The following is a 71,724-nucleotide window of genomic DNA, read 5'->3' as shown; positions in this document are numbered from 1 at the left end:
TGCAACATAGAGCACAGCCTGCACAAGACTGACACATGCCTGGTGCTGCATTCCTTCTATCATTGGGGTTCATATGGTTCATATGAATTCATAACTCTGTCCCGAATTGGTTGCCGGCAGCCCTCCTGGCAGAATGAGTGAGTGCAGTGGCGCACAGTATCTTGGCTCTTGCGTCGTCAATTAAATCGAAAAACAAATGGCACACCGGTTCCGCCATGCTTCACTCCATTTTAGGAAGCTGCACATCTGCTCTAGCAAAAGTCTCTGTCACCCCCTCCGAGTGTCCTTTCACAGAGCCCAGATGGAGCATCGTCAAAGCCCGTTCGTGTGCCTGTTGATATCGTGATGCAGCTCACTAACTGGTGCGCATCTCTCGATAGCGCTCACGTCCCAATAAAGTACACACCCTTGGTGGTTAGAATGGCGTCTTGGCAAGCTGCTAGACATAACAAAAACGGTGCGAGAATGAAGTAAAAAGTGACAGACAGCACACAGCGCTGTGTCCAGTCTGTTACCTTTCTAATGTCCTCGTGCTGTTTTCGTTTCTGTTATGTCTGTATACCAACTAGCCCAAACTTCAGCTCTAAGTTGCTAAGTTGCCACAGGAGGCAGAGCAGCGGGGTCTGTCCGACTCACCACCCCGTTCTGCCAGACGACCCCCATGCGCTCCTCGACCCCGTTGACGCCATTGGGGATGCGGGTGAAGTCGTCCAGGCCGGCCGCCTTCTGGGAAGACGTGAAGGTGCAGTGGTCCGACCCCGTCGTCTGGAGCTCCCCGCTGCAAAGTTGACCGACGCTGTCAAACACGCTGGCCAGGTGGCGCAAGCCGTCGGCCAATTAAGGGGATGCAGCTGTGTGCGCTGTCTGACCCATAAGTAGGGTTCCATGTTGTCGGATGAATCCGAAAATATTGGAAAAACAATCGCTGGTAAATTTTGCATCTATTCAGATTTATTGGAGAACTCAAAATTTCGAGGTCACCCCTCCCCCCCCCCCCCCCCCCCCCCCAATGAGAAAATAAAAATAAAAAGATGGTGTTTTACAAATTAACTTTATAAGAGCACAGGGTCTGTAGTCCTGAGGAAATGCCACTTCAGTTTCCTTTAAAATGTCAAACTACTGACAAAACGGATTTGCCGTTTAGCTCGTTCAAATTCCTTCACAACAAATCACTTTGTCCTAACGGAATGTTTTATTTTCTTTTTGAATTTTTGAAAATTGCAAATATAGTAACACAAGCTTTGAATTTCAAAGAACAGGGAATCTTAAAAAGAAAAGCTCCAATAAACCTTCAGCGAAAAATAAACTCCGAAAAACACCCTCCAAATTTCAGAAAAAGTAAACTGAAAATATATATAATAATAATAATGTTACGTGCATGTTCATACAGCCCGAAGTTAGTCAGCCTCAATGGGCGTCTGATGTCTCGGCTAATGTCTCGGCTAGTGGATGAGCAATTTAGCCAGTGCAGTATAACTGCTAGCCTGGAGTCTTTAACGTGCATCACGCAGTAGCAACGCATGACTGCACTCCGGTACGATGCTCGTCCAAATTGAAACCGGCTGTGGTGGGGATTGAACCCAGGTTCCCTTTGCTCTGGAGCATGAGCTTTCGCTCCACATGCTCCGAGCTGGTGTCCACTAGCCCGCTCAGCCACCGATTCCCCTCTCTGAAAATACAAAGTCCTACTAATAATGCAGGAAACAAAATTATACCGTATAATTGCCCGTGTGAAGCGCACTAGCATATATTTAAAGAAATTGAAAAAAAAAAGATTTTATTAATTATTTGGAACCCCACAAGGGCCACAAAGTAAGCTACCGGTACTCCATTCCCCGAGCTGCCGTTCCTGTGTTCAGTGCTAGAGTGGGTACAAATGGCGACCATTCGAAAACCAAAATTCCTGAGCACTCGACGCTGCAAGGCGCCAGCGCGTGTTGCAGCCCGCGCAACGGATACAATGCTAGCAGGCGGTGACTCCAGCATGGACGCGTCTGCCACTCTATCTTATAGAGCTTCAACGTGTTTGCCGCGAGGGGCGGGTCGGGAGTCTACTAACGACGACGTGGTGCGCATGGTGTGATCTTCTGGGTGGTATTGCTCCCACCTGGCGAGCAGGTCCATGAGGTAGCTCTTGGTGTCCGGGTCCGGCCGCAGGGGTGGGGACATGACGTGGGCGGCCGCGTGTCTCCAGCAGCGGCTGAAGTGATGCGAGCCGTCCGTGGCCAGCCCCGAGGCTACCGGCTCCCCGAACACCATGCAGCCCTGGGCACGCTTGCGCAGGATCACGTCCGCCGAGCTCTTGCTCATTACGTGCACCACGTACAGCGGGCAGTGCACCTGATTCGCCAACACGATGGCCCGGTGGGTGGCTTCCGCCTCGATCTGCAAACAAAGCACCCCCCGGCCTCACTGCGCCGTCCGGTCCCGAGTCGTTCGCATCTGACCCTGTACCTTGTCTCGTCCTACAACCACCCGAAGCTGTCGGTGGTCAGGGCCAGTTATGAGCCATTAAGAAACCATGTGACACATCACGTACACTATCGGTGCACGCTTCTCCAAGCACCGATGCGGCCGGGATCGAGATTGGCAGCGTGTAGCTTTGGCTATGTGCAACTCCAGAGGAGGTGACACTATCCATCCAGAAGCGGGAATACCAGTGTGCAGCGAAAACTGCCATGGTCTGGTGGCCAAAATGTGAAACGAAAGAAAGTGGACTAAATGCCATGCATTGCAGTTGCGAATAGTCCGTCGCCGAGCGAGCCTCTCTGGCATGGAGGGCACATCATTCCAGTCGAGCGACAACATTCGCTGCTCCTCTTTCGTGCGACCTCGAGAACTGACAAATTTGTGGATTGCCAGAAAGCAGCAGTGCGCATTTTTGTTTAGAAAAGAAACCGGATCCAGGAAAAACAAAAGGCTCATTAATGCACTGGGACAATTTATACCCAGCCTCGTAGATTAAGGGTTTGCATCTTATATGGCTGCACAAACTACATGAACATGAAGAGTGTGTATTAGAAAATTATTTCCCAAGACGGAGAAAGATTTTCAATTGGTGATATCTTGACTTGAGCTCCCAGCGTAAGAATCGATTGAGACGGAACCGAAAAAACTCGGTGGCCATCCCAGAAAGGCCTCACCTCTTCCTCACGACTGTACAGGTGGCCTTCGGGTCCCGTGATTTCCATGCAGAGCAGCTTCTTCTGGTTCTGTCAATGTCCATTTATTGGACAAAACAGAGACATTTGAAGCTCATCAACAAAGCCCGAAAAGCACTTCATTTGTTTCATCTTTACATGGGCAAAAATATGCCCGTCGTTGCAGATCACGGCACATTAACACTCTAAAAAACTTTCAATGATACAAAATAATTTTTGTTCTATTATAGTATTATATTCTATTCTTTATAGTATTCTATTATATAGTATTCTATCATAGTATTATAGTATGGCTCTTTCTGCTGAGTACTTTTTTCGTAACGTCACATGAAATGTGTTCAGTGTTCCTCTTTTTTTAAAAATACACCAATTTAATGGCAACCAGACAGTAATAGGAAGTGCCAACATTAGGCATGTGCAAATAGTGAATTTTGAGTTTGAAGCAAATTCAAAGCGGAGAGTGGTTTTGGCCAAATATTTTCTAATTAAGTATCAACAAGTTTCTAAAAGCCTCTTACTCCTGTGGACTATGCTTAAACGAAAATTCAGGCGAACTCATACAGGCTGTTCCCAACCTCCCACTTACCCACTTCTAAGCTCAGTTAATTTTTAAGTACCTATATCTATGAATTGTTGTTGCAGCTATCCTAATCAAGGAGATTTATAAACCTGCTTGCTATATGCAAATATTCTTTCTCCAGTTTCAAAGCTTTCACAAAAAAAGCAGGCACGAATGATGAACACAGTCTGTCAAGACATCGCTGCGAGTAAGCCCCGTTGAGTGCGCTTCGCACCGAGCACCTATGCATCGTGGGGAAGCAATGCCCGAGGGGTTCTGCGGGTATTGCTTTTCAGCAGGGCACGGATGCTCTCGGTAGGAAGCGACTATCGAAGTTCATAACGAAGCGAGTATCGAAAAGCATAGTTTTCGAATATACCCAGCCCACAGATCAGCCATATTAGTAACAGCACGGCAGAAACGGCAACAACTTCCTTCTTTGGTATGGCTGCAGGTACTCGTGAATTCTGCGGCCTTAGTAAGCGTGCGCAACAAAACATTCTCCCAGCTGACAATGCGTGTGTGGTGTACCGACATCGCTGGGGCTGACATCGCCGAAAAATTGCCAACGGGGTGGCCCACCTCGTAGATGATGTCCCCGTTCTCGGCGTGCACCCGTGCCAGGGCGCCGAGCTTGCTGCACGCCTTGAAGGCCTGGATCAGCTTACTGTCCTCCATCATCAGTTGGCCCTTGTATGCCATGAACATCTTGAACGCGTTCACGCCTGGGGCGGAAGACCCCATCAGCACCCCCAAATCCACAAAAGCAGCCTCACCCCCAGGTGCAGTGCCGAGAAACGGCACCTCTCTACTACCAGCTGCACTGCTACGAATGCGATTGCATATTTTTCACTCTGTCATGCAAAAATTAAAATTTCCTCGCATAAGATAGAGGGAGGAATAGGGAAGCAATGGAATAAAAACAAACGCTCATTCGAGCAAGCTTAAAAAAAAAAAAGTGTCCATGCAGCTTTTTCTTTTCTTTTTTTACTATAAAAAAAAAACAAAAAAACAAGCTAGCCTCAACTAACTTGAGGCTAGTTCAGAAATGCACCTCAGCACTGAGATAATGCAAAGTCATCACTACATGAGTGCTACTGCCAGTGTTGACTCAGCATTGAGTTAGCGCTGCACTGCGTGTGTAAGCAAAGGCAGGCGCACATGCATCGGAACGCTGATATGCTGCTCACATGGAGCAAAATCAGCGTCTATAGTGCCGCAGTGTGTATGCGAACAGGCCTTTGGAGATCAGCTGACACGATTATTTAGTAGGCATAAACGCTGGCAGAAAGCTTCAAAACTTAACATTCTTCACGCACGCAGTCATGCTTGTTTTCGAAATGTGTCAAACAAGAGCCCGACCTTTCTCCCTAGTGAGAATCTCCATCTCCTTGAAGACCTCGTCGTTGTAGTCGTTTAGGATGACCGCAAGGCCATAGTCGCAGCAGATGCGCTCGTCTGCCCGGCTCCGGTAGTCCTCAAAGGCCTCCAACACCGACATGCTGTGCGACTTTTTGCTCACAAAGTCAACTGCAAAGACCGTGAGACGAATCACTCGGTAAGCCTTTCCTTGCAGCACTGCACGCAGCTAATATCCGTGCATTTTCGCCTCTCAATTCATTGAGAGATCAAACGAAATTTGTAATGCCTTCAAGTAGGCAGTGTTTAACCTCTTCTACATATTAACGATGAACCCTTTCAAAAATGTGCTCCATGTGGTGCAGGACGGGCAAACTGTGGGCAGTTTGCCGTTGCGGTGTGGCTCACTATCTTGCCGTACCAATGAGCCGTTGCGTGCCACACCGCTCACGGAGTTGATCCACTCGTACGGTGGAAACGAGGTTTCTTGTCCTTTGAATTCTTCAATACGGAAGAAACTTTCCAAGTTTAGAGTCATATTGTACTTAAGTTTTCTTATTCACGGGGCTACAAAAGTTTTAAAAGATAAAGGACAGGTTTGTGAAACAAGCTTTGCTCAATCACACTTGCCAAGTAAAGACTGTCAGGTAGATTCTTCAAAAAGCTAACCAAATATATAGGTAATCCAGCCTCTTTTCTTGCAATGCTTTTTCGGCCCCAGTCTGAAACTTCTTCATGCGCTCTCTCTTTTGTACCACACGTTGTATCGGGAGAGAGAAACGATGGTGAAGACGAGTCGCACACTGACTGACGCCGACAATACTCACTGATCATGGTGGTGCCACCGGCGAGGGCTGCCTTGCTTCCCGTGTAGAAGTCGTCGGCGGTCCTCGAGCTCATGAAGTAGAACTCGAAGTGGGTGTGCGTGTCGATGCCACCTGAAACCAAACACGGCCTCTCTAAGTGGTCCGGACTAAATCCAAATAATGCAACGGATGCTCGTGCAGTCCAGCCAATCGCAAAAGTGATGCACAGAAACTCTGCACTGAGCTTATATAAAGTAGCCATGGCTATCACGAGTTCCTTTACTGTTTTACGCCATAGTCAGGTACAACCTAAGAGAGACGGTGCGAAAGGAAAAAGGGCACGCACAAGAAAAGCGGGAAGGAGGTATCAATTAGATTTCTCAACAACCTATAGTTTTGTATGAAGCCTCTTTATACTGACCCACATGATGTGCTCGTGCCTATATAGTACTAATCAACAGTAATGCGGTTTTTCAATCATAAGAAATGTAAAAACAGATATTCCAACGTAGCTTTACTAATATATTCCCTTCAATTTTAGATATTTGAGGTGAAATATATATAGTCATAGGTAGATTATTTATTTAGATAATTGAAGAGTAAATACTTCCATTGAGTCAAAGTCTTACATTGCATACTCACATTGTAGTAAAAGGGGATGAAATATTTGTTCCACAAAACATCTTATTTTTTTAGAAGACGCTTCAAAAAATAAATATAGAAAAAAGTCCTTATCCACATCTTTAATATAACACTGAGTACTTAATGAAAAAAAGTAACCCTCCGAATTTTAGTACTACAGAAGAAAAATATTAGACTCATAGTAATATTCAACAATCAATTGTTTAAGAAAATAATCTACCTATGGTAAACATATATTGCCTTAAAATATCCGAAAGTATGACTGTTGTTTGTTATGGCATTTCTCAGTGGTGGTTTAGGCAATTAAGCTTTTGGAGCAATTTAAGGAGCACAAAATACCTAGTTTGAAAGCACCTTTGTATAAAAATACTTTTAATTTTCAAGCAGCTGTAGAGCAGCACAGACATAGTTTTGTAGCCGTTTCGTGCGGTTTCCCATTAGTGGTACCAGCATGCGGTCATGTAATCACAACTGCATGATGGATGTTAAATTTCCCAGAATAGCAGTCATACTGCACTGAAACCCCTTTGCAGTTTTTAAATACTGCCAAAGCACATTGCAGACTAACTTGAAACATGCAGCATAAAGTTAATGTAAATTTTTTTTTTTTTGTATGTTCTTAATAGTGCTAGCAAACAAAAGTTAGCAGGCCTCACATAAACGCAATGTTAGTAATGAGAGATTACACCGATTTCTCGTGTACTAACACAATGATTAGCATTTTCTTGACATCATAACTCATAAAGAAAGGCAACATGTCTTGTGATTACCATTTTATTTTAGCTGGCACTTCCTTACATTTAAATCTGCACCTTTCACTAGAAAACTATGATGAGTGTAAGGCATTTCTTTAATGTTTGCTACATATTTCCTCATTGAGTAAGCTTAGAAAGCGTACAAGTCACAGCAGAAAGCAGAGAAAATGTAATGAACAGCGTGGCCACCAGAGCATCTTCCAAGATCACAAAAGGAGCGTCATATTAGCATGACGTCTGATATTGAAGGCAGTCAGAGTAAATTGGTGCATGATTATTGATGCCTCCCCAATCACAATCAATTTACACCGGCTGCCCAAGAAGCCAAAACATTAGCAATCATAGTTTTTAGCTTTATCAATGAAACAATTAGGAGCTCTTGCAAGCACGACAATCGTACATCCATGGCACATAGCAAAACAGAACAATCTATACAATTTATAACAATGCAATTCCCCACCAAGCTCGCTAACGAAATGGAAACCATGCACAAGCACCACTTTTACTAGGCAGTTTCTAGAAGGGTTCCTACTATCGTTTCGTGGAATTACGTTTCGTGGACAACTTTTCATGGACGCACGTTTCATAGACACTTGTTATGCAAATTGCACGGCGTAAGGATATTTCATTGTGCGTGTCTCACACAGGTGCATGTTAACCCATTCCAGCCACCCCGTTTACGCTACTTCGCACTGACAGTCTACGGTGGCTTATTACAAAAATGTTAACCCATCTGACCCACCTGCCCACACCGCTTCACGACAACAGTCTGATGCAGCTTATTACAAAAAAAATAGCTAATCTGAGCTGTCCATGAAACGACTTGTAGATGAAACAATCTGTTGATGAAATATTCCATGTCGATGAAATGATCTGTCGATGAACTAATTGCCACCGTTTCTAGAATGACTAGCATTTATTCATCTTCACCGTTGCCAAGAAACGTTTAGAGTGCACAACAGGAAGCCACGAACTGCACCTGGTTACGGCTGCAAGGCATGGCACAATCATGACGCAGCAAAAAGCTGCTGAGCTGGACGTCAGAAAGTACTGTCAGTAAACCTAAACTGCCGGCCACAGAATTTACCTAGATTTCTTTTCTGGTGTAATGTGACACAATTTGGACCATTTTTTTCTTTTAGGCACAGCAAAGCACAGACAACTGGCATTTGTCAAAATAGCACAAGTGGTATAAATAGACAACCGATTTCTCTCAATAACATAAAAATCGCTAGGTTGTCACTCAAGATGACCACCGTTGGAATGAAAAATGCTTTGTGTGGAAATAATTTAAAATGCGATGAAACTGGCACAACAGAGCCTTGCTAACCACTCAGTTCACTTGGTCATTATTGCATGCCCCTAATGAACTGTCAACATTTGGCTTCCGCCTCTGCCACTTGGCTTCTCACCTGGCATGACAAACATTCCCTTGGCATCGATGGTACGTGTGCCGCCAGGTACCGCAATGTCCTTGCCAACCTGTCTGCATTCAGAACGAGCAGTTGTTTTTCGACAATAATAACCAAAACTGGAACGGGCATGCCACCATTAGTGCAAAAGATCTTTTTGCCTCGAGGAAGCCAGGTACGCACGCCAATGCAAGCTATGTGCACATATACAAGACCAGGAGTTCCTGACCCCTGAAAAAACAGCTTTTCACAGTATTTGAAGAAAAAGTGAGAAGGTCTAGCTCAGATCGACTGTTTCAGCACTACTATTAACACCTCAATGATTTCTCACTAAAAAGGCAAGTGAGATCTCACTTACATACGTACATCACCCACCAAATGCCATCATCCCACTTGCGAATCGTTAGACGGTGGTACAAAGGCATGAGTTTATTTTACGAAAAGGTTGATGGTGCATGAGACTGTCCAGGAGTACGAAGATGTTCTTCTTTCTTACCGTTCTTGGCAGTGACACAAACACACGGATCAATTTCTAGGTTTCTCCAATTGTTGAGGCATGTAGCTGCAACTGCAACACATTGTTCAGAGGAGCCAACTCACTTGATGACTCCGTCCTCAATAAACACGTCGGCCTCCATCATGAGGTCGTCGTTGACCACCCGGCCTCCCTTGATCAGCAGCCTCGTCTGCGTACTCTGAAAAACCAAAGGACGGAAAGGCTTTCGAGCAATGCAAGCTTTGTCTCCACAACAGGTTGTTCAAATACAGTGTATGACACTGCCAAAACTCCTGGCATATAGCTTCATCTAGCACCTTGTTTACACGAAAGATTAAATCGCACTCATGCTATAGTCTATACAAGTTAAGCGCTGACACTTTGGGGTCTCATGAACACACCCTGTAAAAGCACAAAAAACAACGAGCATGTGCTAGAGGTTGTGCCTCCAACACAATCCTGTACCTGATTATAGTAGCGTGTAAAACATTTTAAATTGCGTATGAAATTTATGAAATAAGGTATAGATATGGTATTTGTTTGAACAAATTCGCCTCTCTGCAAAATGTATCGTCCAGTTTCATGCACTTCAGAAGTACAAAAGCTCCAGGCTTGGTACAATTAACATGCCAAAGATGATCTTAATAATAATAATAATAATAATTCCAAATACATTAATAACAATAACGATATTCATGATACTAACAACATATTGGCCTGGATGTGATGCCATCATGTTGGTGCTGATTCCTACTTTGTTCTTGCCGAGAAAAACAGACCAACTCGGTAAATGTCTACTGCTGAAGGCACACACAGCTGCTGATATGACATCTGTGCTAGCTACGTATTTTTAAATGAAAAAGTGAAATTGGTCAACGTCACGGCAACTGCAATCAGTGTGTTTTGCGTCCTGACAAAATTCCAATTTCCTAGATGATTGTACTCTAACTAAATCCCAAAGTATGGAAAAAAAAAAAAAAAAAAGTCTGGCAGCTGGTTGTAACGCATGGAATCCTGTAATTTATTCTCCCGCCGTAGCAGTCGGACACAGTTTGCAGGAGAACGGAACAATTGCGTCACAATAATTATCCAAGCAGTAAAGGTTTTATACGTTGCAGGAAATAGCTCAAAGAAAGAATTGCAATCAAAGCTGACATTATATAGTACCCAGTCTGCTATGATTCTCCGCAACCAGATGATACAGGAAAATTTTTGTCCATGACTCGTTTGCCGCTACTCAATGCTGGTCAAGATCATTTATTTGCCAAGCCACGCCAAATGGAAGTAACAAAATGTTCCATAAATTCTTTTTTTTAGAGTCTTTTTTTTGTGTTCATTTTTTTTTTTTTATTTCTAAGTACAAAAGGATATCTCTGTTCCACAACTTTGAAGGGTAGCAGAAGTATTTTAGGAAACACCGAACGAGTTTTATTCCATGCGGATGATTTCTTACCCTGAAATCAATTAAACGGAAGACGGGCTGAGCGCATGAAATCGAAAACACGAGTCGCCCCGCGCGGCGTCAGCGGCGCGCGGGCGAAACCGAAATTACCGGTGTTGGTTAGAAATAACCGTTTGGAAAGCAAACGAGGAAGTGACGTATGTATCTTTCGAGTCGGGACGTTTCGGTTTCGGTTTCGCGGATGGCGTTTGTGTTACTTGCTTCATTTTGCGAGTGGTTAGGAGTTCAGGGAAAGGAAGTACTTGGGGTAAGCTCCTCAACCACCTACATCTCCCTCCAGCGTTCGCCCTGCTAAAGAGATGTCTGGCACCGACTATGCATAGTTTGCATGTGACGTCATTCGCGGCCTTGCCGGTGTTTGATGCGCCGGCAAGGCCGCGAATTCGGTTAGCCGTGTTAATTTCACACCGCAGAAGTTGTAGTTTCAAGAAACCAAAGAGTTGGAATAACCGTCAGTACACAACAATGGGAGCACCTAAAAAGCGACAAAAGCTTTCCTTTTTTTCTTCTTCTTTTTAATATATTTGATGTCAACTGACGCAGGGAGCAAAGGGGGATTCATACAAAAAAGTGCGACCCGAAGTGTTGGCCTTCCACGATTGGCCAGCCGCTTGCTATGACGTCTTTAGTAGGATTAATCCTTTTTTTTTCCGCCTTACTGAACTTTTTTTATTGCGGCTGATGACCCTGGTCGTGACGTCAAGTGCAGAAACCATAAAAGAATGCAGAAAAAAAGAGTCAATCCGCCATTTTGTTGTTAGTTTCTAAAGTTGAGGCTTGGGCGAGTTGGTACCGTTGGTACATACTTTGGAATTAAAAACAGCGCGGAAAGACGAGAACCAGACAAAGAAGTGACACGGACAGCGCTACGTCCGTGTCAGTCCTTTGTCTGGTCCTCGTCCTTCCGCGCTGTTGTTAATTCCAATGTTGTATAGTTTGTTTGTTTTTTAAACAAATTTACTAATATGAAGGATTACATCGCAACCTGTTGAGATGTCAGCGTGGTAAGACTTAATTATCACCCCATGCAAATCCTTGGAAGGCTCGCCTTCGGCGCACGCCCAAACAGGTCACAACAACAACAAAAAAAATTACTTCAGTGAAAACACCCTATACCATTGCATTGCGTCAACGGAAAAGTTATGGGACGTCCAACGCACGTCAGAGAGCTAAATGACGATGAAAAAATATCAACTGTAACAGCTCGAAGTTTTTTTTTTTCTTTTTTTTTTTTAGCTATTTGCCAATAGATTTCTTTTAAAACTCGAAGCGCCCCATCGCGGCGAAATGCCAGGCAGTGCACTCTGGGAACTAGATGGGCGCTCAGTTTCGGTTTCGATTGAGGAGCTCCAATTCATGCTCACGCCGTAACCCAACGCGCTGCTTGTGTTTTCGATTGTCCGACTTCCCACGAATGTACAATATACTCAAAGCATTCTCGAGCGATATAGAAGGAAGACCAGGGCACTTTTCTTGGTTCCCAACATGCCGGATATTGTGCCTGCGTGTCCAAACGTATGTCCCCTCCGCCCCGGCCTCCGTCAATTTGATGAGAAATACAGTTCATCTACACGCTTTCGGCGATTATTTATGCGATCGAGGACCACTCCGCTTAGAAGAGCAACCGGAGCATTTAATGACTTACACTCGGCGGCACATTTAAAACAAGCAGCGAGTGTCCGCGGGGGATCTGCGCCGAGCCCTCTCCTTTCCCACCTACAATGCGGTAAAAGCTACGTGCTCGCGCAACCAGTCCAACTCCTCTCTTTCTCCACGTGATCGAGCCATACGCAAAGAGCGGGGGTCACCGGTAACGCTTACAACACAAGATCCAGCGGTCGTGGTAGCACCGACCGCACTGTCAGCTTTAGCGGAGAGTGGCGGCGCGCGTCTCAGCCACCCACGGGCCCGCCCCCGGCTCGAGGGAAGCCGGGAGGTCTTCGACCCCGGGCGAGCTCCCTCGCGTCGGGTGTGTCGGCCAACGAAGCGCGACCGCTGCAAACGGAGCACCCTTCCGGCTTGACCGCGCACTGGGGTCCCCGCGGCGGCAGCGGCCTGGGCGTGGCATCGGGGAAGGGCAACGTAACCCTTCGATTACAGCCAAACCAGCGACGCTGCCAGTGTGGTTCGAGCTGCGTGCACGCGTTGTCGTATCGATCGCCACCTGCCCACGCTCTCGCCGCCAGAGCGTTTGTTTGGCCTGGCTAATGCGTCCAACCGTCCAGGACACGCTCGGTGTCTTTCGGCGTGTTCGGAGAAAGAGAGGGAAAGCGTTGTGAATGCAGATTGGGGGGGGGGGGGGGGGAAGGTCCTTATGGACTTATCGCCCAATGCCGCGATATTATTGGCTGCGGAGCCAGGTTAATAATCGTAGGGATGGATGGATGTTAATGGCAATTCCCTATGTAACAGGCGGTAGCTTGCGCCACCTAGCCTAGTTAAAATTCATTGATGACGACGACGCTCAGCACATAACGAAAAAAAAAAAAAAAAAAACGCAAAATGTTAAAAAAATGCTTTGTGGACATTCTTTTTTTTTTTTTTTTTTTTTTTTAGTTTTGAAATCGGACGACAGAAACGCAGAACTTGATCTATGACTACCTCGAAGCCCGTTGATATCTGGAAAACTATTTGAATTGTTTCAGTCCCTAATGGGAACTGCCGCCAATACTTCAATAGCAACATGACCTGTAAATCCAACAATTAGAAAGCCAATGACCAGATTTGAGTGAGTTAACCAACTTTCCGTGGCGGTTATTCGCTCGTATAATGTCTGCCGACTCCTGATAAATACATGGCGAAGACGGCACCCGCAAAACTCAAACATTAAAAAAATAATAATAATTGTTTTAATTAAAGTTAGTTATTTTGTATAAACTGTTGAATACATTAAAATACAAATTTAACGTGTGAACTTCAAACTGGAAATTAACTAACACAGTGGAAAGCGTTTAAAGTGTCGAAATATTCACTTGGGACCGTTATTTCAGTCTGCACTTGGTACCATTTTGCCGGTGTCCACCCGAGCCGTATTGTCCAGGATTGTACGTCTGGTACCCCATGAATGGCTTTTAAATCACCAGCGTGCACATATTTCGATAATAATAGTAAAAAAATCACTGATCCTGGGAGACCGCGCCCTATTTGGCTGAGCCCATCGCGTGGTAGCACTCAAGCAATCGATACACACGTGCCACGTGGAAAAACCTGCCTGATCCATATTGATTGTGTCATCAAATTTGAACCGGTTAAACTTCTGTTCCGTGCTATCGAAGGGGGGGAAACAAGTTTCTAGCGGTAAAAGTTACTGCATCTGTATTCTAAGCAATCTCTTTCCTCTCGTAAAAACTTCGAAGGCCAAGAGAGAAGATAGAAAAGTCATACTCGAAAGATACCCCGCCGATTGTGTGCTAGACGAAACACGTTAGCTTCTAAATAAGCAATTTCTCCACCGGTCATGACTGATTATGGAAGGTAAGAATTGCAGCACCGATCAAGTACTCTCGTAAAGCTTATTTTATAGTCGGCTTAAAAAAAAAAAGTAAAATTCGCACCTACATTTTTTTTTTCTTCCCGTTTTCAGACGTCAAAAAGAGATACCCGAGAAACCCAAGCCATCCTCTATCAGGTCACCTAATCCCACTGCCCGCGCTATTTCCGACGACAGGCGCAAACGTTGCAAGTCCTTCGGAGGACCACGCAATAACAGCAACTACGCCAAAAAAAATTTTTTTTTTTTACGCTTACATTTATACCGAATCACGCGGAAATTACGGTTGCAAAACGATACGATTTATTGTTTCTTGGGCGGATAGAAGGAATCAAGGGTCAACGGCACAAGGTTTCATTCAACAAAACTGTTATTATATGGAGAAGTTGAAATATATATACATATATATTGTGACGAATGGCAGACGAAGAGGCAGGATAAAACGAAATGAACTAAAGATGTAATGGAAGCAAAATTGTGCAAGAAAAAAAAAAAGAAAAGACGTTGAGAAAGCAGCAGCGAGCATCGGCGGCGGCAGCAGCAAGCGACGGTGCGTCGGCGTAACAGCCGGCTATCGAGAGAGAGAAGCAGCGAATGAATCGGCAATACGGCGCTCGGCTCTTTACCTACTATGCTCGTCATCTAGAATATTCCACCTAGGATCTAGAATGTTCGGGAAAGAGCTAGGGCAGACCGACTAAGCAAGGTCATTTTAGCCTCCCTATCGTTTACGCTCGGGGTTTCCCAACTCCAGCGAACTTTAGAGGGCGCGCTGCTCAGAAAAAATGGCGGACGAAAGGAGGTCCGTTTGGTCGTTCAGCACGCGGACCACCACAAATCCCTGCACTGCAGCTTAAAATCAGTGTTATATTTGAAGGCAAAGCGATTTTCCGACGGTAGAAACCTTCTTCTAGAAAGTGCGTAGGAATGACACTGCGGAATCATAAAAATAATTACTGGAAACGATGTTTGTTTCTATGCTGCCTACGAGAACCAAGCCGCGATAGCAGACGACAGGGTCGAAACGACCTCCTCTTCTGAGCTTCTCGGCGCTGCCGCCACGCGGCGTCGATTTTCGCTGGAGTCGCGAATAGCAGACGTAAGTAACGACGAAACATGAGACACCGGAAAAAAAAAAAAAAAGACACAAAAGAGAGGACGACATACACAACATCTCGTCTGTGCCGGCAATTCACCAGCTTGCCTGTACTTCTACTCTTTTCTCAGTTAACTTTCTATACTCATTTTCACTTCAAGAAAAAAGGAAGTTGTGCACACTGTTCATACGTTGGTTGTCGGGGGCAAAAGCGATGCTTTTGACGTTTGAAGTGTGTACGTCTTGACAAGATAACATATATCTAACCTAAAATGCGCCTACCATCGCCAGTCTTTTACTGTGAGGACTGTGACACACCGGCGATCATTAGCATCTAGTTTCACCCTGTACCCACTTACGGCACGTGACGAAGTGAAGGACTTTCCGCCATTCACTCACATTGCCTTGGCGCGAGTATCTTGTTGATGTTCATCTTGTCGCTATTTATTCCTTTTAAGTTGTCTTTGTCCAAGTATTGTATTGCCTTTTACTGGATTTTTTATTTATTTTTTGTTAATTAATTGGAATGGATTTTTGGCCTTTCTGCTCTTCTCCCGACTGTCCTGAGCCAAATAAATATATGAAATTAAATGAAATAAAGGGGGAAATTAGTAATAATCCGCGAAGAGCCGATCTTTTCTGACTACGGTTCGTGGGGTGAAAACGAGAACAGAAGAACGCATAAGCGTATCTTCTCGACCATGCACGCGGCAATATATTGGCATAAACACCTCGAGAGCTGTCGAATTTTGGGCTATTATGTCTTGAGCCATGACAGGGCCCGTGTTGGACGAATGATCGCTCGGAACCGTTCGCCTCACAAAAAGCTAAAGACTGTTTTTTTTTAGGCACGTTCGCCTCACAAAAAGCTAAAGATTGTTTTTTTTTTTTAATTCTTTTTGGCTATTTGATTGTATAAATAAAAAAAAGAAAAACCGCGTAAACAAAAACAAAAAACAAAACAAATAATCTACTTTTTTTTTTTTTTTTTTTTTTTTTTTTTGTGTGAAACTGAAACGCTAGCTGGAAACAAGTCCCCCGGCTTCACTTGGGAAGTCGAACAAGCCAGAGTTTTAAAATAGCGACAGAGATGGGAGCATTTTGGTCGTTGAAAAGGCAGCAACCCACGAACACAAAAACCCACTATACAAAAACGGCGTTTCAGGATTTCCGGATTAGAGAAGAGCTGGCGCGGGACTGGTGACCGTGACGGCCGCTCAGTCGTGACAGTCGAGAAGTCGGCATCACGCGCAGAGTTCTTTGGCCGAAGAGTTGGAAGGCAAGGAGCGAGCCGAACTTCAAACAGCTGCCATAGCTTCGACGACAACATACGACGTCACGGATAACTGATAAAAACCACAAGGAGAGAATGAGAGAGGTGGGGGCGCCTTGATGGCCCCGCCAACGGCGCGAAACGCGAATTAACGCTTCATCAAAACGAAAAGCCTATTTCGAGTGACGTCTTTGAAAACCGGTTTTTGCGAACCTTTCAAAAGGAAAATAAATCTAGTAGACCAAAAACGGCTGGTCAGTGGTCAGCTTCGAGCCAAGTTTGCCCAGAAGCGTGCGAATGGGTCTCGCGAAACGCCGGTGGAAGGAGGAAACTGTCGGCGGCGCGCTTTGCATTTCAAACGAGACACAAGTATTGACCACCGTGGCGACCGGTCTCGACCACGCCTCGAGACTCGGCTGATTCTCCGACGACGACGACGACAAAAATGGAGTCGGACAATAGTGTGACAGAATGCGCGACCCAACTTGCCCGGGCTCGCCGCCCAACTACCTTCGTGTCAACCGATGACCATGCGATCATTCAGCGAGAGACCGGTGCGGCGACCGATCTCTCCCCAACTGTGCGTCTTGTTCAGCGGTACCACGTCGGTTTTAGGAGTGTTTTTTTTTTATTATTATTAAAGAGACCCACCGTGGTCACATCTGCTCATGAAGGAAGCCGCAATTCCAAGCCCCGGATGCGAAGCGAGCGAAAAAGAACTACAAAAAGTCTTACCATGTCGGACGTCGCAACCGGCCGGTCTCGGGTCTTTCAAGTCGAGTGCTGGTTCAGCTCCAAGACTCCACGTCGAAAATTTTGCTAGGATATTGAATGGAGGCGTTTTCTTTCGGTGTCTTCGCACGCGAGGTTTGAAGGCGGTGCAAGATAGAAGCTCTTCGAGGCGGTACAGCGGAGCGTCAGACGGCGGCGGCACTAGCGACGCGTTGCTTCCAACGGGTTGCTGCGGCCTTTTTTCCTCCTGCACCTCCGACTTCACTGCCGGGCGCGGCCCCTGCGGGTACAGAGTTGCCGACCCGATCCTCGCGAACCGCCAGTTTCGAGGGGTCCGGGGAAATGTTTCCTCCCGAACGACCCGCCGAAACCGAAACCTGTTCGACGGCGCGCGTCTTTCTATTTTGGAATCACAAAAGGCCGCAGTTCTTTTGAAAGCGCTACTGGGTAACGAGTGGTGTCAAAGCAAAAAAACAAAATGGGGTGGCAACATTTTTTCGCTTTCGTTCATCGCAGTTCATCTCGTTTTGAAACGAAACTTCGTGTGTGTCGACCGAAATTCTTCCTCGCACACGTTCTATCCTCACCGCAACGTATCCGACTCTCGCGCACGGTTGCGCTGTTAAAAGAAGAAGTGAATTTTGAGTTTTAAGTCGACGATGGAGCTCTTTCCAGGCGTGCCGATGGAGCTACACCTTCGAGACGGACTTCGGAACGTCAGAGGCCCCTAAGAATAGAAAGTGGGCGGCTAGCTCGGAGAAGTGTTTTCGCTGCTTCGCGCGTTTTCCCACAGATTAACATTATGTAGCAATATTTTCGTCGGATTGTTCAGTGAGTTTTATAAAACCACTTGACGAGCATAATTTTTTTTTTTATGCGTGTACGTTTTTTTTAAGCACGATTTCACCACAAAAATATCTAAAAAGTTCTGATAAAAATACTCTAAATTGATCGCAGTAAAAAATGGTAGTAATAGGCAATTATGAAACTGGGTCTTTGATTTAAGTCATTAATGTGCGACGCTAGCGTTTAATCAATACCAAAATCACCTTACTGGGATATTGATTCGTGTATCTTCGTAAATCCAGAAAACATTCAATCAATCAATGTTTATTTTTCTCTTGTGCTAACAGATTGATTTACGTAACGGATGTTTCTTCCCTGCAGCATACGTAGTCTTTGTGTAATTTCTCTTCAATCTATTTTGTACCCCAGATCCCCAACCCTTTGGTGTTGATGTTTCCTAACAAGTGTACCAACGTGACAATGACGAGGCACTTGGAACAAAACCTTGTTCCAAGTGCCTCGATAGCATACGTTTGTCTCAAAATCAACTTTATTATTATTATTATTATTATTATTATTATTATTATTATTGTTGTTTTTCACGTCCACGTTGCTTTATTTTTGCGAATTTTTGTACTGACTTTGTTCTTGGTCGTTTCACAATTGTGTCTATATTTACTACATTTGCATTTGTGTATATATTAGTCATCCTGTCTTGTGCACTCCTAACTGCTTTATGATAGTTTTCTTTCCCGTTTTCTGCTTTCTTTGTGCTAATTTTTTACTCTCTGTGTTCTTGGACATTCAACCTCTGTCTCTTTCTTTTTTCTTTTTTTTTTTGGGGTGGCGTCACACAAGCCGCCGTTGGCTTTGATTGCCCCCGCACTCCTGTATGAATTTATGAATGTTCCTTAATACAAATTTATTATTATTATTATTATTATTATTATTATTATTATTATTATTATTATCTCTAATTATTATCTCTAATTATTATTATCTCTAATTAATATTATCTTTAACTCAGAATCCCATGGAATTTTGGAAATACGTTCGGTTTACTAAAGAGTTTAATAACCCTAGTACTTTTGTCACACTGTACAGTGCTTTAGGTCGACCACACGTCAAGTATGCCTCTGTTGCATGGAATGGAATCTGCGCGACAACCTCGGCTAGAATCGAACGTGTTCAGAATAAGTTCTTATGTATCTACAGACATCGTTTCTCGTCGCGCAATGCGTCCACCTCAAACGATAATCCAGCAGTCCCAGTCCAGCATAGCATGACATTGCCCACCCTGCGGCGTAGGAGAGAACATGCCGACATCCTATTTCTGTACAAACTTATTCATGGCATCACTGACTGCACATCATTGATATCAAATGTGCGTTTGAAAATTCCCGTAAAAACTACAAGGCAAAATGCATCCTTCTACAATGCTCCCGTAACTAATCTTCACGACCCCGTGTCGAGAATTGGGCACACCTACAATTCCTCTTTTACAGACTCTATTGATATAGTTAACAATAACACACCGGAGTTCAGCAGAGCGCTAAAGTTCCTCACCTAAATTTGGCTTCCCATTTTTTTTTTTTGCACCTGATTAAGTTGCTCAGAACCAATTTTTATACTCTCGCTTTCCTTTCCTTTCGCTATCGTGGTGGTATAGCCTAGCGAGTTTATGTGACATATGCGATCTTTTTTAAGTGTTTTATTGCTGTTTGTTTGTTGTGTGTAGTGTTGTTTTTCATGTTTCCTGAGTGCACCTGTACTAAGACCGCAAGGTTGTTCCTGGGCACTTCAATAAAAAGTGATTGATTGATTGATTGATTATTCACTTCTGTATTAAGAATATGAAACCTAAGCCATTATCTGGTCAGGATGGAGTACCAGCAGCTCTCATTAAGTCCTATCGTGATTTATTCACCCTTGTGCTCTGTGAAATATTTAACAACTCTTTAAAGTCCTGAATATTTTCAGACATGTGGAAGCTCGGAGTAATTGTTCTTCTGCTTAAGTCTGGAAAAAGGGGCGATGTTTCCAATTATAGACCCCCCGATCTCCCTCCTTAGTTCCCTCTAAAAGCTTTTCGAAATGGTTATTCATAAATGTTATCTTTCTCATTTAGAAATATAATTATTCCTAGTCAGCGTGGATGTTTCCCGGGCAGGTGGACAACAACAAATTTGGTTACTTTTACGCCTAAGGCCTCCCGCATAGTCTGTAAGCAAGGTGAACATGACATAGTTTATTTTGATTTAAGCACGGCCTTTGATGTGGTTGACCATGAACTGTCACTATCTAAATTGCCTTACGACGGTGTTGGGGAAAACGTGATCCGAGCGGTTTGGTAGTTATCTGTTGAATATGAAGGGTTTTCTACGAGTTAATAATGTGACGGTCCACAACCTTTAAAATTAACTCCGGGATTCCTCAGGGATCTGTTTTTGGCCTTCGTCTCTGTTCTATACTTGTCAATGATATCCCTCTCTTTATCTCCTAATCATTATTCCTCCAGTACACCGATGATATTAAAATATACCTTGAAATTCGAACTTTTTACGACTGCGTAAGACTACATGCAGATGTGAACAGATTCAGCAGTTGGTGTAAAGAAAACAGGCTTCGTCTGAACCGTTCAAAAACCATTTCTTCGAAGACTCAAAATATCGGTTTTCCTTATCGAGTTGAGGGGACGTTATTGACTCGTGTAACCGTAATTAGAGACCTCGGCGTTCTGCTTGATTCGAACCTAAGGTTTGATGTTCACGTGGGTAAAATGGTCTGCGCAGATTCACGAGTGCTCGGCTTTCTGTGTTGCCTGACTAGAGAATTCAACAATCCACGAACGTTTTTAACCCTTTACTGTTCAGTGTTCACTGTGCCGCTCGCAGCTAGACCATATGTCGGTGGTGTGGTACGGAATCTGTAAAACCAATTTACTGAGAATCGAACGGGTGCAGCACAAATATTCATCTAAAATTTTTAAGCATCGCTATTTGGCTAGAGATGAGCAACATTTGGATTGTGAAGCCCTTTTGGAACGTGTTGGATTATTTGACCTACATCGACGTAGAGAAAAAGCGGATTTGGTATTTTTGTTTAAAACAATTCACAACCTAATTGATTCCCCCAAGTCTTTTATCTGAAGTGAATATTCGGATTCCAGTTCACCTTTTTATACATCTAGAGGATTTAGTCATTTGTGCCCAATTCCCAGGTTATTGGATTGTTAAAACGGTTATGCTGAAAAACGGAACAGATTTGACTCAATCCAAAGGAATTTCGACCACTCAATCAAAAACCTGTTCCAATTAAGGCAGATCTGAAAAGTACTCAGATGTTACAGTGAATCGCAGACGACTTTTTATTCTTTCTTGTGACCTTGTAGACACGTTAATTGTTTTACGTTTGAAGCTCATGTAACCGACATTTTACTATCACCTTTGAACTACTCTATAATGATTACAAATGGCATGAGGGCTACATGGCCACTAATACCTGCAAGAAACTTTGTCAGTTTATTTTTTATTTTTCCTTCTCTTTGCGTGATGTACTCCTCCCGACTATATACACCATCTTCACGGCCTACCCACGTATAAACTTCCAACATAAATGTGTACCTTCTAATTTTATGCTTTTATGCGTCACTGATTCTGATGTTTGTGTGTTTTTGTCTAGTTATAGTTTTAATGTTTTATCTTGTAATGCGAGTGTGCTCCTTGTTTTTAAGTGTTTGATTGTCGAGTGTGCAAGTATCCAGACCAAATGGTTGGTCCTGGACACCTAATAAAATTTATTAGTAGTAGTAGTAGTAGTATTAGTAATGGTAGTATTACAAACTTGGTTTCTTTTATGAATGTTACTTTTAAGGCGGTTTGCAAGAGAGGGCAGACTGATGTTGTGCACTTTGATCTTAGCAAAAATTTCGATGTAGTGGACAAGTCCATTCTGTTGCCCAAACTGTCCGGATATGGTGTTTGTGGGTCCCTGTACAATTGGCTGTGAGATTACTTTTTGGGCAGAGGGTGTCTTGTTCGTGTGAACGAGGAATATTCACTGAGATTTTACGTCACTTCCGGAGTTTCTCAGGGGGTCAGTGCTGGGACCACCTCTTTTATCTAATTTTGTAAACGACGTGCCTTTGGCTGTACCTTATTCTCTGGTTCTTCAATCTGCGGACGATACTAAAATATTTCGAGAGATACACAGTGTTAGAGATTATGAGATGATATATATATATATATATATATATATATATATATATATATATATATATATATATATATATATATATATATAGAGAGAGAGAGAGAGAGAGAGAGAGAGAGAGAGAGAGTGGGGAAAGAGAGAGAGAGAGACAGTTTTTTTAATGACATGACGCATTTTTTACAGGTGCTTGCAAAAATGTTTTCGGGGAGTAAAGTGTCCCTTTAATAAACACAATGTCACTGTCTCCCCTACATAAAAAAAGGTTTCTTTTCTTACTGTTTGCAGCTGCATCATACTGCAACGTCTTATGATTGTTTTATTAACTGTCCTTTTTTCATTCTATGCTTTGCGCTTTTCCCTTTCCATGCAGAGTAACCCACCGAGAGCCCTTCTGTTAATTTCTGCTTTCCCGACACGAACCAATTTTTTCCACTCGCTCCGGTCTTTCCTATGGTTGTTTTTTTTCCCGCTCAGCCGTGGCACTCCGAGGTCCGGTCTGCCCTAGACTCGGAGGCCTCTGACTGCCCCGACACGCTCCGGCGAGTGCCAACAAACCGATTCTATTCCCGGGAGAGAGCGCAATTGTTTTCACCGAGCCGCAGAGGTCGACGCGGTACGAGAGCGTGCTGAAGAGAAAAAACGGCCGACCGTAGCAGAGCGAGCAAATTGAAGTCGGTAACATTTCAGCTCCTCCGCGTTTTCAAAGACAGGCAGAAGGAAAGAAAACAAGATCGGACCCGCTCAAACCTCAAATTTTCTCCACGTTGAAACGGCTTCCAAAACGCCCCCCAAAAAAACGAGCGACAAAGCCCAAGGTAGTTTTCCGCACTCTTCGCGAGGCTTAAACATCTGACAGACGCCATTGTTGACAAAACAAGTGCCAACAAACAAAATATTTCGAGTACGCGCTCATACGGCTCACGCAGTCACGACTCATAACAGAAAACCGCTCGCTCCGCTAAAAATAGCCACCGTACCGAAGTTCGGACGGTTGCCCCGTGGCGGCGCGGCGGGCGGCACTGACGTCATCGCAGGCGTCATTCGTGACGTCACGGTCGTATTTGAGCCGTCGCCATGACGACGGCCCGTCTCCAGGGGGGACCCGGCGGGCGGGCAGTGCTTCTGGCGGCCCGGGTTCCGAGCCCGAGCGCTTCAGTTCCTCGCCGCTTTCCAGCACTGCCCATGCAGGTGAGCTTCTCCGCACGACCCCCCGCATCCCAAGGCATGCGTTCCCCCGCCTGGCTGCTTTCCCCCTCGCTCCCCTTCTTCCAGGCGCGTAGTTCTTCCCCATTCTCCCGGCTTGCTGCCCGAGAACAGAAAAAAAGTCCTCCCGTCCCGGCGGAACCACCCCTGCGGCAGATCAATCAATCAAAACAGGAAGGAGAAGTGATAGCAAACTTCGAGGAGAAAAAGTCACGAAACATAAAACACAAAAAAAGGAACAAGAAAAACGCCCGGTGTTTTTGTCACGCGCTAGACTCTCCGTCTCGCGACGTAGTAGCCGCAAAGGAGTTTCTCGCGGGAGGGGACGCGTCTTCTACTTTTTCCCCCGGATTCCCTTCGATAGTGTAGAGTTCCTCGCTAGGCCTAAACCGCCCACCAGTTCGGGGTCAGTACCGCCTCGGAACCTCCGCTAAATCGGATAGAAGAGTTTGTAGTCAATCGTTCCCAGCCCCGAAGCCACTCCCGAGTGAAGCGATGAGCTCGAAACGCTCTTCCGGCTGAGCTCCTTGACATTGTTGACCACCAACCACCACGCGTCGCGAGTTTAGCTGCAGTCGCCCCGTGTCGATAGGTTTGGCCGAGTTAGCCGAAGAACAGGCTCGATGAGAGTTTTGTCCATCGAAGGTTCGAACCCAACTGGTTCGTTCGAAGCGCTACGCGCGCCGTGAACTCCCGGTGGTTCGGCGAAGCCCTCCGCGACCGGCTCAAAGGTCAGGGGTTGGCGGAAGAGCGCGTACACACGGACCAGGGAAGGGAGAACCTTTGGCCTTTCACGCCCGCGCTTTCTCCCTACGTTAAAACTTTTTTTTTTTTTTTTTTCTTGCGGTTCGCGTCGAAGAATTCCGTCCGCTTTATGTTTTCTTTTTTTCGACACCAGCACTTCCTGTTTCTCGCGAGCTCAGAAATTAATTACGACGACAATATAGGCGCTCCATTACTTATACGTGATCCAGCTAACCTTTAAATAAAAGAGAAAACCGAAGATTAATATCGCGCCAGAAGTTCCGAGCGAGTGGCGGGAGGGTGGAGCGAGCGGATCCTGGTTCGGTCCCGGTCGGGCTTTCCTGAAAGGTAGGCTCCACCTGTTACACGCGCGCACTGTGGGGAAGGCCACCCAAGAACGCCGTAGGGGCAAATGCCTGGAAAATGCCGATGGAAGTTAGTGCCGCGTACCGGCGATGGCTTGCACTAAAGCCCTTTTTGTTTTTAACTGGAGCAGTTACAACGGATAGAACGTTCGGAACGCTGCGCTATCCCCCAAAACGCTCCTTTTGTAAGGATTTGGTGGGGTGTTCTCCGTCAATCCATTTCGAACGGCCAGCCATTTTTCTTTTGGTCTCGAATATCTGGTTTTCGCGGGTTTGTGGTCTCGTGTGTCCATGGAGAGCAGAATACTAGCAAAAGGGTGGACGACATAACTTTCATTATCAGTTTCTTCGAGTCTATACTATATTTTATTACTAAATTCGGCGGGGGTGTAATGCCCCGATCGCTCACTCTTTGCGTGGGAGGCCCGAGTTCATTTGCGGACGCTGAGCAAACAGGCGGACTCATTCGCTCTCACGTCGTCAGCGGAGTGCATAAGCATCCATCAGCGCTTCGAAAGCAGACAGCCAAAGAGTGTTTCCCGGCCTAGCTCCCAACTTTCCCTAGCCGCTTTTTCCCCGAAATCCTTCGTAGTCGTCTCGTAGTTGCTAACTTTTCGTTGCTTTGGCCAAAAAAAAAAAAAAAAAAAAGAAAGAGAGTGAGAGAAAGTGTTTTACTAAAACTGCGAGTTTTGCTGAATACGCATTTTATTTCTTTGCTTGAGAAGGTTTTAGTGGCAATGTCATTCTTTCTGCTAGCGTATCGCCAGCTACGTAGACACGCATGTGAAATTTGTCGTAGTGCTTGAGATAGTTTTTTTTGTAGATTTATTTTGTATCTTTTTTTTAATTTATAAAATGATTAATCTAGAAATCTAAAGGGGTTTCGCTTGCGTAAAAAAAAAATAAATAATGGAGTTAAAGATTACGTCCTCGGTGTCGTCTGCTCTGAGGCCACGGCGATGAGACGCCCCGGAAAGCTGACGCCCGTAAACGGAGACGTCAGAAATGAGAACTCGCAAATAGTGACGTCATCAAAGCGCCCCCTCTTGAAAGAAAAAAAGAAAAAGAAGAAATTATCGATCTTTTGAAAAGCGTGTTTATAAAATAAGGAAAAGAAAAACGAGGAATTACTTTTCTTTCTTTATTTCGGGAAGGAGGCAGAATGTAACCATGACCTTTACGTCACCGCCTCCGCGAACACAACCCGATATGTGAAACCCAAAAGGTCACGTGACCTTTACGAGTGTCAACCCACTAAAGGAACGGGGCGCCGCGTTCGTTTTACTTCTCTCGGGCGACTTTTTTTTTTTTATTATTTTCTTCTGGGCCGTTTGTTTAAGGAGAGCAGGTCGGGTTGCGTGTCTGACCACCTTAGAAGTCAAGGCCTGCAAATTACGTCATCGTCGGTGGAGCCAAGCGGCAAACAGGCTCAAACTCGGTGACGAGGGTCGCCGTAAAGAACTGCGGCAGGAGCACCCGTCCCGGCGTCGCAGCGTCGTGATATATAGCGTCGCGTTCGCCGCGAAACGCTGCACAACACGAACCACTACAGTCGGGGACACTAGCGATGACGTTTTCTTGGGGGGGAGGTGCAGGCCTCGTTTTCCAGGTGGCATGGGTCTGACGGTTCGCGCTCCGCAGTTCTCGGCCACTCGCCCACGGCATAGCCAATAAAAATAGTCGGGTCGGCTCCTGCCTGGACGGCCGGACGAGTTAGCGACGAGCGCTCGAGAGCAGCGCTTGGCAAAACATCGGGCGTTCCGGTGCTGCCTTTTTTGTCTTCCGTTCGTCTTGCCTGAGCCTGTTCCAATACCCGTGTTCGTGTCATTTACAGTTTTTGTTCTTTTTTGTTGTTTATTGACTGTGTCCTCGTGGTCGTCGAATCGCGAAAACGCAGAGGACGGGGATTGTATCAGAACGTTATTGCCAGTCTTTAAAATGGGAGCAGACGCTCCTGAGTTGTTTGTTGACCACAGCATTCCAGGAGAAGGTTGGTGCTCGTTATTTAACACGCCAAGTTCTTTTATTTATTTATTTATTTTTAGTTTAAGCTCGAAGCATTAAGCTTTCACCTGAAGATGGCGTCCCGAAGTAGAAACGTACAAAAATATAACGTAGACATATTATAAAATAAAATGAATCTTTCTAGATTCATTATATTATCCGGTAAAATATTTATTGCCAATTCCTCTCTCGACGTAAATTGCAATAAAATTATGTGAAGCACAATCCAGATTCTTTTTTTTTTTAATTCTTACGTTGCTATTTTAAACTGAAATGTGTTTGTTCACGCCATAACTTCGAAGATAGATGAGTTGGATCGAAGCATCGCGTAAACAGGACAAATAGGAAAGTGAGACCTAAACAAACGGTCATTTCCAAGAAACAATAAATTTGCTTATCTGTCATCGGCAATGGGGCTCGAAGATGCTGGAGATGGACACGGCGTCGGTGCCGGTGAGAGAGAAGTGGGCGCTTCCCCTGTCCGGTGCATGCATGTCCCATCAACATCCCCCCCCCTCCCCCCCCCCCCCCCCCCCCCCCCCTTCCCCACTCGACGGCCGTGTCCTGGACTCCGAATCCCGCATGCCTCTGTGTCACCAGTCAAGGCCGCCTAGATGACGCAAGGCCCGCGCATCGCTGTTCCCCACGCTCGCCCTGGACGCGGAAGCGTGAGAGACAAGGCCCCCCCTAACACGTCATCACCAGTGGATTCAGGCGTAGCTTGCGTCGCCGTCAGCGCGTCTCGAAACGAGCGCGACGCTATGTGTGCGGTGTCGCCAAGACGCGTGTCGAGCTTCCGGATGCTGCTTAGTGCGGATCGGTCGGGGATCCACGAACGATGACGTCATGAGCAGGCCTTGTCTTCCAGGTGGGCCGAGGCAGCGTCCTCGACGTTTTGGTTGAACGCGCGACTTCGTCTTCACCAGAAGCCTGGCAAATCAGCGGTCCCTTTATAGCGATGGGAAACGGTTCTACTTACGTTCGAGAGTCAGTCAGTATGAAGCAGGTGACAGCTCTTCAATGTACGAGTGCACACCGACGGTGCGTTGTCACGTGCCTCGTTGCGATGGCCTGAGTGGCTTGTTGGGGCCGTAGCCTTTACCGTCTGCCAAGTTAGGCTGAAACGCGGTACAGAAAAAAAGAGAAAAGAAAGCGGTTAACGAACTAATCGCGCCCATAGAAGGAGCGACAAATTTAGAACTATTATTATTTTACTTTCTCACTTTAAATAGAGCTGAATGGCCGACGCGGTTTTAGAAAACACTCTGTTTCAAAGTCCTACATTGAGTGTCCTTCCTCCGCGCGTGAGAGCATCGAAATGCACAAAGTGCACGCTCGTCACAGCGTCCTCCTCTCACTTCTGTCAAGTAAAGCCAACGTACACCGATACGCAGTTTGAGAGACAACACTCTTAGCTGGCCGTTTATTGCGACTGTGGTCCCCTCTGTCCCCGCTATCTTTAGATTTGCCTATTCGCCTCGAGACCCAGATCGAATTTGGTTGAAACGTGCTCTCGTTTCTCCAAGGCTATCCACGAGGCACGTGGTGATTCCCTCTGTCCACAATCCGGATGCGGACAAAGCATCCGTACTAACGGCACAGAACACGGGCAAGGGTACAGAGTAAGCGAGCTCTTAGCCATAGCCGATCCTCTATATTCACAAGGCCTGGCAGTTGGACGCGAGGATCTGGTAACACAGAGCAGCGAAGAGCCATCTCTCGGGGAACCTGGACTCCAGCGCACAGCTTTTGCAGCGGCGAGGACCCGAAACACATTTGTTCGTTCAGGAGAAGTGTGTTTCGGCGTCTCGCCGCAGCGGGGCGCCAGTCACGTGGCTCTCCTCTCGTCCGTTGTCTGCCGCTCCACCTTTTCCATTTCGGCGGCCGCTTCTCGTGGCGATCTGCCGGCTTTATCAGTATATGGTGTAAAACAGTGCGTAGTTCTGCTTTTCTTCACATCAGCGGTGCCGATCAAATCTCGAGGCGAATAGTCCGTTGCATACCTAGTATACAACGCTGCCAAATACCGGCGCGAGCGCGTGGCTTTATCTATGGCTTCGTTTGTACAAGAACACGTGCAAATGACCAGCGAGATCGAAACGCTGTCAGAGCCAGCGGCTCTGACAGCGTTTTACACTATCAACGCTTTGCGCACGCGCCAGATTACAGTCGCCATTGCTGACCTTCTCTAGTCTTGTTCACATGCCAAGCCACTGAAGCGGGCGTTGACGACGAGCCTCCAAAATCGAATCTAAAATGGTGATAACCTGTCGTGCTGTGGTAACGATGGAGCGAAATAATTGATCAAAATAGGAGGAAACATAAACTGAAGATTGGTCATGGCGGCGATTATGCGGAACTGCTGCAAGACATCTATAGCCGGTGACAGCTCAAGAACGAAGCGGAAGCTCCTTCCACACTTTCCCCTTTAGCGGAGCGAACGGTGAAGAGGAGGCCGCCTCCTTCCCAGCGTTCGCTCCACTAAAGTGGAAAGAGGTGGGAGGAGCTTACACTTCGCTTTTGACCTGTCACTGACGTATACTCCATCTCAGGAGTTGTGTGCAGCAAAGGCATAGACGCGGGCACATGACTTTCCCATTTGCCTTCCCTTCGCAAGTGATCATGAAAGGAAGGAAATCTGTATGCGACGCGCTCGCGCCTGTGCGTTCGCCTCTGCTGCACGTAACTTATGAAATAAAGTATAAGTATATGGGACAGAGTATGGACGTTTCCACCGTATCCCACAATCACAGTCCACACTTTCTAAATCACCGTCCAACCAGCGCTCGCTCGAAAATTGCGGTCAGCCAGAAAGTTCGTTTGCATAACCCACAAACGCAGCTATGAAAGCGCCCTCGTACGCTTTTACGGAGAGGCGTACACTACTTAGCAGACTGGAACCTAAAGTTCTAACCGCCGTTTCGCCACAAGTGCGAGCGAAGCCGATGTTGCAAGTGAGGCCGTGTTGCCGACGCTTTTATTGTACGAACACTCATATAGTGTGCACCATCGGAGCCCTTGTCTGCTTCGCTCGCACCTAATGTGAAACATAGTGTGCGGAGACAAACTGAGGGAGAGGAGGAGATGAGAGGGAAGGGCCGAGCTCTGATTGGACGGATAGTGTCCCAGTTCTAACCCGTTCTAACACAGAACGCCGGCGTCCGGCGCGAGGGGACACAATGGTTAGAGAGGGAGCTAGCCCTTGCGTCACTGGTCCTTCCAATCAGAGCTCGCCGCTCTGGCGTACCCCTCTCTGTCTGCTTGCATCCGCCGTATTTCGGACCACAAATAAGCATGGCAGGCTGTCCACGCTACGTATGGTTTGCGATGGTATACGTGATGATACGTACCCGCTTCCCATCGGTATACGATCGCTGATCTGACAGGCTTCCGGTCAAAAAGGACACGTATATAGAACGACCCTTGCGTCATCTAGGAAGTGCTGTCGCAGCACGACTCGCACTCCACCTTCCGTCGTCCGATCAGTGGGCCGGCATTTTGGTCCTTGGGCAGCCCAAAATGGCGTCGGCGCTTAATGGCGGCGCAGGCCAGGGTCCGGATGCCATGAACTACCGGCGTCCATGTTCTGCTTGGGATGCTTCGGCTGTGGAACTCAGCAGCAGCGCTGCGCAGACCCGACGCCTCAAAGCGTCGTACCATGGTACGCTGTACACGCTGCAAGAGGGCTCCCTCCTTTCTTTCCGGGTTTCTTCTCTTTCTTTTTTGTTTGTACTCGATTTTATTTGATTTGTTTATTTGCATCAGTTACCAAGTACATGATAGCGGAGGCGCGTGAAAGAAAACCTGTCACGAGGACAGCTTGACGAAGCCACAGGCCCCCTCATTGACATTTGTGCAGCACAAGCAAAAAGACAAAATCTACATGCTGTTCAATTTACAGCGTTGAAAAGAAAACTTAGCAATAGTATTAGCAAGAAAATATAAAAAAAAAACTCCGGCTAACGGTTCAATTTCCAGCATTTACAGAGACAATACAGACAGATTGACATCAGAACCTCGCGATTCGAAAATGTAAAACGCTTAAAATAGATTAGACAAAAGTAATGTCTCGTTTAGATGTACCCGGTTAGTATGGATGCCCCGCTATATGAGTACCGTTTCTGGGGACAAATTGGGAAAAGACGTGCATTTTTGTCTCCTTATCATCGACAACCCAGCTTATAAACGTTTATTTTATTTTTTTTTTGGGGGGGGGGGGGGGGGGGGGGCGGGGGGACACAGAGGTGTTCATATTAACGAGACATCACTGTAAACATAGCGCCCCTCACGCATTACAAATCTCTTCAATCTTACATGTTTTTTTTTAAATGCAACAAAAGTTTTTTTTGGAGTTGAAATTGCCCCTTAGTGCTTGCAGTACGATCGATGTGAGTATTTACGTCAGCACTCGACTGCTGAGCTCGTGCTGACGGCGAGTTTCCACAATTATTTTGCAAGGTGCACTCAGCAGCATCAAGGTTGCCCGTCTTTGCAGCCTATTAATGTAAGCTCGTTCTGAGTATGTGCTCTAACATAACCTCCTATGTACTGGCACAGCCTGGCAGATCGCCACGAGAAGCGGCCGCCAAAATGGAAAAGGTGGAGCGGAAAACAACGGATGAGAGGAGAGCCACGTGACTGGCGCCCCGCTGCGGCGAGACGCCGAAACACACTTCTTCCAAGCGAACAAGTGTGTTTTGGGTCCTCGCCGCTGCAAAAGCTGTGCGCTGACGTCCAGGTCCCCCAAGAAATGGCTATTTGATGCTCTGTGCTACCAGACCCTCGCGCTCCAAATCTGCGACCGGGCACTTTATGGCTTCGTGGTCGAACTACCAGGCTTTGTGAGCATAGAGGAGGCTATGGCTCTAAACATCACCCTAAAATATGGCGTCTATAGTGAATATTTCCTGTACTTGCGTTGCCCGTTTGGTTTCCGCTTTTTCGTCATACCGGTGCGAGTGGAAAGTTGCCAATATCGATCGCACATTTAAGATGCGTCCGTTCTCTTGCCGGTTGTATCCACTTCCTGGACAGCGGGCCTAGCGAGGCGTCCAGCCGTGGAGAGAGAAATCGCCAAAGCTCTCATGGAACGCTCGATTGGCCCAGATGTGAACGCGTCACGGACAACTTCGGTATACGAGCCAGGATTGGCTATAGATGTCACGATGACGTGTCCAAAGAGAGCTAGGAAAGCGCCCATTTGGTTGGATTGGATAATATTTTCAATATGCCTGCCACTGAGGCCCTGTATCTATACTCCGCGTTGATCAAACTGATACGATTAGTACAGTACACTCTAAAAAAGTCTGTGCGTCTACTTTCACGCACAACACTCGGAGAGCCAATCACCGCAACTTACGGAGGCAACTCAGCGAATGACAATGCCGAAACATATGTTTAGACCAAAAAGCACAGTCTGAGTTGTTACATTAAGCAATGCAAAACGTCACTTTTGCATTGCTTTATGTCACAACTAAGACCGCGTTTTTTAGTCTAAACATATGTTTCGGCATCGTCATTCGCTGAGCTGCATCCGTAAGCTGCGGTGATTGGCTCTCCAAGTGTTGTGTGGGAAAGCAGACTCACGGGCGTTTTTTAGAGTGTATACTGGACTTACACTTAATTCCCGTGTATTTGGTAAGGCGATGTGAATGTGACGTTCATGAGTCCACGCACCGTGAGGGTCAAAGACCGGCCGCTGCTTTGTACAGCGAGCACGTGATTCCTTTTTTACTGAATAAAAGGTTAAAATCGCGAACAAAACGGAGGCAAGGAAGATACACGATAGGGCAGGTGCTTTACTCTCAACTGGTTAATAGCAGCATGGTCACCTATATATACAGATATTATTGCCCAATCCGCATCACACTCAGTCGCACACGCAAAGACAGCCATACAAAGACGGCATTTCCCTTTGAGGTAGGTAGACAGACGGGGCACTGACACAATCGCCTTTTTTTCATTTTTTTTTTACGTAGAACGACTTTATAATTTCATTTTCTGTTTTATCTTTTGCTTTTCTTAAAATCTTTGTGGAATTCAGGTCAGGTTTGCACACACATCGCCTACAATGGTCAGCAAGATGCCCCCCTCCCCCCCCCCCCCCCCCTTCGCGTTATTGCACGCGCACATATTATGCTCACGTGCCCTATCATTAAATGAGAACACGTGAAGGCAATTGCGTCAGCGCTCTATCTATCTGCTTCAAAGAAAAATGGCTTTTTTGTATGACTGTCTTTGGGTGTGCAATTGGGTGTGATGCGGATTGGGCAATAATATATGTATATATAGGTGGCGATGCTGCTATTAAAAACCAGTTGAGAGTAAAGCACTTGTCCTGTCGTGTATCTTCCTTGTCCCCGTTTTGTTCGCTCGTTTAACCAATTCATTCAGTGAGGACCAACTGGCCCCAAACCCAAGTTTTAATATATCTCTACCGCCCGCTTACATGATATTTAGGGTACCTCGAGGGTGCACCCAAATGATAATGAGTCATTGCAACCCTGACCGCCCATTTTTGTCCCTTGCTTCAGGGTATAATACCATGTATATCCTTAATGGGATTGTCCAGTCAAATTTCGTATTCGAGAAAACATTTAGACCTCGTTGTCAATGACTGTAGGATCATCTTCCGCGACAAATCTGCATTTTGTGTGCTTCCCTGGACAAGTAATTGTATTTTAAAACAAACGTGCATAAACGGGTTTTTTTCGCTTCTACCTTCGGAGCAGCGGAGGCTCAGACGTAACCTAACGCAAAGATAACGCCGAACTGAAACGCCTTTCGAATTTTGTCCTCCGCATGAGCGCTACGACGTGGTTCACCCTATAGTTGCTGCCCAAGAACATTATTATTATTTATTTTTGTGACTAGAAAGGGCATTTTTTGTGCGGTTGTCACCATGGAGTTAATATAATGTGCGCTAGAGGTTCAACTGGCGCTAGGGTGCTGCGGCAAATTGAAGCAGACAGCAGACAGTCCAAAATTGACTTCCGGTAATGCATTTCTATGGGAAAAAGCGAGTACATTTTCTCTCTGCGCTTTATTATAAGAGCTCGTATCACAAAAAATTCGTACGTGCTAAGTAGATTGGAAGATTTTTCAGTCACGCAGATGAAATAATTGGTCAGTTATGGCGTTTTTATTTCAAATTCGTGGCATGAAAAACGGTACTAAAACCGCTTCGTACATGTATTTATGTGCACTGTCGGACACTGTTAGCGCGAACACGGCGTCGACGCTTTTCAGCATGAGAGATTTATGTGCCAAACGAACGAAGGACATGTGGAAAACCAAAAGAGACGGCAAGAACTCCGCAGTAACACTGGATAAGTAACTCCTTGTGCATGCAGGCGATCAAAATAAAAACAAATAAGTACTGCTTTACTCTTTCCGTTCATGAATACGTGCGAAGATGCTTGTTCTGCGTTCAAAACATCACTCGCACGCTCGAAATATTTCAAAATAGGCAGAGGCCAGAGTGCAGGTGCCCGATGAAAGCTGCCCAACATAGGAAATAATAAAAAGACACACCTTCCATCTCCCATGTATTTGATTCTTTACGTTTCGTATGTTTTGTTTTCAAAACATCCGAAACATCCGGAGTCATTTTCATATAGTGACAGGACGGGCATATTAGCAATATACTATAAGCGCGACCGTAATGCTCGCAAACCTTGAACACACTCTCCAATCATTTCAATCGTTTTTTTTTTTTGCTTAGAATTGTTGTTTGTTTTTACATACCTGCCATAGAACAGAGGTTTGGGTCTGAAATACAGCGAAGTTTAACATCGTTTAGTGGTAAAAAAATGCTGTGACTAACGCAATTACACTTTTACAAGGTTAATAAAGGTACACACTATTCATTATACTACCCAGATAACAAAAGTGTTCCATGTTATTTTCTAGCGAAGAGACAAAATGCACGCGCGTTTTCCCATAGGAATGCACAGGAGCACCGCAAAAGTAGACTGGTTGCTGTCTGCTTCAGTTTGCCTCCCGGAAGTCGCATAGACACTAGCGCCAGTTGAACCTCTAGCGTACATTATAATAACTCTATGGCTGTCACGCTCCAGACTTGTCCGCGAGATTTACAGTGGCGAGTAAAATGAAACGCGGCGGTGCGTCGGGAGAACTGTGTTCCAACGGAGGCATGAGGCATAGGATCTGAGAATTGCAAGCCGGGTGTGACGTCACATCCGGCATGGCAGGGCAACCATTGACACTTGCGAAGTTTGGTATGGTGTTTTTCGTATAATTATCCGTCACTGATAACACTAAATTGGGGTGCCGCTTAAGAGAATTAAAATGGCCTATGCTAAACATTAGACTGCGCCAGGTAACCATCACAAAATCTTTAAGAAACACGCACAAAAAAAATGTGTTTTTAACAGTCTGGTTGGGACACGCGTGTCAAAAAATAAATTCGACGCGAAAAAATTTTTTTTAAGGCAATATTGACGGCGCGAGACGCGACCTTTCTACTTGCTTTTACTCTCGGCATTTCGGGCGCGTAGAAGTGAATCGGCTTGGCCATCACGTTGAGCTGGAAAGAGTGTATGATCATTGCCCAACGTCATAGACTTTGCGCGGAGAATTTAACATAAATCTCGCGCCGTCAATACTGCTCTAAAAATTTTTTTTCGCGTAAAATTCATTTTTTGACACGCGTGTCACAACCATATTTTAAACTCTTTTTTTCTTTAGTGCTTCTTTAAGCATTTCCGGTTTTAACCGGACAATCCCTTTAACCAGCTCGCCTGCCTACTTGCTTTAACTTCAAAGATACTGACCATAGAATCGGACCATAGAATGGACCAATCACTGGGATTCTCGGAGTGAAAACGGCGAGGCCCCTAGGACGGCCAGCGCAGGTTACGTTCCTTGTGACTCGGTCCTTTGTGCCATCCGCTGGCTCCGCTCCGCAGGCACCTGGCATACTCCTTTTCACATTAAGTTGGACTAGCCCCAGAAGTGTATCCTCACGGCGCGCGTTTCCCACCAGCGGCCAAACCTCGCATGCAGAGTAAAGGATCGTGGAGGCCTTCACCGTGTGTTTAGCCGCGGATAAGACGACGATGGGTGCTAGTTGACTTGACCGCGTCGCATTGTCAGCCGTCGATTTTTCTGCGTGGCCTCCGAGGCAAGTCCGAGGACCAGCGTGGGATGGACAAGGGTTCCGCGTCGGCCTTTGGCTCGCGTTCGGACGGACTGCTGAACGCGCCTTCGCTCTCAGAAAAGAAAGGTATATTATTACACAACTTGTCCCATGTAAAACTTCCCAAAACTTCAGGTTGACCTACAACGCGTAGAAGTCGAACCGATGGACCCAACGTTCACGAGCGGCTCGATAGAGGAGCGGAACAACTCATTAAAATAGCTAATGTACGTGTTACTGACTACTAAAAAAAATAACTAGGTTTTTTTTTTTACCATACTGCAAAGCCTCAGTGTTTTTTTTTTTTTTTGTTTTTTTCTTGTAGTTTTTGATACGCACTTTAGCTGCTTGATAAGTTATGTCACACCGCTGTCAAGCCTCTCGTAAAAGTTGGGGCCGTCTGTTCGAGGCCAGTGCGCTGTACACCCACCGGCAATATGAAGGTCAACACTTTACTTGGTTTCTCGTTAAGCTATATTAACTGTCAGCGTCTCAAATGGTACCTGGTTGGGGGTTTAAACTTTGCGTTCTAGCCCTCTTCTGGAACAGAGCTTGTTCCAATACTTGCAGAAGCTTCAAAAACATGAAGAGCGCTGTTCACCTTCATATTGCTCACGGGTGTACGTCGAACTGATGTTTTGGGGCGCATTACGCGAAACAAAAAGATGCAAAACGACACTTTTTTTTTTTTCGGTATTTCCCTGCTTGGGGGGTGTGCGCCACAACGCAGGCCTTCACTACGTCGCGCATTAATACGGCTTTCCACCTCGCTGGTCTCAGGCGAGAGCCCTTGTCGCTTGGTGACGCCGGTTGGACAGCTTTGAAAAAAATTACCCCCATGTTGAAAACAGGAAAGGCACTTCCGAGAGTGCCTCGGTTGGCAAGAGTGTTCATTGGTGGCGCCACCGACTCAGACCTCGTTGCTTTCCGCTCCAGAGCCGCCTTAGCAACTAACGCTAAGAGGACCGCCCTTCTAAGCGGTGTGGCATATCGTACGAAAAAACTAAATAAATGAATAAAAGTCTGACCGCTCGATTAAGGTGCTTGTGACGTCACCCCCCGTCTTTGCTTCGAAGGCGACAGCGTTCGAGGGAGTTGCCTCCGAATTTAGACGAAGGCGATATAAAGGCGCTGCGTCTCTGTTGTCTCTAGCTCCCGGTGCCTGCAATCTTACGAGGCGCCATTAAATATAGCGATCTCTAACGAGCTCTTAACGACGAGACCGACTTCCGTAGTGCGGCATCTTGCTCAGCGCTCATTGAGCCTACGGAAAGACGTCATCGATACGCTGGAAATAGCGGTTCGGTTCGACTCGTTTGCACGTGACACCACAACAGACGAGCAGTGATTCATCCAAGGACGTGAGCCACTGGGGAACGACGAATGGCCAAAGGTTGCTGCGACCGTGGATGTGCATCACACTGAGGAGGTTCTGGGGCTCGACAAAAACAGACAGTTAGCCGCTAGGCTGCTTTGGGATAACTTGACCGAGATCGAGTGGGTGGCTTTAGCCGTTTGCCAAGTATTGGCGGCGAGATGTCTTGGTGGTGTCCTCCTATGGTTCCCCCTTTTGACGTCATTGCCTTGCGAACAACAAGTTCGGTGGTGTTTGTAGGGAGCATGTTGGAAGCTTGGAATCACTGCGCTCTGAAACCTACACTGCCAACAGCGTCAAAATCGAAGTTCTTATGTCACTCTTATTTCCGTCGATGAGAAATCCTTTGCTGACGTCACAGTCAGCATCCGGCCAATCGTGGCAGGACAATTACTGCGACACTTTCGATCGCTCACTTCGCCAATGCTGAGGGCAAGGTCGCCTGCTTCTTTTGCTGGGGTTGTGGTGACGTCAGAACGCCGAGCTGTGATTGGCTCTGATTGGAGGAAAGTAGGTAGACCTAAAGGGCCTTGGCGTCTACCTACCATCCTTCATTCAGAGCCAATCAGTCAATCAGAGCCTTCGAGTCAGTGGAGCGGACTGCTATCTATTAATCACGCGTGCCAGTGTTGGCGATGTACGCGACCATAAGCGTCGCTGTGATCGGCCTTCCACGATTGGCCCTCACTATGACGTCTTGAGTAGGGTTATTTCTGCTCTCAGCGACGGAAATAAGACAAACGTCGGTCCCTCAACCGTGACGGTGTTGATCTAGGAACGCGTGAGGCTTCCACCGCCCTTTTTAACCACCATCGAACTTCTCGCTTGCTACTAATAATCATGTTCGTGACGTCAGAGATTGGAATCATAAGAGGGCGCCACCAAAACATCTCGTCGATGCGAAATCAACACAAACCACGTCAGAACAAGAACGTATGGAACGCACTTCGGATTGGTGTTGAATTCAGCTGCGCATTTAAGGACGAACGTTCTTAAATCTATCGGAGGGAAGATCGGCGCAGAGGAGACCGGCGCAGATCTGATTCAAGGGGTAAAACACTGGGTCCCGACAATTCTATTTTAATTCTCGAGCGTGACTAGGCAAGGTAAAATGTCGAAGCAGACTATAGAAAGAACAGAAGTTAGCTCAGTGCACTTGCCTAAGTTTGGTATAGGAATGAACAACCAGAACGGTGCAAACCGGAGGACAGTATTCTTTTGCAGCTCTGTGAAGGGGTGCAGTTCATGGGAAATGAAACGCGAACTGCGCATTTAACATAGCATCCGCCCTTCGAAAACTGAGCGGCGTTCACTGCCCATTTCTAGTAAAAACAGATGTGGGACGCCGTGTATTCTCGATTAGTACCCGTTTTCCGACGCCACCGACGCGCGGGGCTCTGTCCTCAAACACACCATTTCTGCAAAGGTAACGTAACGCTGGTAATAAACATTCATTACGCTTTCAACCGGTCACAAAGACGAGCCTCCTAGCCACCTAGCCTAATATTTCATCATCCCTTCTCTTTTTTTTTTTTTTTTTAATTTGTATCGATGCACGGCGCAAAGGCGTCGGCGGAGTATATATCTGCTATTGTTTTCCAAACGATCGACTGAAACTACCTACTTTCTGCTTGCCGCCATCTTTCCCTCTTGGGCTGGAAGGCATTCTCAGCGAGCGCTGTCGGTCTCTTCGGAGGAACACCAGCCGATGCATGATCCGCCTTTCTTGCCCGAGTGATAATTGCTCGAAAGGTGTAAAGACCCATCCACCGGAGGACCGCGTCCGACTACGCAACGTCCGTTACTCACTTGGTACGCCGCGTTTCTGCGCTTTCCTGTTTCCGCGGAGGGCTTTGGGTTGTCCGCGAATCGAGCAGAGCGCCGAGTGTCGTGACTTTACGAGGAGCTATAGGTCGCGAATGTTCCAGACTCTTGACGACGCCATTAATGCTCCACCCTGGACGCTTGGAGCAAACCTTCACAGGGAATTCGGCGGTCGTGATTGGCTGGTGCCGCGCTGAACCAATTCGTGCCGGCCAATCACGGTTGTCGAATTCCTCGTCGACCATTTTGCCGAGTGTTCAGATTCTAGAGTCCCTGATGGGCCGTCGTGGTTGTATTCGGAGCCTCGCGTTCATCCGCGCTGAAGCTTGAGCGGTCGACCGATGCTACCTTCTGGTTTTCCTCAGGGACCAGGCGGGCAGTGAGCAGCACTCGCCGGAGACAGTGCCTCTGCAGAGCTTCGCTTCCAGCGCCTCCCACCATGTCCCAGGTGACCGGCTTGCACGTCTACGACGCGTCCTGCCTTTGGCCTTGAAGCACCAGTGTGTGGGACGCGGTTTAGGTATACGTATGCAGTGTGTGAAAAATGAAATCGTTGCATTATCATTACTATTACACGGATGGGATCGGTCTAAGTCGTTTTGGAGCACCGCTTGGAGCAGCCAAAAGTCCATTTTGGAGCCTGAGCGCGCACTTCCCCCCATTTCCATTCATAAAACTGCAAATTTAAGATTCATAGCTAGACCTGTTTAACAAGGAAGCGTCTGCTTTGCCTTTTCAATTATGTGTAACTTTCTGTTATAATCGATTGCACGGCAGGATCGATTCCCTAAAACATTTTCTTGAACCGCCTGAGACTGAGTGGAGTATGGAGAAGAACCAAAAGTGGAAAGGACAGAAACAGAAAGACAGAAGGCGTAGTCTCAACAGTCTCAGGTGGTTCAAGAAAATGGTAAATCTACACCAGCTCGCCTGCACCATCACAGCCTTAACGTTAAATTATAGCTGTTTAATTGCACGCAGAAGCACCAGACATGGTGGCAAGAAGATGACTGACGAAGGAGACCACGAACTGCGGTGAATGGCTATTTTAGGTACAGAATCCCAGTGAAATGATGTTAGTCTACAATAATTTTGAGTACCTAAATTTGTTTCCTTCAAGTGTGATACGTTATATTAAAACTGCAATTTTTATTTCAGAAAAAAAAAAACGCGTGTGATTTGATTATAAACCGTCAATTGCATTATATATATAGAACTTCATAACGAAAATTGGCTTGTGAACGATTTATACTTCTTATAAACGACCCCACTGAACTCGTTAAAGCTCTTCTCAAGCTTGCATCCACTACTTCTACTTTAGTTATAATTTAGTTATAATTTACTCGCACCTATATAAAAGGGACATCTAAACAAAAAAAAAAGTTGGCATAAAAAGTAAACTAAGAGGAGTCCATATAAATATTTTCGCGATACAGATGTATCCTTGCTAAATCTAGAATTGCAAAAAGATACCGCCAGTATATCGCAGTTAGTCTATCACATATAGAAGCCGAAGTTTTATTAACAATTGTCACCGTCACGTCTCGCGTTGGAGGAATGTTTTCCCCTTAGCACGTGGGTGCGCTACGGCAAAGCAAGACACGCAAGATCGTGATGCCTACTTTATGGTTGTCGCTTCCCTGCTGTACACCAGTGGGCGGCGAGGAGCGCACTCAACGAAACTACCTATAATCCTCCAGAACCGAACACGAACATGAGAAGTATATTGCGGCACTTCCGAGCGCTCTCAAAGTTTCATGGGAAATCATATAAAATAATACGTTATTTGACATGATAATCTAAAGTTCGGACAACTCGCACAATCCTATCATAAGAATCCGGCCAAGTTGCGAGTGACTAAGTTGAAATTAGTTTTCGCGCAATGTTGGCGCGAATTCCTCTGATTTTGGTAAAATGGAGCAAGACGGTGGGCAGGCACTTTGGCGCAGTTTGGCACAAATGCTGCAGCGATCCATTACTGTATTAGTGTTGCTATCGGCCGTGCCCAGTTGGATATTCAAGAAAAGAATTCTCCCGAAGATTAGTTATAATTTCCACGATGTTTTAGGATAGGGCAGCGTCTTAAATTGACCCTCGTCAAGAAAATACTCTCTCCAGAAGAACACATCATTTCGCTCTACATATGGGCTTTGCTATTTCACCAACTAAATTCACGTGTTTTGACACCCATACTCGGTCTTTTTTTATATATATAAAAAAAAGCCCAAATACATTAGCCGGGAGCTATCTCCTCCTACGAGTAGCGACATTCTTTGAAGCGCCGACGGCGTGACGGTGCAGGCTTAAGGAAGCGAATGACGGCGCACAGCAGAGGTTTGAAATGAATGCCGCCATTTTGTTTCTAACTGCTGTTCCGGACGGAGATGTAAAGCAGGATAAGGAGATTCAGATAACAATAAAAGAACGCACGCACACACCCAGGACAGGACGGGTGCGCGAGCGGCAGTTGACGTGAACGGTGCCATGTGTGGCGTTCATTACTGTCCCTGAACTCACATTCTGCGCGGATGACACTCGGAGATCGAAAGATCAAGGAGGCGGAATGTCAGAGCATACCACGGGTAACAGGGTAAGCAGCCACCTACGCAACACGGAATTTGACCAAGCAATGGCAAGTGGCTGGCGATGGTCTTTTGGCCAGTGGCCAACGAGTGGCCGTTCATTGGTCAATGCTTGGCCGATGGCTGATGGCCAGTGGCCATTGGCCAATGGCCAGAGAAAGGTCAGTCATCGGCCAGTCTCTATCATCGACCAATCTCTGGCCACTCTCTGGCCACTGGCCAGAGGACCATGGCCAGCCATTAATTGGCCAATGATTGGCCAACTCTGCGCTATAAATAGCGGACGCTAAAAATGTTCCAGGGGACGAGAAAAAAAATTATCCCGGGTGTTCATGCTACCCCCAAAACTATGACGTTCCCTCGACAGCCTTAAAAAAATTACGAGAGACAAAAAAAAAAAAAAAAAGAAAGCGATCCCGGGTGTTCATGCTACGCCCAAAACTATGACGTTCCCACGACAGCCTTGGGAAGTATGCGCTAAATTACTTGAGAAAACTTTTCCCAAAATTTACGCCCACGTTTTCGGGTGAGGAGATCTAAAGCGTCCAAAAAAAATCGCCTTTCGAGTAGTCGGGGGTCTTTATCGGAAACTCTGACGCTCGAGTCTTGACAATAACCATGACTGCTTAAAAAAAGAAAGAAAAAAGCTTTTGCTTGAGAAGCACGTTAAACTGTTTTTGCAACAACAGCAAAACGAACGGAACCTATAGCTGGAAAACACTCAACAGGCCGAAATATTTCCCTTCGAGATTTTTGCGTGGCTCTTGAGGCTTCCGTGTTTACATATTATTGGCGGTTGGAGATGCGGACACCGAAGCAGAGGGAAGGAAACTGCGTTGGTTGTGCCCGCGTCATCAAAGAAAGAAAGCAACGAACGGAGCGCAGGTAAAACTGTGATTTATAAGGGCCTAACAAATTTTGTGCCTCAAATTTATTCTCATACTGTGTAGGGTGAACAGTTGTAATAAGTGACTCCGTCGGTACAGACGCTTTACACACGCGCCAGAATACAGCCGCCATTGCTGACCTTCTCTCTTTTTACCGAGATACCGAGCCACTGAAATTGGTGTGAAAGAGCTTCCACAAAGGCCAATGCTGAACAGAAAGGCAGGATAAAATCTAGGATGGCAGTGACCTAGCCTGCTATGGTAATAATGAAGTGAAGTAAACGTAATAAGTGGAAACAAAAACTGAAGGTCAGTTATGGCGGCGCCCATGCACAACTGCTGCAAAGCGTCTATACTCTCCTATCGGCGTGTTGCCTAGGTCACTCTGAAAGTAACCTAGCTACGCAACCGCGTAAACCAGACAGTGTGCGCTTAACAACGTTCACGGGACGCCATATAGGAAAACTGCACATAGTTTTTCCCACGTTTTTTTTTCCATTGCTTCCCCGAAGAAGGCTAACCTTCTGGAAGCTCGCTTACGCCAGCACGCAGTCGCAGGTTCTAAATGTAGCGGACAAAAAGCAGGGCGAACCATTTTGAAGCCAATCTTCGCCTGCTGAAACCCGAGCATTGTGCGTTGAGCCTATGGCTGAGCTGGTACATGGCCGTCTTATTTGTCGAGAGTGGCGTATTAGTCGTTGAAATCGCGTTCTCACAATGTCTTTACTTCTGCCAGCAACGCCTTTGGAGGCACCGGCGGTGCCCGCACCGAATACCAGCAGTGGCAAGATGCAGCAGCAGCAGCCGCAGCCTAGCTCCAGGTAAGCGTCATTGCAAACTGTTTTTTTTTTCATTGGGACCAATACGCGACGCTATCAACTGTTGTTATATCTTAAAAAAAACAAAAAAAAAACACGCCCTTTACTTTAACCAAGTTTTAAGACTCGGGAGACGTCAGCCTTCGGGTTATGGTTGGTGAGGGACAGGATGATATTCTGGTCCTCTTGCTCACCTGATTGAATAGGTCAAGAAAATTACAGCGCGCCGACAGCGTGTGTGACGTTGCATCAATCCCATACTCGTGTGCCAGTCATGGTCCGTGCTCTATTGGTACACGGGTACGGATGTCGTGGTTTATTCCTAAAACTACAGATGCAGTCCTTAAAAAGGCGCACGTGCGAAATCCCACATGCAGATCGCTGCTGCGCCATCGCTGTTACCTCTGAAGCCTTATCCCAATATTAGAGCTCTTCTTTTACAGGCAAAAGTCTACGTCCAGTATCGACATGCAAGTTCACGCATTAACCACTGTAAAAAAAAGCACTTGTATTGTGTGTGGTCGCGGGTTTGTGACACACTGAACCGTCGGAGTGGACACTTTTTGCTGTGTTCCGGTCCCTACCCATGACATCACGACTAGGATTATCAGTTGCGTACGACAAGTTCGATGGGGTATATAAAAAGCTCAGTGACCATCACCGTCAAAGTTGGCAGTCTGACGTTACCCTTATTCCCGTCGATGAAAGCAAAATTAACCCCACCAAAGGCGTCATTGTTGGCGTCTGAACAATCGTGGAAGACAGCGATGCTTTTGGTGGCGCACCTCGCAACTAGTGTGCTGCAACATGATATCTGCTACATAATGAGTAGAAAGCTCCGCTTTCAGCGCGAGCTTTCTCTCTTCGATAAGACATCAGCGCACGCGCTTCCAATGCGCGTGCAGCAAAAGGCCAGGAACGCGTGCTGGAGACATAGCATGTCCTGCAAATCTTACGTTGCAATTCGCGACTGATGCCCATTAAATGAACACACATACTGGCTCTGTCCAAGAGCCACGTGCTCTCCCACTTACCCCACTCCTCTGAACTTCCCTGCCCACCTCCCCTACTCCTGGGTAAACTGGGCCGCTCCTCCCCCTGACCTACAAAACGAGCTCTGGCCTCTCCTACTTCTTCATGTGCGGGAGATCCTAGACCCTCCGCAACGAAGAACCCTAACCCAAGTTGTAGTAGACGATTCCTCCTCCAGTACGGACGATTAAGACGGCTCGGACCTGAGCTTTTGAATAAAGTTTTCCTCCCCCTCCTTGAACTAAACAAACGGCACGTATTGTTCTACATCGAACATGCTCAGTAGGGGTCTCGCGCTAAATTATTATTATGCAACGAGATTGTTTGTGGTGAAAAAACGAAGCTGTTTAATGAGGGCCTGAAAGGGAGGGCTTGGAGTCGCGGATAGACTACAGCGGGTTATTCACAGACGGTAATTCACTGTGGACCCGTTGAACGCACTACCTGCCTTACCCGACCGTGATCCCTGACGAACGTATCCTCGGTTTGCAGCGAGTCCGCCTCTAAACGGCAGCCCGATGCCCAGCCGGTGCCCGAGCCGGCGGTGAGCAGCGGTGCGGTGCCCAAGCGTGTTCCGGCTGGACAGCGAAGTCGGGCGCGTCGCTCGTGCACGGGTCGCATCCAGCGCCAGGCGTCCGTGTGCCTCCCCTGGGACGAGGAACCTCAGTGCAGCCACTGGACCACGTGCCCCCAGCCGCGCCGGCTCTCCATTCCCGCGCGGCTGGTGCCCCGAGACCTGTCCGGTGAAGGCTGGTGCGAAGTGCCTAGCCCACTTAGGGAGTCTGCCAGCACAGAGGCTCCAGGAATCCTGGAGCAGGGCCTGGATCGGATGGCCCGTCTTCTCAAGTCGCGGTCCCTGGAAGAAGAGGGCACACCGGCGGTCCTCTACAACGATATTGGCAGCAAGGAAAACGTGCACCACGAAGAAGACTCCCTTTCTTCCCCCGGGCTCTCTCCAGAAAGCGACGACGATGACAACAGCGAGGACCCAGAGACGGTCCGGATGCAGTACCGTCAGCTCTGGGAGCTTAGGGCTACCTTCGAGGAAGAAGAGACGACCGACTGCGTCGAAGACCTGTCCTCCGGGTCTCACGGCGTGGCCTCCCGCCTCTGCAATGACGAGGAAGAGGACGACAGACCTCCCTGTGGGTTCAGTACGTCTCAGGAGTCTGAGGCAACCGACGACCCGGCTCGCGCGCTCAACCTTTCCAGCGACGCCCGCAGGCAAAACTACAAGGTCCTCCTTGCCCGGAGACTGCACCGCAAGACGGAGAGCTCGGCTGACAACAGCTTTGACAGCATGGAGACGGACTGCTCGTCGACGGACGCCAGCCGCACCGAGGGTGGCATGACCACGTCCTCGTTCGACTCGACCACGGACAACACTGATGGCGACGGTCAGATGGGGCATCAGTCGCGGTTACAGCAGATGAAGGCCGACAGCGGTTACCGCTCCATGGAGAGCACCAACGGGAACAAGCTGTCCAGGAAGAACGTGCTGGCCGGCCAGGAAGGCGGCTCATCCAGGCGGAGCAGCGCCCTCCGGAAGCGGCGTCAACTCGAGGGCGCCCAAGGGCAGGCGTCTTCGGACGACGGCGCCTCCGCGTCCGCGGCGGCTGGTGCCCCCACCGACGAGCCCTCGTCGGAGCAGCCGGAGTCGAGCTATTACGACGTGCACGGAAAGATGTCCGTGTTCCACCGCTTCTTCCGCTCGAGTCGCCGCAGCAGCCGGTCATCCAGCTCCAAGCGGATCCTGCTGAGGGACTACAGCATCGACTATCGGTCGGATCAGCTCTTCAGGAAATTCTCCAGTCAGGATCCAGTCGAAGACACCGCTCAGGACACTTCCTTGGCAGCCAGTCCTCGGTTAAGCTCTACTCGGCTGCTGTCTCCGCAACTGAGCATCGAAGAGGAAGAAGGTTCCGACGCTTCAGCCATGGATGACGACTGGAAGGCGCCCTGTTGCGAAGCACCCGTCGCAGCGTTGCCAACCGACTAAGTGCGGCAAAATGACACACGCGTTTTTTCGAACTTGCTCTTTCTAACGCCCTGTTTGTTCGTTGGTTCGTTTATGGCGTGTGTATTGTTTCCATGAAGTGTGACTCGTGGTCGCGGTGGAAAATGACATTTCGTACAGCGGCCGTTCTGAGAATGCCGGGCAATACGGTGGCTCGGTGTCATTTAGTGCTTTGATCTCTCTTGGACGACTTTCCGAATGGGCCGGTTCAGAGCTTTTGGTTTCGAACAAGCCGTATGTCGTGCTTAGCAGCAAACCTGGAAGGGAAATCTGAGGGTGCGTGTCACTTGAAGGTATCCTCATGACCTCAGTCCGCGTACTTCTGAATGCTACTACTCCTGTTTGCTTGGGGCTTCCTTAAAAATTAGGGGGAAAGGGTGTTTGCAGTTTTCATGAGATTAGCTTATCAAAACAAAGAAGTGCCACAAGGTAAAATGTGTCGTATTAGTGTGTTTATTATAAGCGAAACCAGTCTGCCTGTTATATCGCATCTTATGTCACCACTGTAAAGTAGCAATTTCACCTCTTCAGTACGACGACTAGAGGTGTATTCACTGGACGCCATATTTGGGTGCACTGTTCAACGCGCATGCTCAGAACAGGTTAACATTTACAGGCTGCTAAGATAGGCAGTCTTGATGGTGTGGAGTACGTGTCGCAAAACAACTGTAGAGGCTCGCCGTGAGCACAAGCTCAGCTGCTGCGGACTCGGCCATTCGCGGCGAGAAGTTTGAGGATCGCCGCCAGGTGGAATTTTTTCACAACCCAGAGTGAGGATACTTCCATTTCCTCTGCTGCTATAAACAGGTGCAACGCGAATCTTTTTTGCACTATGAAAATTAAAACATCACTGCGTGAGCAGCACGTCCGCTACCCATAGTGAGGAAAACAGCAGCGCCCATCGCGAGCTTCTCACCGCGAATGGCCCCAGTGAATACTCCCTTTACATCTGAAAGTGTAACGTGCATCACGTTACGCTTTCAGACCATACCAACCATACCATACCACTCCATACCATACCACACCATACCATACCATACCATACCATACCATACCGTACCATACCATACCGTACTGTACCATACTATACCACACCATACCATGCGTTACCGTAGCGTATCGTACAATATACCATACCATACCGCACGTGGAGTTGCCAAGTCACCTGTTTGTTTCACCGCACTCACTTTCTCCTCGTTGACGACCTTGTTGTTTCCCTGAGGAAAAAAAAAACAAAAAACGCTCGCCGCCGGCCTGCGCCTACAACCAAACAGAATGGTGAATCATATTATAAAGTGGATGAGCACGGCGGAAACACCTACCAAATACTCACACCGATAAACCTCACTCCGCAGTCCGAATTAGGCTGGAATGGGCACCAGCCATCTGGACCGGCCCATGAGGAAAGCCGCCCATTTCGTTGTCTTTCTGGAGCGAACCAGGAGCGCCCGATGCTCGCCTGTTTAGCTTAGCGTGCCAGGTTAGGCTCGCGCTGGCACGCGATCTAAAATAGCCACAGAGGAGCTCTCGGAACGTTCCAGAAAGTCCGAGAGAAGGAAGACGACCATTGTTTGACGGGGACGTTTCTCGGGGCCTTTTTGTACAATGAACGTGTTACACTGTGCGTCTCCTACTGTCTCGTGTCGTTCCTCCGTCAATGACGGCTCGTGGTGATGGCAGCGGCCGCCAAGAAGCTCGCAGCACTCGCAAGGTAGGCTTCTCCTGCTCAGTCTACAATTGTTCGACGTGATTCACTCAAAACTTTAAGGAACGCACTGCGTGGCTTATCTTGTTTGGGGGTTTGTCTTTCGGCCTTCTTATCCCCTAGTGAAAAAAGTCATTTGTATGAGAAATTTCTTGTGTCCAATGAAGACATATGAATCATACATGATATATAAGAACATATAAGAACCATATAAGAACTATATCAGAACTATATAATATATATAAGAAACCCATAAGAAACTTCTTACAAGTTTCTTATATGGTGCTTGAATGTTCTGATATATATCTTATATAGTTCTTATATGGTTCTTATATGTTCTTATATATCATGTATGATTCATATGTCTTCATTGGACACAAGAAATTTCTCATACAAATGAGAATTTTCAATAGGGTCGGCTAAGGCGGCAATCACCCATCCACCCGATGCTGGAGGAAATAGACGGCTTGACGAGCGGCCTTGATCAGAGCCCTATGTTTGGCCCATGAGTAGAGCCTGTCGCACGCTAAAACAAGCGGACTTTACGATAGCACAAAAGGGAGGATTTTGCTTTTGGCCACTCTACTTACGTGCGCGAATAGTCGTTGTTTTATAAACAGAATTTCTCGTACTCTGACATTTTGTTATGCCTGCAATTAGTCTCTACATTCAAGCCTTGGCCATCCTTTATTGCTCTCCTGAAACATAACTTACAAATAAGCTTAATTGCTTTTGGTTTTAAACCCCCCCCCCCCCCCAAAAAAAAAAAAAATTAGGCTTTCTCAAACAAAAATTAACCTGGCGATTGAGCGGAAGGGTTCGCAGCGCCTCTCCTAGATGGCGCCTGTCACGACACTGAATTTTTGCGGTGGTCATTTTTGAAACCTAATATTCAAAGTATTTGAATTTCACTTTTCACAAAAGAGCAATAAGTTTAAGCTCTTATATTTTAAGAGGTCGTAGCAGATAAGTAAGTTCGAGCTTCTGACTGCATGTGCAGCACCAAAAGCACTTACATTAACGATAAACACTTATTACAATAGTGGGCCACAGCATATTTTGCGCGCCTAACCCGCAGTGGGTTCGAAAATCGATAATACAAAATGGCGGAGACAAGGCACGGTGTGCGCTTCTTAACCGTATTGTACTCGAGAGAGCCGAGGCGTCGCAGGAAGTCACCCAAAAGTTTTAATGGCGATGAGATCGATTAGGTCCAAGCGTCTTCTTCAAGCAGAACCGACGCGCTCTGACTCGACCGCCGTAATGTGCCAGACGCGTTGGTTTTAAGGGCGATTCACACGCTTACGTTGAGTTCGACCGGGTGTGAGGGTTGCCATGGCAACAGATGTGTCGTCTTGCTTGAAACAACCAAATTACGAGCCGCGCAGTGTAAAACTAGCATGGAAGAGGCAGCACTCGATCCGGGTAAACCTCTAATGTTAACTCATAAGGCACCGGGCGTGAGAACGGTATACCTCTCGGAGGATATACGACGCGGAAAACTCGAACAACTCAGCGATGGAAGCCGCACGCTGCACTTTCACTTCTGCTTGAGCATTGCTCTTGATCGCTCTAAATATAAATTTTTCATCTGTTCTAAACGTAAATGTCGCTCAAGCAAAAAAGAAAAAAAAAAAACAAAAAAACTACGTGCTAATAATTTTTTTTGTTGGTTTTAACGATATGTAAACGCCGATTTCAAGAAAGTCATTCGAAGTCATTTCCAACCCAACTCGTGTTATTTCGGTGCTGTTATTTTCTTACGCACCCTCAAAATCTCGAAGCCAAGGAGTGCTTCAACCCAGTTTCTGCAACAAGTTCCAGACGCACGTCTATAACAAGGACTATCCTCGAACGCAGCCTTCCCGATGCGGTCGTGTTTCTCCTGGTCCAAGCGGGCCTGGTCTGTCAATGGGCCTACGATTACGAGCACTACGCGAGAGGCAACCTCACAGTCGCAGACATGTACTCCCTGGTGGCCGTCCAGCAACTCTGCATGCTCCTGGGGCCTTGGTTATCCGCCCTCGTCCAGCCGCTGCGCCTTGTCAAGCCTCTGGTCATTGTGGCACTCGTGTCCGCAGAAATGTCGTGCCTCGCCAAGATCTGGGGCTACTATGGGACGGCGTCCGTCGTGCAGGGGCTCTTCTTGTCCGCTCTGGTAGCTTGCCTCAACCCGGCCGCGCAGCCAGCCGCCCTGGACCTCTGGCAGGTAACCTGATGCACACCTGACGGCCTCGGCAGGCTCAAGCAAAGGTGTACCGCCTTTTTTTAAATTCATTTTATGTATAAGGTCAGCTCTTGGCGATTTCGTGTCTGTGTTGAGGTGTGGCCTGGGTGACATCACGGTGGTATTCTGGTGTCAAGTGAGCTTGTCACATCATGGCGTCACCTGTCGAGCCAGAGAAGCAGCGGCAAGGCGAGGGAACGAGACAGGCAGCCTTTTATTTGTGAGAATTGGTAGGTTCTGGATACCTGCAACGATGCGAAGTTTGCCGACAAAGAAGGGCTTGGCGGTGTCGCTGAGATTGCTGCTGATTAGTCGGCCACACAGCGCCTACGACGAGCTCTTTCTTTACTACAAACTTTCCCGCTCGGCGCTCCCTCCTTTTGCCACGCAGTGTTGGAACTAACGTGTTACAAGTAACGGCATTACTGGTAAGTTGGAACGCGTCAGTTATTTTTTTTTTACTAACGTACTCGTTAGAATCCCACATGACTAACCAGTAAAGTAATGACGTTATTATTTTACGGTATCTGCTATCAGCTTACGTTACCCGCTACTCGTTACTTGTAATTAAAAATGGCCGCATGATTTTTTTGAAAACATACCAATTTTCATTTTGCACACTACCTAAAAGTTGAAAAGAAACCCCAAACGGAGCTATGTATAAGCGGCGTCATTTCAAACTCCTTCGGAAGACACTTTTAACGTTCCCACGACTGGCCCCAAAGGGCGCGAGATTATCGCTGCGCGGAATGCGTCCTTGGTAAGATCATCACCGGCGTACTCCGAGCAGCCGTCTTGCTGGAAAGAGACATCTGTTCAGAAGGCAGGAGTCTGTCGCCGCTCGAAGGGTTTTGCCTCATCGTCCCTAGCCTACTCCAGCTGGTCTCAAACTTCTCTTCGAAACAAATCAGTTCTCGTTCTGTCTACAACAGAAAGGATATACTATAAGTTTGGAAGCGTTGGCGTTCCCACGCTTTGAACCGAAACAAGTGTGTCAGTGATGGCCTGGTGCTGACGTGTCGTTAATTGGAAATGCGACGTTGATTCGTGAAGGAATAAAATAACGTCTTTTTTTTACTACATTAACTTTGATTACATAAAAAAGGTATATTTTGCGTCCGTTACGTGGCGTGCATCCGCTGGTTCCTTTCAGAGCGGTTTCTTCTTCCCAGGCAGGTGCTATGGGCAGGGTTCAATTCTCCGAATCGTGCCCGCCAAGCGTCACGTGTTCGAGGATATACATTACACATCCTGCCGAGGCCAGACAAACAAGCTGGCCCAGCTAAAAGTGGAAAGATCACCGCAGCATTGAACGGCGATCGTCACCAGAAAGACGTCACCATCTTTTACAATCCCTGCCTGCTTGTGCTCTTTGTGTGAGATTCCAACGTATAAATGTGATCTCTACATCACTTTTCTGCTCTAATGCTCCGGCGCTGCTGAGTGGAAATGCATAAATAAGTATTTCCTCTGAAGATGTGTATTGTTGCCGAAGTTTATAGAGGCGGTTTGTTATAAACAGCTGTCCCATATACTAACAGTGAAATACAAAGTAACGACAAACTAACGTAAAAATAATGTCCATTAGTCATGGGAAGTAATGACATCAGTATTTTGTTACATTCGCAAAATGGTAACGGAGCTCTGTAACGCTATTTCTCTACTTAGTTTAGAAACGGGCACAACACTGTTGCGATGCCACTGATCTTGTATGTTTTGTCACAAATTGAAAGACAACTGATTTTTTTTTTTCTGCAGCGAGGTGATTTTTATGAAGGCGACGGCTTAAAGCTGGTTGTAACCTGTTCTGTTGGATTATGTTGGCGTTTGATATGTCAATATTTACTTCCTATAACAGGACTTATGGTCTTGAACGAGCCAGGTGCACGTTCAAACATACAAAAACAATAAGAGATTCAAGTCTGCGACTAGTAATGCTGACGATCAAGCGGGATTGGTTGCATTTGTAGCGTCGCAAATTTCATAGCGTGTTTCCACCTTTACAGCCGATTTTCAGCGCTTTGGGGCAGACATCCGGAAGGGCTATATAACGGCGCCTTTGGCACTCGGAATTCCAAACGGTATCAAGATATGACGAGTGTATAACAAATCTCGAACCTACAAAAAAGGTTTCTGGAACAAAAGTCCGCTTGAGAACAAAGAACGTGATGCAGTCCTATTTTTTTTTTTTTTTTTCAATAATTGTAAGAAGCTCGTACTCCAAATAATATTTTTACTACCAGCAGGGAGCATCGTAATCGGAAATGTGTGTTCCATAGACACTTGGTCACGTGAACCAAAAATGCATTTGCCGGCCTCTTCACAGCAGTCGGGACACTCTCTTTCGCAGAACTACGCCTGCCAAATCGCGTGGACGGCTGCGGCAGTGGCGGTGGACCTGTTCAGGTTCAGCCTGGCCATGGTCTACGGAATGGCGGCGTGCGCGTACCTCCAAGCAGCCATCCTGGTCGCGCGGAAGCTGTCCCCGCCGCAGCACCTGGCGCCGAGTCGCCGGGCCGAGTCCGGATGGAGCCTGGAGGCCAGGCTCAAGTGTCTGGCTGCACACATAGAGGACACGGCGCTCCTAGCACGCGCTGTGAGCGACGTGTGCATCGATGCGGTCGCCATCTTGACGAGGGCAGCTTTCCCTGGCCTGGTGCTCGAATCGTGCTCCTCTCTGCTCGACAGCCCTGGCATGCTCTTCGTGGTCAGGCTGGTGAGCCCCGTTGCGTTTCTTTTACAGCGAAGCTGTTGGCTAGGGTTACGTGGACTTTTTATGTGCGTCAACAAAAACTCGCGCGCCCTCTCTTTGTCGTCGTTCCAAGCGCTTGCGTGCCTAATTTCCCTCCGCTCTCCCGGGGTGGCTGTCCCGTCGCGCGTGTCTACTTTCCGCCGGGTAGCGGTCCCGTCGCTCGTGTCTAGTTTCCTTTGGCTCATCGGGGGGCGATTGTTCGCACCTTTGTTCAAAATGCTGTGTCGCGTCTGTGTCGCGTGCTAAACAGCTTCGCTGAGCATTCACCTTCACAGAATGGAATGGCTCATGATGTTTTTAATGCAGTAGCATTAGCGCCCAGGCTGTTGTCATAGAGCGCAAATTCCGCTGAAATTTCCTAGCTTCCTTCTTCCATTTATGGTAAACATGCAGCGTCGATTTTGACTTAGCCGTCTCTGCCACCGAAGCGTCTCCTCTTTTCTCACTCTCGTACCTACATTTCGCTCCCAGTTGTTATCTGGTGCGGTGGTCATAGGGGCTGCAAGGAAACCGTACTTCTCCACTTGGTACAGTTGCCTCCCCCAACAAGTCCGCACAGCTGTCATATACGTGTGGACAAAAAATCTTTTGGCCCACCGGCTGTGATTCATGAGGCGGAGACGGCTGTCTATGTAATCTTGCTGGTTGCTTCACTGACCTTGAAGGGCTACCACCCAAGATATCCTTGCACTGTCCCATTGACTACCATTCCATGACAACCCAAGGCCTGCCTTCCAACCTCTCGCTGTCGACTTTCAAGGACTTCCCGCACGGTGCCAGGAATGCAAAGAACCGCGTTAACAAAGGTTAGTTCAGGCACCATGTGCACCACCAGCTTTTAAAGTTCTTGAGTCACTAGGAAACTATTTCAGCTTCACAAATTACGCTTTCGGAGGACGTTCGTTCCTCGCATGGCTGCTTTTCTGAAATGTGTGTGATGTTCGGCCAGGTAATCCTGCTTGTTAGTTAGCGTAACGCCCAGATATTTGTATGATTTCTGTACCTGTGCACTTTCACCATTCAGCACCATACTGTTCAGTGTAGCCTCTTACAGCCCGGCCACCTGAATCACTACCGATTTTCTGGTGCTGAACTGAAGGCCGAACATAGACGTCTGATTCTCGCCTATGCTTAGCACTGCAAGTCATCCACCCTTTCTGCAGCCAATACAATATCGTCCACATAAGTGTGGCCCGGTAGCATCCACTCCACCTCTGAGCCGCCTTCCAGGTGTGTAAATGAGAACCCTAGCTTGGATTTGATCAGGCGTTGCTCCAATCCGGACATATAGAGCACGTATAGAGGTGGGGAAAGCGAGCACCCCTGTCTGAGGCTCCATGTTACAGTGACCAGCACTGGTTCGACCCCTTTCATCTGCGTCTTCGCTTGATTTCGTAAGTAGAGACACCGTACGAGAGCAAGCCATTGGTGAGGACAACCAAGCTCTTCCAAGCGTTGCATAAGTCATGTGTGCGGCGCGCTGTCATAGGCCTTCGCCACATCCAGAAAGCAGCGAAGTAATCCTCTTTCCTCCCTTCTGGCGCGACTTCGACACACTACGTGAGGGTGAACAGATTGCCCTCCAGTTGTCGTCCCCTACAAAACGCACCCTGGAGCTCGGTGAGCAGTTCATTGTTCTCTGCCCATGCTGTCATAAGTTCCTTGATTATGTTTGGGGAATACCCTGTAGGCCGTAGAGGTCATGGTCAGGAACTGATAATCTCTAAGGTGCTGTTTGTCGCCTCCCCTCCCGGAATCAGCACGACGCGACCGAGCCGCCAGTCTTGGTGCACACAGGCTCTTCTCCCCGTAGGATCGCTTTGAAGATGTGCGCCATCTACATCTCCGCATCTTTTTTCATGAACTTGGGGAAGCTAGCCGGGATCCCGTCTAGCCCCTTGTAGGCAGGCCCCTCCAGGTCAGCCAACGCACGAACAACCATCACCCGGCCGATGTCCTCTTCCTATTTAGAGTCTGGTTGTCCCGGAGCAAGCCAGTGCTCTCGTGGTGTGGGCAACTCTTCAAGGGCAAGGATTTCCGTCAAGTACGCGGGTAGCTGTTTGCCAAGGCCTTCTGGCGGCTTGGCTTGCACGTGTTCTCGTCTATTATAGTCACTTCCAAGTATTTTTCCTCGAGAGATCCAAGAAACTTCCAAAATATCCTACACACGTCTGTTCCGCTAGATCTAATTTCTCGGGCGTTTTCCGAATTCGCTGTTCTTATTTTTCCTTGGATTAGGTTTTTGGCATAGTACTTGTGGTTTTGATATAAGGTCCACCTTAAATCGACTTCACTCACAGATCCCGCTTCGAGCAACACTCGATGTTGCCTGTTTGCAGTCTGTCTGGCCAGTATGGCAGCCTTGACATCCGCATCCCACCACCATTTACGCCGTCTCCGTCTCCTTGGCTGCCTGTTTCTTGATGAGGCGTTTGAGTTTGGTAACGTAATTTTTGTACACAGGTGTACAAAAATTATTCTCTGTATTATCTTTTCACTATTTTCGAATTTCTCCACAACGCTCTCCACTGCAATCTCAGTCAGGTTCACTTGTCCAGGATACCGCTTACGGTTCTTTATTTTTGTCCATGTGTTCTCGCTGAAATTCAGTCGCAGCCGATTGTGGTCATTGCCGATGCTTATAGGCACCCTCTTCGTCTACCGAGGTGCCTTCTACTTTGTTACCGAGTAGCAGAGATACCAAGGCATATTCTACGCAGGTCTGGCTTCCTCGGGCGCACCATGTATATTGTCCCTCACACCAGGCTCGTAAATTGACAACTTCAATATGCAATTCGTTTGCCAGTTCTAATAACCGGCGTCCGTTAGCATCTTACCACCCGCCAAGTTCACGCAGATGGCCGTTGAGGTCCCCCCTTACTATTACATTTCTATGGTCCTGCATCGCCTTTACATCCTGGATGATACACGCTATTGTAGCCTGGTTCTCCTCGTCACGCGCACTTTCCACCGATAAGTAAATAATGCACACAGATATAGGGAACCCCAATAACTCCCCTTCCACCCAGATGCGGTTTTGGCACCCCTCGGGCGGGACGCTCAAGGAGTGCCACGTTAACGAGATTCGCCATAGGACCCCAACTCCTCCAGCTTTCCGTTGCCCCCCTCCCGGCAGTTGCACACAGCCTAGTGCCATCCAAAACGCACGCCACAGCCAGTGTGGCTGTTGTGCCATCCCGTGGCAACATTGCGAACTTTGAATACGTGTGCTCCAAAACAGTCCAAGGTAAGCGCATGCACTAAGGCACTAATTAAAGGAAGAACCATCGGTGGATTCTTAGGGAATGCTTTGGCATGACTCTTGAGAAACGCCACACACGTCCCATTTTGGAAAACGCTAACTCTCTCCCCTTCACTTTTTTGTTTTGGCTTTCTGTTTTGCTTCATCTGCTTCTTGCTGCCTCTTTTTGACCTCGATACATGGTCAGTGTTAGCGTTTCCCAGAGGGGGGCGTGTGTGGCCTTTACCCAGGGTCATGCTAACGAATTTCCTAAGATTAATCCACCAGCGGATCTTCCTTTAATATTGTTCACCCTTTTGCTGTACTCTGCCTGTCAGAGTACGTCGACGCACTTAGATACGGTCATTCATATCACTCGTAGAAAGAACCACATTCATACCACTCGTGGGAAGAACCGCATCACTATCACTCGTGGAGGAAAACGTGTCCATCGTTTCAACTCCACACACAAATCACGGCCCACGCTCAGCTACTACGGAAACCCAGAGCGAAGAACATCCGGTGATGGCAGAGCGGCAACTGAGCACGCCCACATTCCACCGCGCCGCGGCGCCTCCTCCTCTCTGGCTCCGCGCCAGCTGTACGACGCTCCCTCGGCGAACGAGAATGGTCGTTTTGACGAAAATACGGCGGTGCCTGTCAGTTTGTCAGCGCCGGAGAGAGAGGGAGATGAAAAGGGAGAGGGTGACGCGTGCTGACGTCAGCGCTTCAGACCAATGGGAGTGCCGCACGCGTTATCCTCTCCCCCTCACTCTTCCTTTCTCCCCGGCGCTGACAAACTGACAGACACCGCTAGGTTTTCGTCAAAACACGCGTTCTAATGCTAACGCTTTAAAACACCAATTCCAACGCCTTTTATTTTGGTGTCGAAAGATTCTGTACCCGCCAATGGCAGTAATGCAGAAGTAACGTGCGTTACTTTTTATCATAAACGGTAACGATCTCGTGTTATTTCGCAGTATGTCGATAACGCGTTGATTTTATTTGCGAGCAACCAGTCACGTATATCGCTACTTTTTTCTGCCTCCAACTTTGCCTGCAACACACCCGCAAAGAGTCGGTTGGTCCTATTAACGGCATTAGCGCACACGTATGAGGAAGAGAGAAGGGACAGAAAAGAGCGCTCTTTTCTGTCCCTTCTCTCTTCCTCATACGTGTGCGCTAATGCCGTTAATATGTCTAACTACCAACTAGCCCAGTTATCAACCCTTTTTCGGTTGGTCCTGTCTGCTCGCAGTGCGTGGAGCGTGCCGGCTCCCGCCACGGCCTGTGGGCGTCACAGAGCGGCTGCTGGGGCGTGACGAGCTGGGGCTTGCCGTCCCGGGTGCTGGGCTACGCGCTGGCCGTCGTCAGCATGGCCCTCTACTTCGGGACGGCCAGCTCCGCGCTCGACGTGTGCACCTCGCACTTCCTGGTCGCCTATGCCGTCGCCCTCGCCGCGGCCAGCGAGCCCCCGGCGGCGCCCTGGCACACCACAGCCGGAGGTGGGTCACCTGCAGTCACCGCCCAAGAGACGCACACTTGGATTCGGTCCCTCGTCACTTCAAAGCGGCATTCGCCAATCACAATTCTTGAAGCACGACAGGTTACAGTGGCGTGGATAGCTGTAGACAACTTTTGGGGGGACCAACTGGGTAAATACCACCACCATTAACTAGAATAGTCAACGCCACTAGAATTTTGACGTCATCAGAGTGAGATCGAGCGAAGACACTGATTGGATACGAGTGTTGCGTCAGTGCTGGGCTGGCCCTCGTGTCCAATCAACGCTCCGAAGGACGATCGACATTGGGCTCGGGTCCAATTGGCGTTGGCGCATCCGACCGTGATAACGTTCCAGTGAGGAAGAGTCCGGATTCCCTTCATTATTCTAGAGAATATAGAGGTACAGTGAACTAGAGGAGGGGTAGTGTGATCAGACGCCGACACAAGCCATGCATTGCTGTGAGGCGGCGAAGGTCGAAAGGTCCCGTATGTACGGGGCGGCGCTGTTGTAGCGTGGGCTGGAGGTTATCCGAGCGTACCGTGGGCCTTCGGCGAGAAGGTTGGGCTTGGCTGTTTGGCAGCGCGAACTGGTTCCCGTTCAGATCTTATCCTCGTGTCTTCTGTCGCTTATCTCGAATGAAGTGCAATGCCGAATCGACTGCGATAATTCGGCATTGCACTCACCACCACTCCTCTGGTTCTCTTTAATAGGGGGTATTCACTGGACGCCATATTCGAGGGAGATGTTTAGAGCGCAAGCTCAGAATGAGCTCACAGTAATAGGCAGCTAAGACGGGCAGAATGCGCGTGGCGAAAGAACTGTGGAAGCTCGCCGTCAGCACGCGCTCATCAGTCTTGCACACAGCCAGGCACGCAGCCAGTAGGGGGGGGGGGGGGGGGGGGGGGGGGAGTCCCATGGGGCCCGCCCCCCCCCCCCCCAAACACGAAATCTTCCATTTTGCTGGAGCCTTCTCTTCCCCCTCCCCTCATACAGAATTTTGTCATGGGCGCCCCCCCCCCCCCCCTTCCCCTAAAAATCCTGTCTACGTTCCCGCACACAGATATAGCTGCCCGTGAACACTCCCTATAGATGTGGTTGGTAAATGCAGGCATGTTTGACTACTTATTATGGACAACTCGCGTTGTGAACACTTTTTAAGGGAACGAATGTGTCTATTTCGACACCAATCTGTTATCAAAGGTTACGCATTTCCCAAGCTATCAGGGACCACAGGAATAGTTGATCTGGTGACCGAGGACGACCACGACACTGCTTGTGGTCGTGCTCCGCTTCACTTCAAAGGTTGATTCACGCACTCGCGCGAGTCTGACCGAGTGCAACTGCAACGGCTTGCGACGTTAATCCTTTTATGGAGTTGCTACGGCAACAGCCGTGTCGGCTCCAACAAAACGGTGTAAAAACCGGTCTTGTTGGAGCCGACGCAGCCGTTGCCATTGCAACCCGGACGATGCAAGCCGTTGCAGTTGCAATCGGTTGGACTTGACGGGAGTGTGTGAATCGCCCTGAAGTTCGATCGTATCCGACGACCCGATGGAGGCAATCGGGCAGCGCCAAAAAGTCCATTGTCCCGGCCGTCGTTGTCTTTGTGCTATCATCGGCTAAACCATTCGCGCGCAGAGAACGCGCATCTATCCCGCGCATTTCTCTGTACGTGTTTGGGCTCGCTGGTGATAAACATGCGCACAAAGACGACGTGCGCCGTGACGATGTACTCGTGGGGGATCATCGATCGTTTTTTAGGGAGGGACAAAAATCGGTTGAGGTCTGATCCCATCCCTTTCGGTAATTACTTTGGCTCCCGCGTATATATGTGCTAGCACTTCGTCTTTTCCAACTTTTAGAAGTTCATGTGCAGGGCAACGTGGACTGGCAAAGATCGTTATCTATGGCGTGCGTCACCGAGTGCTCGACAAGAGTTGCCGTGGTGGAACGAGTGGTCAAAGATGGGAAGACTCCTAGAGGTTTTGGAACAGACTCGAATAGAGGGTTTACTGTCGTCGGATAGAAAGGTGGGCGATTTGAATGCAAAAGCTTCGAACGCGGATGCGCGTCTCTGCATCCAGCATGTTGCTGATTTCTCATGTCCACGATGAGATTGAAGAAACGGATGAAGTCAGCTCCGATGACGGAATGATGCGCGTCAGCAGTAAGGAATATCCAACGAAATGTTTGGCGAAGATCAGGGTCGAGAGTTAGGAACTGTCGCCGTAGGTAGTGGTCGGCGATTCGTTTACCGCTTTGAGAGGTGTGACATCGAGACGATGGTGGCGGTCCTCAGATGTTGGAGGAAACACACACACTTCAGCACCCCTTCAAAGAGGAAACGAAGTCTTGTTTTCTTCTCCGTAGTACAGAACAAACAGCTCGTATGAGACTCCTCTACGCTTACCGCCGTCAATGAGTGGTCCTGTCTTTTCCCATGTTGGAAAGGTTTGCACACAGCGGGTAGCTCGCTCGCCAAACTTCCGGTGGTAGCTGCAGTGCAGGTCAGCTGGAGGTAAAATTGGTCGAGGTGGAGCGTGGCGGCGGCTGGAGGAGGGCGAACGCTGATGTCTTGTAGTGGAAGAGTGCTGCGAATTATACGCGGGACTGAGACTTCTGTGGAGATCTAATCAACTTTGGCAGAGACAAAATTCGGAAAGCTTGAGTGTCATCGCAGCTATGTGGAGAACAGGGGACGATGGGACTGGATGAATGTGTTCCAAATCTTACCCAAAATAGATCCGAGTTACTCCCGCGGGTCGTGTCACGTGACAACACAGATTGAAAAACGCTGGACGCGGGTAGGTTTTACAACGCCAAGGTACAAAACCCTTGCCCTGGAGTAAGACCGAGTAAATTTTGGAACACGGCCTATCTGTTAGGTCCAGCTCACCAGTGGTAGAGGCTTGATGCTGCAGATGTTCTCAGGAGAGGACCGCTGATTCATCGGAATTCATCGTTGCGTTCTTTGCTTTTATGACCGGGTCACCGATTTGTTTGGACCATCGTTTATTGAGACATACAAAAATAGGTTGAGATCTCTCACCATTCAGGTCGGTAACCGTTCTAGCTCGCGGCCCGAGTCCACAGTCTCGTATTCCGTGCCGGTAACGCTCGTGTAGAAAGAGCGCCAGCAACGCACCTAGTACTTTCGTCTTGCCTTTTTGTGGACTTAAAGTAAAACGGAGTAAAGCTTTGCCACATCTTGAACACCTGGAACTAGGAACAAAAAGTAAACACACACAGGTGTGTTTACTTTTTGGTGGACGAGTAATCGCATTCACGTGACTGCTGCGCAGGCCTCCTGTCGTCGGGGCTGCTTCTCTGGGGTTGCGGAGGAGATGCGTCTTTCGACGCGGCCCTGGGTTGGTCGTCGATCCTGCTGTGTGTCGGCCTACTGTCCACCCTGGCCGGAGCTCTGGCTCAAGTCGGCGGTTACCTGCGCTGGCGACTCCGCACGTTGCGGAACTGCTTCACGTCGTGGGCAACCATCAGATGCAGCAGGCTGGGGGCCCCGTTTCACGACTGAGGAAACACTACAGTTGTGCTCGTCTGCTGTCCGTCTAGACAGTCCACTAGACGTAGCATCACGAAAGATCGCCCACCTCATAATTTTTCCTATACATTCCACTAGACGTGACATCCCGAATGATCGCCCACCTCATTATTTTCCCTAGACATTCCACTATATTTAACATCCCGTAAAAAATACCCATCTCATTTTTCCCTAGACATTGCATAGACGTAAAATTCTAAAAAATCGCCCGTTTCCAATTCTTCCTTTATATCTTCAGGGTGGGTGTGCGGTTCACTGGGGTTTTTTCAATTGTGGTTAACCACTGGTGGAATACGCCCGCGGTAAGGATGTGTACCAGCAATGCAGTACGCCTTCTTTATAAAATTTGTGTTTCACTCTTTGGGAGTTTTCTTGCTGCTACCCGTCTTGGAGAATGACACGACGCTCTAGTTTAACAACACGTAGACATTAAATCACCGTTATTGTCCGCGCTGCGGTCCCAAAGACCCTCGCGCATACGCTGCGTTGCATTCTGGGAACATGTGGGCCAAGAGCGGAGCGCGTATGAGTTTTGCTCCCCACTGATTCCCACAATGCATAACGTGGTTTTAACCCACGATGAGGTGCTTCAAGTTTTGGAAGAAGTCTATGGCACTTGAACCCCTCGCGGTGGAAATGACTAGGGACGATTTGTCATGCTGGCCACCTGGTTCAACGCTTTGAACCACCAGGTTGCCCACAACCCATGGAGGTAAGAAGCTTCTGGAAGCGCGATGATGCCACCAGAGGTGAAGCCGGGGGAGACTTCGGGTTTGGAGGTACACGCCCCAACGATTAACAAGAAGGAACAAAACCAAAATTCGCTATTGGACTGAAAGGAGAGCTGATTCGGCGCTAATAGCTGTGTTGGTCACCCTTGGGGTCATCTACACGACCACGACCACTACTTCCGGCTGGATTTTCCCGTTAGGCTGGCGAGCCTGAGCCGGTATGTGTTCTCACCTCCATGATTTCTCCCAGCGCAGAGGGCAGGCTCTCACTGTGATCTTTTATTTAAACGGGCTTGGAACGAGAGTCGAAAGGGCCCGGCTTTCTTAGATGGAGTACAGCAAATGTTTTGTGCACTTTATGCTATGGCTAAATTCCATTCTTTCATTTGTAAACCCCTTGCGTTTCAGCCGGCGGCAATGAAACAAACCAACAAGGCTACTGTCTAAAGATCATTTGACCTCTTGAAAACCCAAGGCCGAGGAATGAAAATTAAACGTTCGTCTAAGGCACGGGTCTCAAACATGCGGTTTACGACTCCCAGGGACGCGGCCCGCCAACATCCCGCAGCCGCGAGCCCCCGTTCCCACGCGTCCAGCGCTACATGCGCCATAAAAAAGCTCGGGGTACATTTGAACACTTCTTATGAGTTGTGAATGTGAAAGCATGCACACCGGTCGTCCGCTCCCTTTTTCGTCTGCTGCGTACTTTTCGTCGCCGGTCAGCACGCGTGCTTCCCTGGGCAAGCTGACCTTGGACGCAAAAAAAAGCAAATTGGGTTATGGTGATATTTATACAGCGTGTAGGGACGCTCCGTGTTAAAGGCGCGCTGATGGACGCGCAGCGCCATGGGGTGAGCGGTCGTGGAAACTGAAGAGCGCAGCGGCCAATGGGAGCCCCGTGGACGAGCGCCAGCCAATGGAATCGGAGGCGAAATCCATCAGCTTTACTTCACTCCTTTGGGATCGGGGAAACTAGGTGCCGTTTTCAAGCTTGAAACTGATGACATCAGCTCGCTCCATAGGACGGTTAATGTTTTCGCATTAATAATAGTTCTATATAGTCGATTCATATACGCTTGAAAGCAGCTCTGCTCATATAACGTGTTCGTGCATTTTGCACTATTCTTCCTTTTTCTCCATTGGTGGGAAGGGGCTGAGTATTCCTTCGTTTAAATATGTGCTTCTCAGTCCTTTTTTAGGGAAATCAAGTGTAGCGGCAATACCGTTACTAGGCTACAAGAGCGAGCTTTTTGTTCAAAAAGGCATCTCGGCTGCACGAACTCTCGCTCAGCAGGAGCAACTGTCAAAGATAAAGCTATGAGATTGGGCTTCCGGCCGTCCGAAAAATGCCTTTAAAATACAGGCATTTTTTTTTTCTTTCAAATTTCTAACATCAGGGTTGGTTCAAAGTAGTCGTATATGCAAATAAAAGCCTAAATATGGCAGAACGGTGAGCTCACAAAAAGCAGAAAGGAGAAGGCACCCCTACATAATCACTAGGGTGTCGCAGGGACAGTCGGCAGCTTTGCAACGCTACACACCACTGCTGTTTTTTTGTTTATTTCTTAACGTTAACAACCCTAACGTTGACAGTTCTTTCTCAATCCCCACCCCTGCTCGTTTCGATCTCGATGAGCATCGTACCGACGTGCGGTCGTGTATCCCTACTGCCTGGTGCACGTTAAAAACCACAGGCTAGCGGTTGTTCTGCACTGGCTAAATTGCTCACCTACAGCGAGTGAGTCGTCACAACTTTGAAAATGGCTGACTAACCACTCGCTGTATAAATATCCAAACAACCCTAAATATTATTGCCAATTCCGTAACTGAGAGCATCGCACTCAACGGTGATCGCCCTGAGAGCTCAACGCTTCCGGCTCTTCCCCAATGCCTTTGGCAAGAAAGCAAGTTTCCAAAGCAAGAAAGAAGAAAGGAAACCGAAACATGGAGTGTTCTTACGGGTGAAAAACGGCTTGAACCGATTTAATGGTTACTTAAACCCATTCGCACCCTATAGTGGGTTCACTGGCGCCTATCAAAATGGCTGCCAACTGGATGATCGTTGTAGAACAGCAGTACGAGGTTCGGTCTGCGGCGCGTAAGTAATTCAAGGTTTGCTATATACGAGCAGTATAAGAACCTCACTTTATTTTTTCTTTACGTCAGGAAGTTGTGGGCAAGCATATTTATTGTGAAGCCGATCATCCAGGAGTGAGGAAGCGCGATACTCACACCGCGTACCACCATCAGTGAAAGTTGCGATCACGTGGTTGCGATAGCCGGTTCACGAGAGATCGGTGCAAACGAGCACGAGCGCTTCCCTTGAAATAAGAATGCCCCCATCAAACGAGCGCTCGTGCAAGGGATGCACGCGCCCCTAGAAATTAATATATAAATTTATGAAGCCAAAAAGAAGAGAGATGAAGGCAACAGGGTCGGATGTTGTTCGGAAACCCGCAGAGACTAGCATTGCGGAGGTCATGTCGTGGACTTGCTTCTCTGGTCGCACCTGCTGGCGTCTTGTCGAGCAGGTGACAACAGCGGACGGAAAGTCATCCAGGCACAATTGCCAATCCAGGTATATAGACCGTCGCTAAGCCCTCGGCGCACCCTCACAAATGGCAAACCGGATCGGTGTCTAGCTTCGCCTTGGTCTGTAAAGCTCGCAATAACACATAAAAGAGCTTGTGAATTGAATGTTTTGCCAACTGATTGGTTGGACGAGGAAATGAACGCTGAAACAGTGCTTCTCGTTGACGTAACATCAAGAGTGATTCGCATTATTTTCCTTGTTGCATACACGATCGTTCAGTCCCATACCCCCCCCCCCCCCCCCCCCCCATTTCGGACATGCCTGTTGTCGGTTACATGCTAAAAGTTGAGGGAATCTCCTTTTTCCACTTTAGCAGAGCAAACGCTGGAGTGGTGGGAGGAGCTTCCTTTGGACACTTTACCCGTTACCGACTATAAGGATCGCAAGTTCGTCCGCTTCTTGTAAAGAGATTGCGATGATGCCAAAACGCCGAGCTCTTATTGGCTGATGAAAAAAAAAAGTGGATAGACCTCAAGGCACCAAGCATTGACGTCTACCCTCTATACTTTCAATCAAAGCCCATGAAAGCTCGGCGTTGTTCTGATGTCACCGGAACCCCCGCGCAACAAACAGACGACTTGCTCCCCGCATAGTGAACGATTAGGGAGAAAGGGCGAAAATCCCCTCCCCTGACTGAATTTCAGAAAGGACGTTTCTTACTTCGCGACCAATTCGAAGCGCTTCTGATGGTCCTCGCCCAATGTACCACGAGTGCAGCCTTCGAGCCAGTCCCGAGCCCACTGCGGCGTCCGTGGCGTTCCTGCTGGTCCAAGCGGGCTACGGGTGCCAGTTGGTTTTCGACTACCGCCTGTACCGGGATCGTGGTCTGTCCGCGGCCGACATGTGCGCCCTGGCAGCGATCCAGCTGCTTTGCCTGCTCTCGGGACCGTGGCTGGCTCGCGCCCTCGGGGAACGTCTCCCGAAGCATCTCCTAGTGTCCTGTCTGGTCCTCTGCGCGGTCTCTTGCCTGTGCAAGACCTGGTTCCCAGCGGCCACCGTCGCTCAGGCACTGGCCGTGTCAGTGGCGGCTGCCCTGCTCGATCTGGAGCAACGTCTCGCTGCTGCAACCCTGTGGCAGGTGAGGATAGAGCCCACCTGAAAGACCCCCAAACGACATCACTGATATGGGACGCGACGTTAGCGCTCGGCGACACCAACACGAAGGCCTCTTCGCGACTGCTCTCGTCGAGCTTCAGCGTGTTTGGGGGTTGGTGGTGGTGGGGGGAGGATTCACTAATTTTGACTGGGGCGCCCGATTCGAAGTGAACAGCCGCCACGCATATCCAACGATGACGTAATGCGCGGGAGGAGGCCCATCGGAGTTCCCAGCTTTGCTGACCCCTTTGGTGACCTGAACCGATGACAGATGAACCTTTTTAATCCAGTTAGATGTACGAGTATAAGGTGAACTTTCATCCACCGTGCACGTCTGACCTGACGTTTGTGGGTTTGAGGCATACTAGCTTGTCGATGCCCCAAAACAGTCGCTAAGACACTACACTGGACTGCGCCTATTTAACGACATAATTTATGGTCTTTATTTATCTTTTAGGCTAGATAAGCGGTACGCACGTCGACGTGCGTATCGCTTAAAAAAAAAGAACACAAGTTGTTGTGTCTGCATTGTTTCCCAGACCTACGTCATCCTGGTGGCTTGGTCCATAGCGGCGGTCCAGATCGAACTTCTGAAGATGGACGCCAGGATGCTCTACCCCCTGGCGGCTCTGCTGTACGCAGCGGCAGCCTTGCTGGCGAAACTCAAGTTGAAGCCCGGAACTTGCCGGATGACCGCGGCGGCGCCTTCCGCAAGTACCGCGCCGACGGTCCTGAACGCGTGGATGGATTCGCTGGCCGCTTACCTGGAGAACTCGGCAAACCTGTGCTCCGACGTCAGTATCGTCTGCATCGAGACGGTCTACATCGTGGCGTGGGTCACCTTCCCGGCGTTGGCGGACCTGCCCTGCTCGAACGTGATGGGCTCCCTCGGCATGGCCTTGGTCCTTAGGCTGGTCAGCCATCCTCCCATCACTATGGTCACTGGAAGTTGGAACGTATCTCCAACTGCCCTGTCCATATCCCACCTCCTAAAAAGTGGTCCCTCGACCTCCGCCTAACTACGTCACAAAAGTGGCATGTTGTCGTCGGCCGCGATCCTGGGGGTGTTAGAGCAGCTGCGATGGATCATGAATGTGGCACGCGCTTCTTCTGCTCTAGATCGCTCCCCGGCTTGACAGGCCAGCTAAGACAACGACACTCGCGTTCGTTTTTGCTTTTTGCCAGGACGCCACCAGGATCGCGAGCGGCAGCATGACACGCCGGCTTCTGTGACGTCGTTTGTTGTCGGCAATTCGGGACCACCTTCGACGACAGGCCAACGCGCCGTTTCCAAACGCCCTAACGAGGTGTGGGCAAACAACGCGCAGTTCCCCCATGAGGTGTAGGTACTGCGCATGCGCAGAAAGTAGATCCGCGTCTGCGCACGCGCCCTGCCGATAGCAGCGCCACCGCAGCGCGGAGTGTTTCGCAAACCGCTAGCACCTGACCACACACTCAAAGGGACCAGCCAGTACTCCGACTAGAATGTAAGCTTAGACGCGAAAAGGAGCAACAATTCGTCGTGCCAAATTGTTGATGCGGGAGAGCAGAGCGGTTACATGAAGCCAGTCTTGCCGTATTTCATCACAGAAAACAAAATAAAAAATAAAAGGGAAAACTATAGGCAGTTGCCTACTTACCCCTCAAACTGTCTTAGGCAGAATTTGATTCTTATGAGACACGCAGCCGACGCACACGTTCAGTTTCGGCCGTCCTAGAACACGCCGCGCGCGTCTTTTCGAAAGCGTCGCCTCGTCGTCCTTTCCTGTCCCTTCTCTGATGCGGCGACGCGGAAGATGCTGAGGCGATGGAGCGTTGTACGAAGCGTCACACGTTGACAGGCACATCACGCGTGTCAACCAACGTTATTAGATTAGCTCAGTTGAGGAACTGCTCAATGACGCTGCTTGCACGAGCTGTACCCCCCCCCCCCCCTTCCCCCTCCCCTCGCTCACCACGACTTCCTCCCGTCGTTCGATGCGCCGGACGGCTGCTTTGATAACTGCAGTAACTGCAGTGTGTTCTACGTCTCCGCGAGTGCGCGTGAATCGAGGCAGCTACCGCCGGCAGCCTTTGCAGCATGAAGCCCCTCTATCCTGGGAAAAGTGGCGCCATTCATTGTTGTGGAAATGCTGTAGACACGTGCCGCGCGCCACGTCTGGGTAGAACTAAAGTCACTGGATCCTGGGAAAGTAACGCCAAGCTCCCCGTGTGGTCGCCATCTTGGTCCGTGAAATGAGCAATTTTTTTTTTGACCCCTCCGTTCTTGGTGAGCCGATCTAGATCCGCTGGTGACGGGTAGCTTTATGTAGTGGTTTTTTGTATACCGAGATTATGCTAACCAAACACCGGTGAAACAGGCGTACACCGCCGTACCACCATCAGATGCTCTGTCGGTGCTTGGAGGCACTGAAAAATAAGTTTAATGTTTTAAAATTCGCAAGAACAACAATATAATTGTAAGAGATCCATGGAGATGGGCATGAATAATAAGTTGACTGCATACAGAGTGCCAAAGACTCTTATATTGGCGAGGAACGCCTCCAGTACGATGATGCTTCATGGTATTCTTGGCGCGACTGGTTTAGAACGACCCTCTGGAAGCTTCGAAGATTTAAATGGACCAAGATGGCGATTTCCATGGCAACGTAGGCCGTTTCGTCTACGTTGTCAGCGGCGCCATGACACCCGCATCGCCGGCCCAGCCTACGAAGGCATGTACGTTCGATGTTTCCTGCCCGCCCGGCGCGTCGGTGGATTCTATCTTCGACGCGGCGGCGGCCATTGTCGGCACTGCCGAATTGTTCTCCGTGCAGCATCTGGGAGGCAGCAACTTTCAGATGTCTGTTACATCGTCATCGGCCATGAGCCGAATCGTCAACGCCGGGGCTCTGACCATCGGCGGAACAAGCGTCCCCATCGTCCCGGTAGGCCCGCAAGTAACGTCCATTACGTGCCTCTACCTACCGATTTATGTGAGAAACGAAGCCCTCGCCGCGGCCCTGTCGCTTTACGGGAAGGTTCTGGATATTCGCTTCGGCGTCTACCAGGACCACCCCAACCTCCGGACGGGTACCCGCTACATCCGAATGGAGATGAAGGAGTTTACCCCGGTGCCGAACTTCCTCCGCGTCTCCGGTCATCGGGTCACCTTCGACTACCGCGGTCTCAAGAGAGTCTGCCGACGCTGCCAGCAGGAGGGCCACCTCAAGGCGGCCTGTAACGTGCCCTATTGTGCCCGCTGCGCCGCCTTCGGCCACGACACCGTCGGCTGCGCGGACCGGCTGCGGACGCTGCGGAGCGGCCCACGCCACGGTGGACTGCACCCAGCGTCGCAGCTACTCAGCCGTGGCCGGCTGCGGCCAGGACGACTTCCCGGCCTTGACTCCGGCGTCCCAGACTCCGAAGTCCCAGGGCAGGCCTCCTACCACCCCTACTCCCCCTCCTGCGGCGACGGCCGCCACCCAAGGGTCCGGTGACACGCCTGCCCCCGCCGAGCCCCCAGTGACGACCCCGTCCGAGCTCGCCCCGACATCGCAACAGTCGAAGCCGGCATGCGCCACCGACGCGAATTCGAACGCGTCACAGGACGCCACCGAGGCCGCGCTTTCGAATGCGGTCCACACCGCATCTGTGCACGCGCCCACTCCCACCAGTCCCGGCTCAGAGGAAGTACTGGTGAAGGAGGAACGCCCGCGAACGCCGGAACTCTGCCCCAGCCCGCTTCCCAGCTGGAGCGACATTACGGAGGACTCTGCCTCATCGTCGGACGACCGCCTCGTCATCGACGAGGTTGCCCACGACAAAGACAGCGCTCTGCCGCGCGGCCGAGATCGTCGCCGCGGCACCTCCGAGGAACTCCGAAAAACCTGCAGCCGCAGTCGCAGCCCGCATGGCGGTGCCGAAGACGGGAAGCGAGATCTTTCCAGCAGCGGCGAATCAGGGTCCCCAGGATCCACTCCAGCATCGGCAGCGGCTCCCAAGTGGTTGCGGAAGGACCTCGTCGCGCTGTCTGACAGCTCGTGCATCACATCCGATACATCCACGGACTAGCAGTGGACACAACGACCCCCCCCCCATCCATCCCCTTTTCGCGCACCTGCGAGTCATCACCCTGAACGTTCAGGGCTTCCGCAGCGTGACAAAATAGATCGAGGTCATCCAGTTCGCCCGAACCGCCCGTTGCGACCTCCTGTTCCTGCAAGAAACGAACTTCCACAGGCAGCGCGACGTGGACCTCTTCAAGCAGCGGTATGGGGTGGATTGTTTCTTTTCATACGCCACTACACGGAGCTCGGGGGTAGGGGTCATTATCTTTAACCGCTCGCTCCTCCGTCTCAACGCGTGCTGCTTTGACCCCGACGGGCGGTACATCGCTTTTGATTTCTTCGTGGACGGCACGCGCTTTCGTGCTGTGGGCGTGTACGCTCCAGCCCAGCGTTCGCAATCCCCGGCTTTTTTCAAGAGCCTGGACGTCCATCTGCTCGACGCTCGCCACTGCCTGCTCCTCGGCGACTTCAACTGCGTCGTCGATTCCCGGCGCGATGTCAGGGGCCCAGGCTACGGACGCACCACGTGGAACGCCGGCGAGCTGATACGCCTGATGCGACACTTCGACCTAGTGGACTGCTGGACTCTGCTCCATGGCACCGCTTTCGAGCATACCTGGCAACGAGGAAACTCGAGCAGTCGCCTGGACAGGTGTTACATCTCCGAGTTTCTGAGCCCCTCTGTCACCGCCTGCTGCGCAATGAACTTCCCTCCCTCCACTACGTACATCTCCGACCACCGTCCGGTACTCGTAGAGCTCCGCTTCAGCAGCAAAGCCAGTTCTCAACGCACCTGGCGTCTCGACACCCGACTGCTGCGAGACAAAACAAGCCGCGACTGCCTGAGAGAAACCTTGCGCCGGTCCCTCCATGGAGCGGCACCAGACCCCTTGACCTTTGACCGGCTTCAAGACAGCTGGCGGGTGGCGTGCGTGGCGGAGGGTCGTGCACTGCGTCGGCGGCACGCCGAGCAGCTCCGAGACACCTCTCTGCGAATTCGGATCGTGCGACGGGGCTGCGCGGGGACTCCGCTAATGCGGGGCTACCTGCAGCAGCTCCTCGACCGTTACCAGCGACAGCTACGACTTTGTACCAACGCAGCCACAGCTTACCACGGACGGGTCGGGCCCTCGGCTCACCCCGAGGTGCTGCGCTACGCCCACCGCACCGAAGTGCGGGAGCGACGCGTCCCTTCAGTGCCGACAACCCCAGGCGCGCCAACAACACCAGGCCAACCGTCGGTCTCCGGTTTCAGCGCCCACTTCCGGGCCCTGGCAACCACCGAATCGGCGGTGGACCGTGCGACCCTCGTGGCGCACCCCTTCCTACGCGATCTCCCGCAAGTTCCCGAAGACCTAGCCGCACACCTGCACGAGCCCCCCAACCCCGAAGAGGTGCTTCTTGCCCTGTCAAGAATGAAAACTGGGTCCGCGCCGGGCCCAGATGGGTTTCCCGCCGAATTCTACCGTACCTTCTGGGACGTGCTGGGCAACTATATCTGTGCCGTGCTCCGGGAATTTTTCACGGAGCACCGCCTTCCAGAGTCGTTCCGCCGAGGCAGAATCATTCTTCTGCCTAAGGAGGGAGGAGACCCCAACGACCCGGGCGCGTGGCGTCCCATCACGCTACTCAACGCAAGCTACAAGCTGCTAGCGTCGATCATCACGCAGCGCCTCCACGGCATGCTCCCGGACGTGGTGACACCCCACCAGACGTGCTCGATCGTCGGCCGCAGCATTCAGACCCTGACATCCCTGACGAAGGACGTGGTGCAGTACACGAACGCTCGCCAAGCCAGAGGCCTGATCGCCTCCCTCGACCAAGCGAAGGCTTTCGACCGGGTGGAGCCCGTTCCTCCTGGCCGTGCTCACCGCTTTCGGTATTCCCCCTGAAGGGGTTCGACTCTTCGAGACGCTCTACAGTGACATGAAGAGCGACCTCTGTCTAAACGGCGGTGTGACGGCCAGCTTCCCCGTCACCCGGGGGGTCCGCCAGGGCTGCCCGCTCTCGCCG

At 48.8% G+C, this 71,724-nt stretch overlaps 2 protein-coding genes across 2 annotated transcripts in view; one reads left to right on the top strand and one right to left on the bottom strand.

Annotated features, from left to right (window-relative positions):
* Nucleotides 1–17,547, bottom strand: part of LOC115326762 (dihydropyrimidinase) — a 25,252-nt gene extending 7,705 nt beyond the window's left edge. The window contains exons 1-9 of the mRNA XM_029987706.4: nt 17,247–17,547; nt 9,295–9,389; nt 8,695–8,768; nt 5,907–6,017; nt 5,083–5,250; nt 4,303–4,445; nt 3,144–3,212; nt 2,108–2,385; nt 637–778 (exon numbers count right to left, since the gene is read on the bottom strand). Of these exons, the coding sequence (XP_029843566.2) occupies nt 637–778; nt 2,108–2,385; nt 3,144–3,212; nt 4,303–4,445; nt 5,083–5,250; nt 5,907–6,017; nt 8,695–8,768; nt 9,295–9,389; nt 17,247–17,249 (1,083 nt within the window). The 5' untranslated portion in view covers nt 17,250–17,547. The remainder of the gene's footprint in view (nt 1–636; nt 779–2,107; nt 2,386–3,143; nt 3,213–4,302; nt 4,446–5,082; nt 5,251–5,906; nt 6,018–8,694; nt 8,769–9,294; nt 9,390–17,246) is intronic.
* A 5,787-nt stretch (nt 17,548–23,334) lies between these two features.
* LOC8031507 (dentin sialophosphoprotein-like) lies at nt 23,335–47,886 on the top strand. Its single transcript, XM_002405921.5, has 4 exons — nt 23,335–23,429; nt 39,282–39,364; nt 43,122–43,206; nt 44,728–47,886. The coding sequence occupies exons 3-4, from the start codon at nt 43,175–43,177 to the stop codon at nt 46,232–46,234; spliced, it is 1,539 nt and encodes a 512-aa protein (XP_002405965.4). The 5' UTR covers nt 23,335–23,429; nt 39,282–39,364; nt 43,122–43,174; the 3' UTR covers nt 46,235–47,886.
* The last annotated feature ends 23,838 nt before the right edge of the window (nt 47,887–71,724 follow it).

The sequence above is a fragment of the Ixodes scapularis genome, unplaced genomic scaffold (genome assembly GCF_016920785.2).
Source record: "Ixodes scapularis isolate PalLabHiFi unplaced genomic scaffold, ASM1692078v2 PGA_scaffold12__126_contigs__length_90152505, whole genome shotgun sequence".
Taxonomy (NCBI): domain Eukaryota; kingdom Metazoa; phylum Arthropoda; class Arachnida; order Ixodida; family Ixodidae; genus Ixodes; species Ixodes scapularis.
The sequence above is the reverse complement of the archived record's forward strand: the minus strand, read 5'-3'. Positions and strand labels throughout refer to the sequence as shown.

What these genes read in the sequence shown, in the direction of transcription:
- LOC8031507 (XM_002405921.5), top strand. Translation starts at nt 43,175, where the DNA reads ATGCAGCAGCAGCAGCCGCAGCCTAGCTCCAG. An exon ending in CAGCCGCAGCCTAGCTCCAG is followed by an intron (nt 43,207 to 44,727) that starts GTAAGCGTCATT and finishes CTCGGTTTGCAG; the next exon opens with CGAGTCCGCCTCTAAACGGC.